The 63,942-nt window shown below is 42.6% G+C and overlaps 2 protein-coding genes across 3 annotated transcripts in view; both read left to right on the top strand.

Moving 5' to 3' along the window:
- LOC308272116 (N-acetyllactosaminide alpha-1,3-galactosyltransferase-like 1) overlaps positions 1–17,069 on the top strand; it is a gene marked incomplete at both ends in the record, with an annotated part of 19,703 nt that extends 2,634 nt beyond the window's left edge. Inside the window, 2 exons of the mRNA XM_080708901.1 lie at positions 15,825–15,962; positions 16,403–17,069. Of these exons, the coding sequence (XP_080565027.1) occupies positions 15,825–15,962; positions 16,403–17,069 (805 nt within the window). The remainder of the gene's footprint in view (positions 1–15,824; positions 15,963–16,402) is intronic.
- A 16,082-nt stretch (positions 17,070–33,151) lies between these two features.
- On the top strand, positions 33,152–60,705 carry STOM (stomatin; the record flags this gene model as incomplete). Of its 2 annotated transcripts, XM_080708566.1 has the most annotated exons (7): positions 33,152–33,212; positions 50,092–50,195; positions 52,612–52,684; positions 53,460–53,542; positions 57,318–57,521; positions 58,188–58,322; positions 60,511–60,705. In XM_080708566.1, 7 exons carry the CDS (start codon positions 33,152–33,154, stop codon positions 60,703–60,705), a joined length of 855 nt encoding a protein of 284 aa, XP_080564692.1. The 2 variants fall into 2 exon arrangements, with proteins under 2 accessions (XP_080564692.1, XP_080564693.1); XM_080708567.1 differs by lacking the exons at positions 52,612–52,684; positions 53,460–53,542; positions 57,318–57,521; positions 58,188–58,322.
- Positions 60,706–63,942: the final 3,237 nt, after the last annotated feature.

Genomic DNA, 63,942 nt, shown 5'->3' on the forward strand with positions numbered 1-63,942 from the left:
AGTTGTTGGTTATAAATATTCCAATCATGAATTCAGGAACTAGGGTAAAAAAATCCCAGAGTTATGCTTTTATACTGGAACCTGAGTGTGATAAATTCAGGGCAAAATTTAATTTATCCTCCACTCTCCCTAAGTCTTTACTCTGTTCAGTAGGTCACAGTGGCATTTCTAGCCCCTAGAAATAGCCAACTCAGAACTCATATCCATCCTGTATTTTCCTCCAAGGACTCAGTCATTCTAGTAAATGACTTGAAGTTTGCCCTTAAAGTGACATCAACTCCTTTCAGTCAAAGGATGCAAAATTTGTTGATTGACTTAGGTAGAGGAACGTAGTCAGAGACTCTAACTTCTTACTGGGACAAATTAAGTCGCATTTCTGCTCACCAAGTTTAGAGGTTTTCCAGGAAGGCAGAACTCACCATTTTTACTGAAATCAGAGAGTCCGCTTCAGAACCACTCCCCTCCAATGACTTGGTTGAAGAAAACGGTCCTGGAAGCCCCATCTCCCACCGGAAAATATAGGGAGAAGAAAAATGGAACGATATAATAAATTGCATGCTACCACCGAATTCAAATCTTAGTTTAAACAATCAAGGATACTCTTAAACCTACTTACAGCTAAGATAACATTTTAAACCCGGAGTATTGCTGGGCGTGGTGGCACACACTTGTAATCTCAGCGCTTGGGAGACTGAGACAGGAGGGTCGCACAGGTTTGAAGCTACTTAATGAAGCTCTCAGCAACTTAGTGAGACCCTGTTTCCAAATAAAATAGAAAGTAGGTCTGGGGGTATAGCCTGGAGGTAGAAAGCCCCTGGGTTCCACCCCCAGTACCACAAAATAAATAAACAGAGTCTCAGGTGAGTATACCCTTTTCAGGGACTTTTTACCTCAATTCAATATTACACTCCATTCATGTTGGTCTAACATTCCTTATAATCCATCCCACACGTGTTTCCCTACTAATATAGATTAGCAAGAGCTCAAAATTCTCTTAATGTATAATCCAGCCTCCCCCCCCCCGACAATAGAAAATTTCAAGTCTCTCAGTGGAATGCACGGTAGTCAACAGGTATCATCTTGTAAAACAACTATTTTGAGTAGGAATATTAGAGCATCTTTAAGCAGGAAAACATCTCAGAAAAATGTTTCCATTGACAAGGAAGGTCCAGGAATTTAGGACTTCAGACTTATCTGAATCCACTCAAATGTTCTCATCCCACATAGAAGAGTCACAGTCTTTCTCAATTCTCTAACTTTAACACGTGAGGTCTTTCGTGTATGTATGTATGTATGTATGTATGCATGTATGTATGGTATTGGAGATTGAATCCAAGATAATTCTATCTCTGAGCTACACTCCCAGCCCTACTTTAACTTTTTTTTAAACAGGATCTCACTAAGTTGTAAAAGACCTTACTAAGTTGCTGAGGCTGGCCACGAACCTGTGATTCTCCTATCTCAGCTTTCCAAGTATTAGGATTACAAGCTTGTACTGCCATGACTGGGCGCAAGAGACTTTGATTGTATAGTCAGCTTATATTCTAATTGTGTACATCACACAATTTTACTTTGCACCTTATCCCAGCTTTGTATTGCTACACACACACACACACACACACACACACACACACACAATCAAAAAACCATCTGGTTCTGTGCCCATGACTTGAGCCAAGTGTTTAAATTTCTAGACTTCTTTGATTTCTATGACCCTTTTGAACAACCAGAAGTAGCAATCCCATCCCACAGCCGTGTCTCCACTGCCATCATGGTGAGTACAGCAGCAACTTAGTGTCCCAAAGCCTTTCCTTCAATTGACATGTCCTCCCAAGAAAACACAGGTGATAAAATACACATTCGTGATACTACTACATGCTGAAGGGCTCTAGCGACCCCATTCTACTTGAAATGAGGTTTCCTGGTAGTCCGACTTAAACAGGAGAATGACCTAACCCTAGAAACTCATTCGGAGGGGCTATTTCTCATAGCCTTTGGGAAAGAGTTGCACGAATACCATTATCCCCTCTCTGATTTCAAAGCCACAGGGGCAGGGGGAATGGATTGAACATAATAAATCCACTCCGACATCCTGCATTACCCCCAGCTGACTGCTATCCAACTGCCAGATGCATGAACGTGGGCAGCAAGCCCGCAGGCAACCCACAGATGATCACAGACACTGAAGGGCTCCCTGGCTGAGGTCAAAAGGGCCTGGCTTCAACCAGTAGAAGTGCACAAACGAGAGCAAAAATAGAGCATTGCTTCAACTCATTAAGGTTTCAGGGTAGTTTGTTACACAGCAAAAGCCAATACCGGACTACTGTTAACACTAGGAACTACATAAGTGTCCGATCAGGAAATCTGGTGTTTCAAAGAGGGATTTTTAGCATCAGAATTTGTTACACACATGCACATGCTGGAATGGCTAAGGAATTAAATGGGACAATGAAGAAACCAAGAAGGCATGAACATCCCTGGGATGAAAGTGGCCAGGGAGAGCCAAAAGCCAGGGCATCAGGAACCCACGGGGACCACACAGGAAGTAGTCACGGAGGAGACCTTGTCTTTCTCATCCATCACACACTTCCTTCACGTTCCCTAGTGCCATCTGATGCAGCCATGTAACTGGCTTGTTGATCCTTCATTTCCTTCTGCCCTTTATTTCATTGAGTGAGTCCATGTGTATAGTGCTAAAGACAGTGTGGGGCAGTGATCATCTTTGTTGTTGCCAACATCATTATCATTGATATCCACCACAGGAGCCATGACTGCCCCGTCTTGGCTTTCCTGAACTCCTCATTCATGTGTGAACAGTGATAGTTTATTAGCTGTTTACTACTATACTCCACAAGCCACAAGATACCTATCCCTGAATACTAATCTGATTTTAAAATTGCTTTTATGTGAAAAGAAAGCTTAATAACAATTTATTTGGGGGAGGGGTACTGGGGATTGAACCCAGGGGTGTTTTACCTCCATGTTATATCCCCAGTCCTTTTTATTTTTTATTTTGAAACAGATTCTTGCTAAGTTGCTGAGGGTCTAAGTTCCTGAGACTGCCCTCGAACCTGCCATCCTCCTGTCTCGGCCTCCCAAGTGCTAGGATTACAGGAGTGCACCCCTGTGCCCAGCCGATAACCAATTCTTGATTCCCCCTATTCCTATGTAACACAACTCCCTTTCTGGCACCAATACTTGAATTTTTCAGGGCACTGAAACTGATTGATTCATCTGAGCAGAAAAAGAATTTATGGACTGGCATATTGGCTAGGAGAAATTAATTCTTGGATGTTAATGGCCTTCCACACACATGAAAAGTTTCTTGTTCATCCAACATAGACAGTGGGGGTGAGGAGCAGGCAGTCTGCTCTACATTCTCACCTGAAATGCTGCTGGTCACCATGTCCGGGGAAGAGAGACTGTTGAGAGCCACACCGGGACTCTTCATGCCTCAGCCTGAGCTGGGGTATGGCCTGCCTCAGTGCAAGGGGGCTCGGCAGTGGAGCCTACCATTTGCTGGAGAATTACGCATGCGCTTTTTGGTGCCTCCACCTGAATGCCCGCATGCCCTGCCTGGGAAGTGGAGTCTACCATTTGCTAGGAAGAAAAGGAGAACTGAATAGTGGTGAGTAAAACTACAGAAGGGCAGAAAGCAAATCACAGTACTTAGCAAATTACTGCAAAAGGACAATAGAGAAAAATGAGAGAGAGAGAGAGAGAGAGAGAGAGAGAGAGAGAGAGAGAGAGAGAGAGAGAGAGAGACAGGCAGAGGCTAAGGGAGGAAATGCAGGATCCTGCCAGAGGAATAATCTGACCCCACCATCTCTAACACTCCGTTTCTCATTACTTATCTCCCCACCCTTGAAACCATCTGTTACAATGTTAAGCCTTGAATTCAAGTAACTCCAGACTGGACGTCCTTGAGGTTCTTGGGCTATTATCAATAAAGCTACACTGAGCAATCATATATGGGTCTTTTTAAGGACATACACTTACTTCCATTTCTCTTGGATAAATACATTGTAGTGAGCTGATGCACACTTGTAATCCCATCACTTGGGAGGCTGAGCTAGGAGGATCACAAGATCACAGCAGCCTCAGCAATTTACCGAGGCCCTCCACAGCTTAGTGAGACCCTGTTTCAAAATAAAAAGTAAAATGTGGATGGGGGTGTAGCTAAGAGGTAGAATGTCCCTGGGCTAAATCCTTAGTACCACCAAAAAATCTATATAAATACAAAATAAAAAACAACCTTAGAGTGAAATTGTCAGATTATATGGTAGGCGAGTGCTCAAGTTGTTTAGAAACTACAAACTCTTTTCCAAAGAACTCATGTTGTTTTACATTCCCACCAACATCATACAAGGGCCAGTCCTCTGCGTCCTCGCTAACACTTCATATGGTCAGACTTCTTAATTTTAGCCATGCTCACAGGAGCGTAGTGGTATATTATTTTGGTTTTAATTTGTGTTTGCCTGAAAACTAAAAAGGTTGAGCATTTTTTCTCATATACAGTTGGTCCTCTACATCCTCAGATTCAATCAACTGTGGATCAAAAATATTGAAAAATGTACTGAACATGTATAGACTTATTTCTTGTTGTTATTCCCTAGACAACATATTCTAACAACAGTCTGCATAGCATTCACATTGTATTAGGTATCTTAAGCTACCTAGAGATGATTGAAAGCATACTAGAGACTTGTGTGGGTTATATGCAAATACTCTGCCATTTTATGTAAGTGACTGGAGGATCACAGAGTCTGGCATCCGTAGTGGGCGGGGCGCTGGAATAAATCCTCATGGATACTGAGGAATGGTTGTATTTATTTGTGTATTATCTCTTCTTTTCTCCTATCTTTTTTTTTTCTTTCTGTTTTCTGATGAAGTGGCTATTCAAATCGTTGGCCTATTTTTTTTTAACTGTGTTTCTTCCATCCCAAAGTTCCCTTTTCATTATTTTAAGTGCATTTTCTCCTATATTTCCTTCATATTTTATGGCTTTAGATTTTGATGCATTTTGAATTAATTTTTCTATATTATACAAAGTATGGGTCAATTATTTTTCTCCTCCTCCTCCTCCTCCTCCTCCTCCTCCTCCTCCTCCTCCTCCTCCAATTATTCCAGGGCCATTTCTAAGAGACTACTCTTTTTCCAATGAATTTCCTTTTCTTACTTGTCAAAAAAATTGTTTATATATTGTGGGTCTATATTTGGACTCTATGCTGTTCTAATAAACTATTCGTCTATCTTCAAAACCATATGGTCTTAGCCGGGCGTGGTGGCGCATGCTTGTCATCCTAGCATTCGGGAGGCTGAGACCGGAGGATCACGGTTCACGGACAGCCTCAGCTACTTAGTGAGGCCCTCTGCAACTTAGTGAGACCCTGTTTCAAAATAAAGAATAAAAAAATAGGGCAGGGGATGTAGCTCGGAGGTTGAATGCTCCTGGGTTTCATCCCCAGACCCGCTAACAAAACAAAACAAAACAAAACATATGGTCTTGATTACTATATCTCCAAATATAAAATTATGCCTAAATTAAAATAATTTAAAAAGTGTAAAAAGAAAAGAAAGATTGAATAGAAGATGAACAAAAGCTTCAAATACTTTACAGAGATTACAATGGCTCTTAAATATGTGAGAACATGCTTAACCTCACTAGTAATAAAAATGTAAATTAATATAGTGATGAGGAGAGTTAATTGGTAATCTTTGTGAAAAACAGTGCAACAATATTTACTTAAGTTTTAAATGAGCATTACCTTCAGCCCAGAAATTCTATTTCTAAGAATTTCTTGCAGTATAATTCTAGGAACTTATCCTACAATATTGTTTAACACGAGTTCATAGAGAATGTTCAAACATTACACTGTGGAATTTCTTATAAGAGCAAAAGCAATAAAAAGCTAAAATGTTTAGTAACAGAAAACTGATTAAAGTATGATAGATTCATGTCATAAAATACAGCTCATCAGTAGAAAAAGAGCCACATTGGTATGAGGCATGATGGAATAATCTTCAAAAATATTCTGTTGAAAAACTGAAAGTATTAAGAGTATATTTAGTGTGATGCCATTTGTTTTTGTAAAAGCGAGAGCTTTATACTTAAAATATGTGTGCCCTTATTGGCACAGAATAATTATAGAATAAAAATCAAGAAACTTAATTGTGGTTGATACTGGGGATAACATAATGAGAAGTGTCAGGTTCTGGGTAGAAAAAGCCTCAATGTGTATTCCAACATCACTCTTGTGTGTGTGTGTGTGTGTGTGTGTGTGTGTGTGTGTGTGTGTGTGTGTACAGCTATTTTTCAATAAGAAAATTTTAATTTTAAAGGGGAAGGAAAAATAAAAGTGTTATAATCTCGAATTAAGCATGATTATCTCAAATAGTATGATGAAAGTTGATTACCATTGCTTTGTACTTTTAGGCTCTTGACACATTTTATAGCACAAATCCATGCTGTTCCTATAATCATAAAAATAAATACTTCAACGATATTCTAAGAAGTAATTAAAAAGGGATTAGCTATGCCTAGGATAATGAGACAATGCCAAAAATAGATGAAAAAGAAAGACTTCTGTCTCTTCCCTGTCATAGACACACACACACACACACACACACACACACACACACACACACCATTCAAACTATATTTCTATGGCTGAGACAGGAGGATAGCAAGTTTAAGAACAGCCTCTGCAGTTTAGTGAAGCCCTCCACAACTTGGTGAGTCCTTGTTTCAGAATAAAAAATAAAACAGTGCTGGGGGATATATCTCAGAGGTAGAATGCCCCTGGGTTCAATCCCCAGTACCACCAAAAAAAAAAGAGAAATATCTTTATATCAGTAAAGATTCGTTATGAAGAAAGATAGTTTTGACTTGCATCTCCCTGATTGCTAATGAAGTTGAACATTTTTTTTATGTATCTATTGGCCATATGTTTTCTTTAATCTATACAGGGAAGGGAGTAAATGGGATAGAAGAGAGAATTCAGATAATAGAGGAGAAACCTCAGTGCAGCCAGGGAAGAGATCTGAGGGTAGGGGAGGAGGAAGACAGGCTTGTTAATGGAAATACCACCATAGACTAGGTGTAAACATGTGACTATATACCAACGTCATCTGGGTACTCTGCATTGGGAGGGAGGGAGGGAGAGGGGGAGGGGGAGGGCACCAAGAACTGTGTGCATGTGTCTTATTGTCAACAAGATTTACATCACAGTGTGAGACTATAATGCACCAATGAACACACACACACACACACACACACACACACAAACACACACACATACACAAAAGGTAAAGGAGTAAAACAAAGAAAACTAAAATAATACTTTTTAAACCTTTTCAGTTTTCAAATGGGACAAAGTTCTACAGTTTGGCAGCAATGTGAAGAACCTGCGACCCAAGGTACCATCATGACTCCCTGATGCTTCCATCATCAAAGAGTCTGTGACATCACCAGTGATAGAACACTAAGACAGTCTGAGGGTAGTAGACAATACCTGATTATTTGATTTATTTTCCATAGACTTGAAAAACACTGGTCCTCACACTCCTCTTTACACCACCAAACCTGAAGGTAAAATGGCTCACAGGAAGGGAGTATAAAAATTTGGGATGATCATAGCGAAATTGTAGGTAAGGATCATCCTCAAACCTTGGCTTCAAAAATACATTGCACGGAACCAGAAGTGGTGTTCCATGCCTATAATCCTGGTACTAGGCTAAGACAGGAGGATTGTAGGTTCAAGGACAGCCTTAGCAGCTTAGCAAGGCTCTCTACAATTTAGGGGGAGCTTGTTTTAAAATTAAAATAGGGCTGAGAGCTAGGCGTGGTGGTTATAATCCCACTTATAATCCCAGCATTTGGGAGGCTGAGACAGGAGAATTCCAGGTTGCAGAGAGCCTCATCTACTTAGTGGGGCCCTGTTTCAAAATAAAGAATAAAAAATAGGGCAGGGGACAGGAGTGTTGGCATATGCTTGTAATCCCCGCGCTTGGGAGGCGGAGACAGGAGGATCACGTAGGTTCGAAACCAGCCTCGCTGGCTTAAGAGACCTCTTTCCAAATAAAATACAAAATAGGTCTGGGAGCGTAGCCAAGAGGTAGAAGGGTTCCATCCCCAGTACCACCAAAAAAAAAAAAAAAAATAGGGCAGGGGTTGTAGCTCAGAGGTTAATTGCATCTGGGTCCCATCCCCAGACCCCCCACACACACACACACAAATAGGGTTGGGGATATAGCTCAGAGGTAGAATGCCCTTGGGTTTATTTTATTTATTTATTTATTTATTTATTTATTTATTTATTTATTTATTTTGGTGGTACTGGGGGTGGAACTCAGAAGCTTTCTACTTCCGGGCTATACTCCCAGACCCATTTTATATTTTATCTGGAAACAGGGTCTCACTAAGTTGCTGAGGCTGGCTTCGAACCTGCACGATCCTCCTGTCTCAGCCTCCCAAGCGCGGGGATTACAAGCGTGCGCCACCACGCCCAGCTAATGCCCTTGGGTTTAATTTCAGTAACACACATAGATACACACACATGCACACACACATGCATACACATGTACAAAGTACATTGTACAAAATAATAGGTGACATATCCACATATTACTGGCTTTTAAGAATAATGTCACTGAGGGTGCACTGTCAGAAAATAATCTGGCTAGCCGGGTGTGATGGTGTATGGTTGTAATCCCAGTACTTGGGAAGCTGAAACAGGGGGATTGTGCAGGTTCAAAGCCAACTCAGCAACTTAGTGAGACCCTGTTTCCAGATAAAATATAAAACAGGTCTGGGAGTGTGGCCTGGAGGTAGAAAACCCCTGGGTTCCATCCCCAGTACCACAAAAAAGTAAGAAAGAAGGAAGGAAGGAAGGAAGGAAGGAAGGAAGGAAGGAAGGAAGGAAGGAAGATTAATAAATAGAAAAGAATCTGGCTAGTTAGACCAAATCTTATCTCTTTATTTAGTATTTCAAATGACCTTTAAAAGGTAGTCATTTCAGGCTGCTAGAATACAATTATACCCAATTCAAGCCTGCCCAGAATGGTATTATCCATAGAATTTCTCAATAGAACTATATTTGTCACTTTAGACAGTCTAGGAGCCGCAATGTAAAAAGATAAGAAGAAACATACAAAAAACTTGTTTTAATTAAATATTTTTTTACCCACTCTATCCAAGAATCTCAATAAGTAGTCAACATAAAAAATTATAAGATATCTAAAAATCTTTTTTCATATCAAGTTTTCAAATTCAACATTTAGATTAGCAACGTTTCATGCGCTCACTAGACATAAGCCGGCTAGCAGCCAATGACATGAGAAGGCCCAGATCTAAAACATCCTGACCATTAAATAAGTGTTCAGAAATTAAATACCAGAGACCTTCACTTTATTCCAATACATAACCCAGAAGAAAGACCTGCTCTTGGGTGATGCCTACTAAAACTCGGTTTGTGCTTATAGACATAACACCTAACACAAGCTCAACTCATTGGTTGGAGCCAAAGATTCCATTTTAGAGCTTCTGCCTTTAGTTCAGATATTACCCACTAGTGTGTGTGTGTGTGTGTGTGTGTGTGTGTGTGTGTGTGTGTGTGTTGCTAGAGATTGAACTCAGGGCATTCTACCTTTGAGCTACATCCCCAGACAAATCTCACTACTTGCTGAGGCTGTCCTCAAACATGTGATCTTCCTGTCTCAGCCTCCCAAGTACTGGGATTACAGGCCACCATACCTGGCCAATTACCCACTGTTTACAAGAATATACCTTTGATAAAGGTCATATATTTTTAGGTTATTAATCCTATATACTTTGAATAAATTATTGGTCTTCCTATCTTTGTGAAGAAAACATGTGTCTCAATGTTGGGACAAAATGGATCCCAGTGCATAGAGATGTTGTCATAATTACTGCATTCTCTTACCTCACTTTTTTTTTTCCCCCACAAAAGCACAAACGAAACAGGAGGAGAGTTATGTTGGCTCATTTATGCAATGAAGGCGGACTTTGATAAATGAAAAAGGAATATCATAGACGCTTTCGCACTTAATCTAAAAAGGATCAGTTGGCATCCTAAGAGAGATTTTCAGGCACTTCCAACAGAATGGGTAGTTTCTGTGCCTTCGGTGTAATTTCTACTTGAAGCTGAGCAACCTAGAATCAGACACTGAGGTTGGTGACCAAATTCCAGTAAATTTATTTGTTAGAAGGCGAAGAAGTAGATTCTACTTTCAAAAAATTATTTTCTTCGTTTTTTAGGAGGGAATGACTGCTAAAGGAATTTTTCTGCTGCTATTAAGTTTACTTATCTTATTGCTGACATGGTTTGAGCTTCATTTCAGGTAAATGTAAAATATTGATGAATCATTATCTTTAATGATTATCAGAACTGATCTAAAATGCTGAGCCTTATCCAAATGATAAATCAGAGATTACCTCTTATTTGGGAGAACAAAAACATTAATTATTTTATATTTTCAACATTTAATACTTTTTTTTTTCTTTTCGCGGGTCTGGGGATGGAACCCAGGGGCATTCGACCTCCAAGCTATATCCCCTGTCCTATTTTTTATTCCTTATTTTGAAACCAGGCCTCACTGAGTTGCAGAGGGCCTCAGTAAATAGCTGATGCTGTCTGCGAACCGTGATCCTATGGTCTCAGTCTCCCGAATGCTGGGATTACAAGCGTGCGCCACCATGCCTAGCCATTTAATACATTTTTGGTAGTATTGAGGACTGAACCCAGGGGCATTCTACCTCCGAGTTATACCCCCAAGACCTATTCTGTTTTGAAATAGGGTCTCGCTAATTGCTGAGGGTCTTACTAAATTGCTGAAGTGGGTCTTAAACCTGCAATCCTCCTGTCTCAGCCTTCTAAGTACTACAATACATATTTACTGACTACATTCTTGGTACAAGGCCCTGTTCCAGGTGGTAGAACAAACAGCAATGACCGGAAGTCATTTCTCTCATGGAACCTTCCATTCTAGGTGGCAAATAAAGAAGTTTATCATAGCCGGGCATGGTGGCGCATGCTTGTAATCCCAGTTTTTGGGAGGCTGAAACAGGAGGATCACAGGTTCACGGCCACCCTCAGCTACTTGTGAGGCACTCTGCAACTTAGTGAGACCCTGTTTCAAAATTAAAAAAAAATAGGTCTGGAGGTGTAGCTCAGGGGTAGAATGCTCCTGGATTCCATCTTCAGTGCTTCAAAAAAAAGTTTATCACATAATGTCAGGGATATTATATTTTATAATACTCTGAAGAAATAAATAAGGCAAGATAAGAGGATAGTTTGGGACTTATTTTAGACAAGTGTTCAACTACATTAAATTTCATTCGATGTGAACAAGACAAGTTTGTTTTCTGCTGAAACCTTCCTTCTCTTATACAGAAAAATACAAATTCTTTTTTTAAATTTTTGTGGTACTAGGAATGGAACCCAGGGGTATTCTAACTCTAAGCCATCCCCCTAGACCTATTTTTTCTTCTTTAATTTGAAACAGAGTCTCACTGAGAACCAAAGGGCCTCACTAAGTAGCTGAGGCTGTCTTTGAACCACGATCCTCCTGTCTCAGCCTCCCAAACGCTGGGATTACAAGCGTGCGCCATCACGTCTGGCAAAATTCAAATTCTTATGCCCTCTGGGGGTATTGTACTTAATGAATTAAAGAGGATTCACGGTCACATTAATATCATCTTTTTGAAGATAATAAAGAGCTCTCTTAGTAAAAATGGCAGTAGTAGACCATAAGCTAACCTCAGGCCTAGATTTCAGCAAGAATTCTAGAACCGTATTATTATACTTGACATTTAGTGGATGTTTTATTATGGCTAACAAATGAGTATATTAGAAATCTAAATTTTTATGTTATTCTAATTACAATAGACATCTGTTTCAAACATAAAACTAAAATGTTTTTTTTTTAATTTATCTAAAAGAATGGAGGATCACCTCTGGAAGACCTATATGTGCTGGTAAGAATCTGTCCTATAAATATTCTACCGACTATGAAAAGCAGCTTCTGAGTGGCTGGAATCAGGGCAGTCTTAAGAGTGATGGTGGAGAAAAAGAATGGAAGATAAGACTGAATTCCCTAAAGGCAACCGCCGATACATTTCTTGGGTACCAATTCAGAAATAGTCTGTGCCTATCTGTACAAATACGAGTTTGTACAGATGTGTGTATGTGTAGATCAAGAAACTGTGTAGATATAAAAGTATAACACACTCCGCTTACTTACATGAGTTACAGAAGGCTATTTAGTTTCGGTACTGGGGATTGAACTCAGGGGCATTCTACCTCTGAGCTGCATCCCCGGTCATTTTCTTTCTTTCTTCCTTTCTTTTTTTTTTTTTTTTTAATTTTGAAACAGGGTCTTCTGCATTTTCTCATTTACATTGAGATCTTCCTGGTTCTTGGTATGAGGAATGATCTTTGTTGTTGTTGTTGAAACCTGGGTATCATGAGGAGGCCCTGGATCTTATTTATTTATTTATTTATTCATTTTATTGCTGTACTGGGGATTGAACCCGGGGGCATTCTACCTCTGACACTCCGGGGTGGCACCATCTCCTTACCCTTAGAGGGCGGTGAAATTCGCCATCAAAACCAGGAGTGGAGGTTGGGAGTGGAGGACTCTGTTACTGATGAGTGGAGATGGGGACTCCGGGTCCCTGGAGGAAGGGGTGTGCCCTCAATTACGTTCTGACCTCCGTATCACACTCGGACAAGGGTGAACACTTAGACTCTACTTGGCCTTGGCTGGGGCAGCAGCGGCAGAGGCCCCAGCTCTTCTGTGCTGTTTGGCTGAAGGATAATGGTTAGTGTCTTATTAAAGTTCTTCATCTTGCTAGATCACCCTTTCCCTGGTCCTCTAATGATAAAGAGCAGGCTTGCTCAGGGCTCTTTGTTGTGTCTGTGCCCATTGGCGTTTCTGAGTTGCTGGCTTCTCCAGTACCCACGCTGGGGTCTATGGGGCAGAATGACAACCCAGGGGACCTACTGCCATTGTTCTTAAGTCCCGAGGCCCCTGAGCTGCCTTCAGTGTTCCATACAGAGTTCTCTTCTGTTTGTTTTATGTATTAAAATTCAGGATTTTTAGCTATGTTAATGGGAAGAGAGAGAACATGAGGACTGTTCTACCATCTAGGAGCACAAGTTGCTTAACGTTATTTTTCTTATTTTGCTAAATACCCCAGGTTTATGAATGGGAAGTTGCCTATGACATTGTGAACCAAATGAACAAGAGAACCTTCTTAAAAAAAAAAATCAAGCCGGGCGTGGTGGCGCACGCTTGTAATCCCCACGCTTGGGAGGCTGAGACAGGAGGATCGCACAGGTTCAAAGCCAGCCTCAGCTACTGAGTGAGGCTCTCAGCAAGTTAGTGAGACCCTGTTTCCAAATAAAGTATAAAATAGGTCTGAAAGTGTAGCCCTGAGGTAGAAGGCCTCTGGGTTCCAAAAAAAAAAAAAAAAAAATACACACACACACACACACACACACACACACACACACACACATCAGGCGCTGCTTGGTGCTGGTTCTACAACTACGAACCACAAAAGCTCAGAGTAAGGAAAGACAGTATTTATCAGCTGGTTAAGGCCAAGTGACATTGCTAATCAGGAAAAGTGGCGTTCTGTGGGCACATGTAAGTGGGACATCCAACATAAACATGAGCTCTGGAAACCCTTAGAGAAGATATACGTAAACTAAGTCTGGAAGTGTAAGGGTAAACCCAGGAAAGAGACGGGTAAAGAGGTCAAGACCAAAGGCTGGAAAGATAGGAGTATGGTTCTTGGTGTTGTGCAACGGGGGACTGTTGTCCCAATAACTCAGGAGGCTGAGGCAGGAGGATCACAAGTTCAAATCCAGCCTGAGAAACTTAGCAAAATACTGTCTCCAAATAAAAAAAAATAAAAAAAAAATAAGAAGGGCTGGGGGTTGTAGCTCAGTGGTAAAGTGCCCCTAGGTTCAATTTCCAGTACTCAAAACAACAAAAACAACAACAACAAAGAAAACCCCAGAAAAGCTGAGCAGATAGACTCAGACAAAAGCCTAGATTTAAATGATTCATTTAAATAATTAGTGGCTTACTATGTGAAAGGTATTTCTGTTATGTGTAAGTTTCTGTTATATTACAAAAGCTCAACAGGTATTTATTGAGTGAGTGGGTTACTCAACCCGATTCTTTCCTTTGTACCTAGGAATGAAGAAGTGGCAGAACCTCAGCTCTCAGCCTGGTTTAATTCCAAGTAAGAAGAAAAAATAATTCTATTATTATTTTTTATTTGCTTTTCTGCTTACAAAATAATAACACATTTTAATTTGTAGAAGAGAATTTTTTCTGTCATCCAATGTAGGTAATAGAGGTATCTAGGAATTAAAGGTTTCTAGGGATTAAGAGTTTATATTTTTAAAGCTTTTAACAAATTAATCTAGGGTCTATTTATCAAGAATCAGGCACTTAAGAATTTTAATGAGAAAGCTGTCACAAAAAATAGGGCACGGGGTGTAGCTCAGAGGTCGAATGCCCCAGGGTTCCATCCCCAGACCTGCAAAAAAAGAAAAGAAAAGAAAAGAAAAGAAATAAATGGAATACTTTTGGACTGATCTCATTTTCTTCCAGGTTGAATTTATGAGCTTAAAGCATTAGGGAAAAGACCTTCCAAGAAAACAGGATAGAGGAAAGGCAAAAAGAAGAGAAAGAAAGAAAACACATACATACACACAGACACACACACAAACACGCATGTGCGTGCTCGGAGACAGTGACAGCATGATGCAGTGGTCACAGAAATGTTCAGACACTGGCCTACGTAAATTTAAGTTGTAATCAGAACTCAGACGGGCTGGATCTCGAATCCTGACTCTGCCATTTATTAGCTCTGTGATACTAAGCACTTTACTGAACCAATCTGGGCCCATGTTTTCTCATATGAAAAATAAGGATCACACTGAGAAAATAAACTAGCAATGTCTTAACAGTTATTCTCTTTTTGAAAGCTTTTTGATGTAAATAATACCAGATTAAAAACTAAAAGCATCTTTTTTTTTTTTTTTTTTTTGGTGGTACTGGGGGTGGAACGCAGAGGCTTTCTACCTCCGGGCTATACTCCCAGACCTATTTTATATTTTATTTGGAAACAGGGTCTCACTAAGTTGCTGAGAGCCTCACTAAGTAGCTGAGGCTGGCTTCGAACCTGCGCAATCCTCCTATCTCAGCCTCCCAAGCCCAGGGATTACAAGCGTGCGCCACCACGCCCGGCAAAACCTCTTATCTTTAAAATAATAATGCTGAATATTGGCTTTCTGTAAAAAAAAAAAAAGTGTTACTTTTAGGCTATTTGTAATGCAGTACCAATAAAATTGGCTGCTTGGGCAGTTTTAATTACTATCTTAAAAAAATAAAGACCAGCTGGGCGTGGTGGCACACGCTTGTAATCCCTGAGCTTGGGAGGTGGAGACAGGAGGATCGTGGAGGTTCCAAGCCAGCCGCACAAGCTTAAAAGACCCTGTTTCCAATTTTAAAAAAAGTATAAAAATAGGTACTGGGAATGTAACCCAGAGGTAGAAGGGTTTCCAGGAACCCCAGTACCACCAAAAATAAATAAAAAATAAGGGTCATAATGGTACTCATTTTCTTGGACCTTGCAGGGATGGGTGGGTTACGAACGCACTGAGACACACTGCCTGTGCAGAGTATGCTCCTCTCTATCCCCTGACCTACAGCCCCGGGGACAATGTCTACCATCAAGTGAAGGAGGTATCTACCTGACTTGTTTCTTCTCTGTTCCACAGGAGTCGTCCTGATGTCATAACAGTAACTGACTGGCTCGCTCCAGTCATATGGGAAGGAACTTTCGATAGACAGGTCCTGGAAAATTATTACAAGAGACTGAACATTACCATAGGATTGATTACATTTGCTTCTGGAAAGTAGGTGCTGCTAACATTTGTACTTTTGGGATTTGGGAAAAATATAGACAAGCACCCATGGACTTTCTGTATCCAAAGGACAAGTCAGGCTTAATTACCCCCCCCCCCGCCCCCGGGTCACGCTCTCTGGCTGCTTGCATAACTGTGTGTAGTGGTAATTTTCTACCGCCTTGGCTGACTTCTTGACATTACTGGGAATCGTCTCGTGGATAACCATTTATCTCTCGTTCCCTTTCTTTACAGCCAACTTTATGGCTCTTCTCACATTTCTAAGCCTACTACTTCTCGTTCAGTAACAAATACGCTTGGGGCTATAGACCTAGCTTCCCTACCTTGCTCTTGTTACCTCATTGACACAGGTGCAGACAGCACATTAAATGGCATAGGGTCTCCTGATGAATTTTAGCAAAATCATTTTTGTGTGTGTGTCTGTTTCACAGATTTACAAACCGGGACCTGACACAGTTCCTAGAATCCGCTGATAAGTACTTTATGGTTGGCTACAACGTGATCTTTTACATCTTGATTAACAACATCACGGATATACCTTACATAGAGTTAGGTACTCTTCGAACATTTAAAATACTTCCTATACTGCTGGCGAAGCCATTGGAAGATGGGGATTTTCATTACATGAAGACCTTGGATGAATACTTCACAAACTATATCCAGTACGAAGTCGACTTTGTCTTCTCCATGACTGTAAACCAGATCTTCAGGAGTGACTTTGGAGTAGAAACGCTGGGCACCTCTGTAGCCCAACTTCATGCATGGTGGTATTTCAAAAATAAGAATGAGTTCCCTTATGAGAGAAGAACTCAATCAGCAGCTTCCATCCCCTTTGGAGAAGGAGATTTCTATTACCACCATGCCATTTTTGGGGGCACCCCCCAAGAGGTTTTAGAGTTGACTATGCAGTGTCTAGGAGGACTTACGCATGACAGTAAATATGAACTCAACAGCATATTTGAAAAGCACTTGAACAAACACTTCTTTGTCAGTAAACCCACTAAGCTGTTATCACCAGAATACAACTGGGATCCGAACTTTAAAACTCCTCCACAAATTAAACATATTAAGATAGCATATCAGTCAGAAATGATGTGATGCTTGCATCATTTGGCTCATAGATTAAGAGGTGACTCACGATAATCCTTCAAATATAAAACTTGTGGAATATCTGAGATTTTTGGAGACTTACAAAACTGTACAATCTCCCAAAATAAATGTTTTTTTTTCTCCTTGCAATTTTAAACCATTTAATTCTACCTAGGTTGGATTAAGAAAACGGATAATTTAATGTGATAATGTAATGTTATTATATATGCATTATAAGTAATGTGGGAATACTTTTGGAGATATAATTTTTATAAAGAAACAGACTATTTTGGAGGAAACATATATATATGTGTGTATATGTATATGTGTATAAGCATATACATATACATGGGCATTGTGCATTCTACCTCTGAGTTACACCCTCAGCCATATATATATATATATATATATATATTTTTTTTTTTTTTTTTTTGCTGAACTGGAATGGAACACAGGAGCATTCTGTTTCCAGGCTACACCCCCAGCCCTATTTTTTATTCTTTAATTTGAAACATGGTTGTGCTGAATTGCAAAGGGCCTCATTAAGGAGCTGAGGCTGTCCATGAACTGTGATCTTCCTGTCTCAGCCTCCCCAGTGCTGGGATTACAAGTGTGCACCACCATGCCTGGCTTACATAATACATACACTCACACACACACACACACACACACGCACGCACAATGTCAAAGGGCTGTGTGTGACGAGAAAAACATTCATCAGGTATTGTTCATCAGGTATTTACTGTGTTTTTCAACATTTGGATATATTTTGCTTGTGACTTAAACTTCTCAATCAGTATTTGGTCTACCTAACATCTGATTGAACTTAGGTGAACCAAAGATCTTCCTCCAAAAATGTACCTTACTTTTATCGCTACAAAGAGAGCGACTGAGTTCATATTTTTAATGCTACAGGAGTGTTATTTTTTAATAGACACATTTCTGGGGAGGGTACTCTTCAGGGTGCAGTCAAGAATAGGAAAATGTTAAAACACAATTTGTCCTCAAAGAGACTACAAGGATGGAACCCAGGGGCCTTCTACCTCCAAGCCACACCCCAAACGCTACTTTGCATTCTTTTTTATTTTTTATTTATTTTTTATTTTTTTATTTTTTTGGTGGTACTGGGGTTCCTGGAAGCCCTTCTACCTCCGGGCTACACTCCCAGACCTATTTTTGCATTTTTATTTGTAAACAGGGTCTCCTAAGCCAGAGCGCGGGGCTAGCTTCAAACCTGCGCGATCCTCCTGTCTCTGCCTCCCAAGCGCGGGGATTACAAGCGTGCGCCACCACGCCCGGCTACTTTGCATTCTTTATTTTTTGAAACAAGGTTACACCAAGTTGCAAAGGGCCTTACTAAGTAGCTGAGGCCGGCTGCAAACCACAATCTTGTCTTGGTCTACCAAATGCCAAGACCACAAGGTACACCACCATGCCTGGCCCATTATTTTAATTCTTTATTTTGAAAAAGGGTCTCACTAAGTAGCCAAGGCTGGCTGTGAACCCTTGATTCTTCTGTTTCAGTCTCACAAGTCCTGGGATTACAAGCGCACACCACCATGCCCGGCTGTCAAGTGTTTTTGAGTATATCTCTTTATACAAGATGTTTAAGTGGTTATTCAAGGTCGTTTTTTTTTTTTGTACTTACCCTTGTTTATTCTAAGAACATTTTCTTTCCTTTTTCTCTTTATTTCATTCACTCTTTTTTTAAGTGCTGGAGATTGAACCCAGGGCTTTGAGCATGCTAAGCACATGAGTTACCAATGAGCTATACCCCACCCCCAAACTTATTTTATTCTAGCTTACTGAGAATTTTTATCATGGTATTTGATCTATTTCATTAAATGTTTCATCTCCATGGAGACGACCAAGTAATTTTCTCCACTACTTGCTAAAGAGGTGAATTATACTGATTGATTTTCTAATCCAAATTAACCTTTCATTTTAGAAATAAATTCAAATTAGCCATCTTCTATTAGAAGAGCTAAAATAGGAATTTTTGATAATACCAGGTGCTGGCGGAATACAGATAACATCTCTCATACCTGACTGGTGGTAAAATGGTACAGTCACTCTGAAAATTATTTGGGTAGTTTTTCTAAAAACTAAAATACGCCACCACATGACCCAGCAATCGCACTTCTGGGTATTTACCAGCATAATCTCACGTCCACACAAAAATTCATTCATCAGTGTTCATAGCTGCTTTATTTACAATAGCTGGAAAGTAGAAATAATCAAGATGTACTGCAACTGGTTCAGAGTGAGAGGCAAACCCTGGTAGAACCACACCCTAGAAGACATAAATAAAAAGGAACAAATTATTGATGGTTGTAGCAACGCAGATGGGCCCCAAAGAAGCATTAGGCTGAATGCAAAGAAAGAAGACAATTTCAGAAGTTCGCATATCGTAGGATTCCATCTATGCAACATTTCCAAAATGATAAAATTATTGAGATGGAGAACAGATTAATGATTACCAGAGGTTAGGGATGATGGCAGAGATGCCGTGAATGAGGTGACCATAGAGATACCCTGTGCTGTTAGGTAGGACAGGCCTCTGTTTATGGGGCTGGAATAGTTCCACATCTTGGTTGAGGCTTTGATGACAGAAGTCTAGGTGTGTGGTACACGGCACTATACACACACAACGTACCGCTGCCGCTCTGTTTTGATACCGTAATATTGTTATCCGAGAGCTTTTTGTCTATTCACCAATGTGCCCCCAGAGCAAAGTAGGCACTCAGAAATACTGACTGACGGAATAATGTTTAGCAAAAGCAGACAGCTGTGGAAGGACACATCCTGTATGCTACCATTTATTATATACTTTGAAAGGTGCCAACTAATACTACAGATTGTTGAGAGACATATACATATAGGTAGAATTATAAAGACACAGATTGCAAGGAATATCATCAAATTCATGATTGACTGGTTACCTCTGTGAAATAAGTGAAATGTTATTAGAAAGGGACATACAATATGCTTCGACTACAGGTGGAGCATTTTATTTAAGCTGGGATATAGGTAGAAGGATGTTCATTTTAATAGCCTATGTATTTAAGTCTGAAATATTTCAAAATAAAACGGACTGTTAAAAATTATATTGATCAAGGTCTACCTCTTGTAGTTTGAAATTTTTCACTCATTATCTTAAAGCATTAGAGCTTCACATCTGTAATCCTAGTACTCCGGAGGCTGAGACAGGAGGATCCCCGGTTCAAGACCAGCCTCAGTGACTTAAATCATTAGAGTTCAGAATGGTTAGTTATTGTTTTGTCTCACTTTTCATGTATGAAATCTATTTTACTTACAAAAGAATGCAAAGTGTGCATACAATATTTGAAAGAAGACCAAAATATATATTTGTAAAACCACTATCAAGGTTAAGGTCTAGATTAGAACAGACTGAGAATGTGCTATTGGAGCTCAGTAGCACTTTCTTTTTCTTTTTTTCTTTTTCTTTTTTTTTTTTTTTTTGGTGGTACTGGAGGTGGAACCCAGAGGCTTTCTACCTCCGGGCTATACTCCCAGACCCATTTTACATTTTATTTGGAAACAGGGTCTCACTAAGTTGCTGAGAGCCTCACTAAGTAGCTGAGGCTGGCTTCGAACCTGTGCCATCCTCCTGTCTCAGCCTCCCAAACGCGGGGATTACAAGTGTGCGCCACCACGCCCGGCTCAGTAGTGCTTTCTATTATTTTTTTTTTCTTTTTACTCTTTTTCTTTTTCTTTTTTCTCCCTTTTTCTTTTTCTCTCTTTTTCTTCTTTTTTTTTTTCTTACTTTTCTTTTTCTTTTTTTTCTTCAGTACTGGGGATAGAACCCAGGGGCCTTCTACCTCTGAGCTATACCTCCAGCTCTTTTTTTATTATTATTATTTTTATGAAAAAACAGATCTCACTGAGTTCAAAGTGCCTCACTAAGAAGTAGCTGAGGCTGTTTTTGAACCACGCTCCTCCTGTCTCAGCCTCCCAAATGCTGGGATTCCGAGCATGCACCACCACACCTGGCTAGTGCTTTCTATTTTAAAAGACTAATAAAATTGACAAACCAATGATAAATTAGACCCCCAAAAAGTACATAAAAGGGAAAGAAAATACAATCACATTATAAATAAAATGAAAGGCACTGTTACCAGTAGTACAGACATTTGAAACTGAACAAAAAGATATTATAAATATATATTTTTTGTGGTACTAGGGATTGAATCCAGGGACATTCTACCTCTGAGCTACACCCAAGCCCCTATTTTTAATTCTTTATTTTTGAAATAGGGTCTCACTATGTGGCAGAGGGCGTCACTAAGTAGCTAAGGCTATCCTTGAACCATGATCTTCCTGTCTCAGCCTCCCAAGTACTGAGATTACAAGCGTGAGCCACCATGCTTGGCTATAAGCAACTTTATTCCAATAATTTTGAATATATAGATGACTCTTAGAAAAAAAAGAAATTTTAAATGAAACAGAAAAACCAAATATCTTAATGTAATTTAGTAAGGGGAGGGAATCTTTCCATAAAAGTTACCCTAAACCTTTACTTAAGACCATTTATAAAAATTAATTTAAGATCGATAAAAACATCTAAATGTAATATGAACTAAAACTAAAAAACTATGAGAAAACACAGCAATCCTGATGTCAGATCTGACAAAAGTTTTCTGGGCATTATACCAAAGCATTAGCAAACAAAAAAAAAAAAAAGAGAGAGAGAGAGAGAGAAAGAGAAATTGGACTTCCTTAAAATACAAAATTGTGTGCATTCATAAACACTACCAAGGAGGCAAAATGACACCCCACCAATCGGGAGGAGACATTGGTAAATCATTTAGCTGATAAGTCTAGTAGCAAGAATCTGGGCTGGGGCCAACACAGGGGTAACGTGCTCGCCTAGCACGCCTGAGGCCCAGCTCAATACCAAAAGAACAAAGAGCGGCAGAAAACTAAGCAGTAACACTTACCATACTAAATGATTAAAGTAAGCCGGCGTGGTGGAGCACGCTTGTAATCTCAGGACTCAGCGCTCGGGAAGCTGAGACAGGAGGATCGCACGGGTTCGAAGCCAGCCTCAGCTACTTGGTGAGGCTCTCAGCAACTTGGTGAGACCCTGTTTCCAAATAAAATATATAAAATGGATCTAGGAGTATAGCTCGGAGGTAGAAAGCCTCTGGGTTCCACCCCCAGTACCACAAAAAAAAAAAAAAAAAAAGCTGAACTTCAATAAATGGTGTTGGAAAAACAGAATATTCATTTGGGGGTAAAATGAAAATATGCTTTTTTCCCTCAATATAAGCTTCCATGAGTTCAGGGCTTTTGTCCACTTTGTTCCCTGCCAACTCCATGGCCCAGAAAATGAACGCATATAAAAGGCACGCACGCTCGGTCAGCACCATCAAACAAGCAAACCGAGCAGACAGCATTGGAAACAAACTCCTCAGTCTCCTTTCTCCTCCGCCTTTTCACTCCTCCGAGTAGGACGCAAGAAATGCAGGAGAACTAACGCTAGGTGGCGCAACCTCACAGAGAAAGGAATCCACGCAGTCCACCTGAACGGACGGAACTACTTCCAGGTAAGTCCTCTTTGTTGTGATAAATTTCACTGAGCAAAGCCCCACCTGCTTTTCTAGGCATTTCCGAGTTTCCCCTTCTCCCTCTTTCCCCCTCTGCCCATCCCAAGCAACTCCTGCAGTCTACGGTCAACGAATCCCTGATGCACCAAAGCCCTCAAGTCCCAGAGCTGTAAGGCGACAGATTGGATCCCATCACCTGAGAGACGCTGGCCCAGAGCAAAGGAACGTGGAATGAGTCGGGAAAGAAGATATTTTTTTTTTTACTTGTTTCACCAGAGTTTTATAATTTTCCTCATAACAATCATAACTTTTGTTAACGTTACGCCTCAGGATTTAATTTTGGAGAAGCTAATGTAAATGATATTTTGTCTTTAACTCCAAATTCCACTTGTTTATTGCTGATAGTATAGGAAACCAGCCGGCTTTTGTATAGTGACCTGTTCCCGGCACTTTGCTATATAATTGCTTATTGGTTCCAGGAGGACTTTTGTCAGTTTTTTTCAGACTTTCTATCTAGACACTCATGCCATCTCCAAACAAAGATCACATTTTCTTCCTCCTCATTCTGTCATACCTTTGACCTCCTTTTGTCTTATATCTCCGGAGGGTGCCCGGTCCGAATAAAACAGCGGTCTCTGATAACCCGGTTGGTGTTTTTGCCTCCCTCCCTCCTAAGCCCCCTAAGTCTATTATCAACCTAATACTAATGTCTTATAATTCGATTATTAAATTGGGGAAATGAAAAATGAAAAAAAAAGAGGTGGTGAGAAATTAACTCCTTGCCTTATTCCCGATTTTAAGAGGAAAGCTTAAACTTCTCACCATCAGTTACGATGTTACCTGTAAGATTTATGTACATTTTTTTTATCAAGTTGAGCAAATTCCTCCATCTTCTTAGTTTGCTGAGTTTTTATCATAAGTATTGTGTTTTGTCAAGTGCTTTTCTTTATCTATTGATACGATCGTGTGAATTTTCTTCTTTTAGCCCGTTGATGTGATGGACTCTTTCTGTCTGTCTCTCTCTTTGGGATTGAACACAGGGCTGATGCAGCTTTCTCATTTAACTTGTACAAAAAAATGTTCTTTAACCACAAAGCCAAAAATCCAAAATTCAATAAATATTTATATTTTCAATCTAATTTAATGTGAGAATGAGCTAAACAGATGCTGGCCTCACTCTGCATTATGTCCCCTCCTTTGTAAGTTTAATAGCTAAGATGGACAGATACATTTTGATATAGTATGCCAACAATGACACAAATACTGAACAATCATTGCAATATAATGATAAGGTTAAGTATATATCTGAGATTGAAGGCGAACTTAAATGCCCATTTATATGGGTGCTCTCTGAGTAACCTAATTGTTGAATAAAGAACTACTTCAACATAGTTGCCCTTTTTCATTTTTATAACTTTGACAAAAGTAGTAGAATAGAGTGGACACTAGATGGAGCAACACTCCAAGTATAGTAGTCCTTCCTAACCAAGAACTTTCTTTGCAGTATTGTTTAAAAACAAATCATGGCCGGGCGTGGTGGCGCACGCTTGTAATGCCAGCAATTCGGGAGGCTGAGACCAGAGGATGTGGCCAGCCTCAGCTACTTAGTGAGGCCCTCTGCAACTTAGTGAGACCCTGTTTCAAAATAAAGAATAAAAAATAGGGCAGAGGATATAGCTCGGAGGTCAAATGCCCCCGAGTTCCATCCCCAGACTCCCCCCAAAAATAAATAAAATAAATAAAAATAAAAACAAATCATGTCCAGAAAAGTAATCGCTCATAATTAAAGGCTACCCGAACACACTTTGCAGGTAAACATCAATAGTTTTGTATCTTAAAGGATAAAATGGGCAAGACAAAGATTTGGATACACTGTAGTCATATGTGATATTATGGGCTAAACTGTATTTCCCCAATAGTCACATGCTGAAGTCCTGACCCCAAGCATATGCCTGTATTTGAAGACAGGATCTTTAAAGATGTAATCAAGCTAGCTGGGCGTGGTGGCGCACGCTTGTAATCCCCACGCTTGGGAGGCAGAGACAGGAGGATCACGTAGGTTCCAAGCCAGCCGTGCTGGCTGGCATAAGAGACCCTGTTTCCAAATTTAAAAAAGTATAAAAATAGGTCTGGGAGTGTAGCCAGGAGGTAGAAGGGTTTCCGGGAACCCCAGTACCACCAAAAAAAAAAAAAAAAAAAAGATCTAATCAAGCTAAAATGAGGTCATTAGCATGAACTGTAATTCAGTATGACTGGTATCCTTAAAAGAAGAGGAAATTTGAACAGAGGGAAGACAGTGTGAAGACACAGGAAGGGGACAACCGTCTATGAGTCAGAGTCCGAAACTGATTGTTCCTTTATGGCCCTTAGGAGAAATGACTCTGCTAACACATGGTCTCAGACTTCCAGCCTCCAGAACTATAAGAAAGATACATTTCTGTTATTTAAGCCACCTACTCTGTGATACTTTATTATAAAAATACTGGCAAACTTATACATGTGGAGAGAAATACTAGAATGGAAGAACCATGAATATAGAAATTTTTGTCTTTTTTGTTCATCGATGTATCCCAAACACCTAGCATGGGGCCTGGCGCAGAGTAGGTGTTCAATAAGTATTTGCTGAGTAAACTTGTAAATAAAGCAGATTAATATGAGTCTTCCAGGCCGGGCGTGGTGGCGCACGCTTGTAATCCCTGAGTTGGAGAGGTGGAGACCGGAGGATCACAGTTCACAGACAGCCTCAGCTACGTGGCGAGGCCCTTTGCAATTCAGTGAGACCCTGTTTCAAAAATAAAGAAACTAAGCCGGGTGTGGTGGCGCACGCTTGTAATCCCCGCACTTGGGAGGCTGAGACAGGAGGATCGTGCAGGTTCGAAGCCAGCCTCAGCTACTGAGTGAGGCTCTCGGCAACTTAATGAGACCCTGTTTCCAAATAAAATAGAAAATAGGTCTGGGAGTATAGCCCAGAGGTAGAAAGCCTCTGGGTTCCACCTCCAGTACCACCAAAAAAATAAAAATAAATAAATAAAAAAATAAAGAGACTAAAAAATAGGGCTGGGGGGTGTAGCTTGGAGGTGCAATGTTCCTGGGTTCCATCTCCAGTATCACACACACACACACACACACACACACACACACACACACACACGAGTCTTCCCTTAGATAATGCTATTGAATACCACCAAAGTTACAGTAATGCTGTGTGTGTGTGTGTGTGTGTGTGTGTGTGTCTGTGTGTGTGTGTCTGTGTGTGTGTGTGTGTGTGTGTGTGTGTGTGTGTTTTGCTGGGGATGGAACCCAGGGGAATTTTACCTTTGAGCTATACCCAGCCTTTTATTATTATTATTATTATTATTATTATTATTATTATTATTGAAACAGTGTCTCACAAAGTTGCTGAAAGCCTCACTAAATTGTGCCTAACTTTAAATCTATGACCTATGATCCTCCTGTCTCAACCTCCCAAGTACTGGGATTACAGGCATGCACCGCAGTGCCTGGCTTACAGTAATCCTTTTTATCTTCATAAGACCTGAGGTCCTGCACTCCCACTGGCTTACCAGAATCTGTACGGTAAGTGGCCTGTTGCCACACCCCACATGTTCAAAATCCTCTGGTGAAACTCCTGTGGTGATTCAAATACTAGTGTAATTTCCTGAAGAAGATAAGACAATAATCTTACTTAATGCAATAAATGGAAATTAATCTGCACAGAGAAACAGAACAAATTTGTTAGTCCTGACCTGGGCAAAATAGTACAAACATATATAACTTGTTGGTATTGCTGTTTCCACGTGCTATTTGATGAGCAGATGTCATTAAAGATATCAAGAACATCCCAGATTAGAGGTTTAAAGGAAAAAGTAATTAAGGACTTTCCTGATTTTTTACTGAAGCATTTCTTATGAGCACAGGAAAAGAAGTAATTAAATTTCCTTCTGATTTATTCAATTATGGATTCATGGCACATCTTTTCAACCCCATCTCCACATTTTAATGCCATCAACAGCATCATCAATCAACACTTAATTTGACACCCTGAATACGCTAGGCAAATAACAAAATAAAACACAAAAGCAATATAGAATATATATGCCAGTGTTAACTACATACAAATATCCTTTAAATTATAACTACAGGAAAAGTTCATCAAAAAGTATAATGACTTTTGTTAGAGGTAATAACTTTATAATTCTTCAATTTATTCATAATTTTTTTTCTCTCTTTTTTATTTTTTTATTATTTTTTTTATTAAGCATTTTTTTTATTGGTGCACTGTATTCATACATCATAGTGGGATACAAACTTTTGTAGACATACATGCACACATCGCCCAGTCAGCCCCCACCCGATCCCCACCCCATTCTCTCCCCATCCCTCCCTCCCATGCTTGGCTTAGTGGTTGACATCTAGTATTATAGCAATTTATCCAAAATTAAAAATGATAATCTCACATAACAGTTTCATTTGTCTGATACCAAGCTTTTGATGACTTAAAGATAACATTTCAATATTTCTTTTTGCTTTCTTTCTGCCCAGAGAATATTTTTTTCTTTTTTTTACGTGAAACTATCATATATTTATTTTTCAGAAAAAAATCTATCCTGATATGGAATATGGACTCTAGATACCCAAAACAATCTCGAAGCAAAAACAAAGCTAGAAGATGTATATTTTCTGATTTCAAACCATATAAAGCTACAATAATTGAAACAGTGTAGTACTGTTCTAAAGGCAGATATATAGACCATTGGAGTTAAATACAAGCCTAGAGCTAACTTCTTCCCTATATTGTCAAGTTATTTTTGACAAGGTTTCCACGAACATTTGGTGGTGGAAATAATAATCTTTTAACTAAATATTGTTGAAAAATAATAATTACATGGAAAAGAATAAAATTGGACCCTTACCTAATCCCACATACAAGTATTAACTCAAACTAGATAAAAGACCTAAATATAAATCTTAAGACTATAAACTTTTAGGAGAAAATCTGGGTCATAAAACCTCACAACATTGAAATTGGCAGTGATTTCTTGGATATGATTTCAATGGCACAGGCAACAGAAGAATATACAAACTCCCTAAAAAATAAAAGAAAATATTGTATATCCAAAGACAATGTAAACAGAGTTAAAAGTTACTAATAGAATTGGATAAAATATTTCCAAATGCTATATCTGAAGGTATATTAATATTCCAACTAGAAATCCTAAAAATTAACAACAATAAAGGCAAACAATACAATTTAGAGATAGGTAAAAGACTAACATAAATAATGAATCTCCACAGATAACCAATCTTAGTTGTCTGTTGGATGGAAACTCTTGTTTCTCTGGTTCTGGTGAGTGTTACCTATTTCTTCTTTGTAGTTAATCTCTTTGAGTATTTTCTCTAGTGCTGGTTTTGAAGACATAAATTCCTTCAGTTTCTGTTTGTCATGGAAGCTTCTTATTTCTCCATCTAATTTGATAGAAAGTTTTGCTGGATAGGAAATTTTTGGCTGGAAGTTGTTTTCTTTCAGAGTTTGGAATATGTTACTCCAAGCCCTTCTGGCTCTCATGACTTGGTTTGGGAAGTCTGGAGTGATTCTAATTGGTTTGCCTCTGAATGTCACTTGGCCCTTTGTTTTTGTTGCCTTTAAGATTCTCTGCTTGGCTTCCACATTGGTCATTTTGACAATTATATGGCGTGGGGATCCTCTTCTCGGATCCTGTCTAAAGGGAGTTCTTTAAGTTTCCTGGATCTGTGTATCAACCTCTTGCTCTATATTTGGAAAATTTTCTGCTATTACTTCCTTGAAGAGATTGTTGATCCCTTTGGTATCACTTTCTTTTCCCTCCTCTATTCCAATTATTCTTAGGTTAGCTCTCTTAAGATGGGCCCATATTTCTTCAATGTCAGATTCCTGCTGTTGGATATCTTTTTCTAGATTAGAAACTATGCATTCATTTTTGGATTGCTCATCTTCTAAGAGCGAGATTCTGTTCTCCATGTGGTCTAATCGGTTGTTTGTGCTTTGAATTGAGGCCTTTACTTCATTAATTGCATCCTTTATCTCTTTTTGGCTCTCTCTGAGTTCTTTTCGAAGCACCTCTATTATTTCTACAGTTATTTTCCTGATTTGATCTTCTAGAAATCTCTGATTTTCTGTTTTATCAGGTTCTGATGTTGTGGGGTTGTGCACATTCATTACTTCAGTGTTATTCCTCTTTCCCATGATTTAGGAAGTTTGTGCCTTCTCTGGGTTCTTCCCTTGGGTCACTATGGCTTCACTTAAGGTGCTCTGGATCTCGAGTCTGTATTATCTCAGACCCCACTACTCCTTTACTGGGTTGTATCACAGAGTCTCCGACCCAGGGAGTCGATAGAGGCTGCTTTAAACTATGGGGGGTGCCAGGTTGCACGTTCTCCTATGGTGTGATATCTCTGCCACCACCACTCCCTCACTGGGTCAAGTCCCAGGAGGCACAATACTGGGATTTCTCCTCTGTGGCCCACAATTTGACTCACTGTTCTTGAGTACGTAGATGTAGTTGTACTGGACTCAGTGAATTCACTGCTGCTGCCGCCGCTGGTGGCAATATGGCGCCTCTGCCACGCCCTCGGCCATGAGGCTGGCGTATTTTTTCTTCTCTGGTTTTGATTTCCACTCTGAATCCCTGCAGCGTGTGCTGAGCTCAGCCACTGGGAGCTTTAAATGCTGTCTGCGCCGAAAGATCCCGCCTGGCTGTTCTGCATCGGCTCACCTCGGCTTGCTGTAGCCGTCCGCTGAGTTCGCCGCTGCCGCCGGCAGTATGGCGCTGCTGCCGCGTCCTCGGGCGCGTGTGTCTCCTCTGTGGCCCTGAGCTCTGTTCTCAGTCCGCTTTCTCTCTGGAGCCTGGTGGTTTTTTTGTTTTTCTGGTGATGGTGTTTTCTGGCTATGAAAGGCGCTCTTTTTGTGGTAATGGAGATTGGTTGTTAGCGGGACTCTTAAGCCCCGCTTTTCTCGGTCGCCATCTTCCCGGAAGTCAATTTATTCATAATTTTATGTCTCCATTTTATTTTATTTTATTTTATTTTTTGTGGTGCTGGGGATTGAACCCAGGGGCATTCTACCTCTGAGCCACACCCCCAGGCTGGCGTTTTTTATTATTCTGAAACAGCTTCTCACTAAGTTCCTGACAGCCTCACTAAGTTGCTGAGGCTGGCTGCAAACCCAGATCCTCCTGTCTCAGCCTCCCAAGTACTAGAATTACAAGTGTGAGAGCCACCACACCTGGCCTTATGTCTTCATTTTTTTTTTTTTTTTTTTTTTTTGGTGGTACTGGGGTTCCTGGAAGCCCTTCTACCTCCGGGCTACACTCCCAGACCCATTTTTACATTTTTATTTGGAAACAGGGTCTCCTAAGCCAGCGCGCGCGGCTGGCTTCGAACCTGCGCGATCCTCCTGTCTCTGCCTCCCAAGCGTGGGGATTACAAGCGTGCGCCACCACGCCCGGCTGTCTTCACTTTTAAAGTGTAAATTTTTAAATAAATATTTTAACTTGTAGTCATTACTGGGAGAAAATTTAGTATTAAAGTATCTCCCAAGAGGACAGAGAGAGTTATGCTAACATTCATTTATTTATTGAGATCCTGGGAATTGAACCCAAGGGTATTCTCCAAGCTGTACCTTCAGCCCTTTTTATGTTTTGCTTTGAGACAGGGCCTTACTAGGCTGCTGGGAGTCCTGCGAAGTTGGAGAAGCTGTCCTCAAAACTGCAATCCTCCTGCCTCAGCCTCCTAAGGACTGGGGTTAAGAGGTGGCTAGGCTAACATTTATTTTAAAAGTGCATCGAATCCGTGCATTTGTACACAGCATGTGTGAGAAAGCCAAATCACATCAGTCCGGCGGGCAAGTGAGTCAATCTATTTAAATCAAATCGGAAACTCTCATTTATTCTGCAAGCAATTTGAAAATCAACGAAAGCTTGTTTTTAAGTTTGGACCCCGGAGTTGGTTCTAGAATCGCTGCAATCTGAAACCAGGGCCAACATGTGTTTACTCAAGTCCTTGTCCCATAGGGAGAAGCTTCAGAAGTGACGCTTTGGGGATTGCCTGGAGACCTGAGCTGACGCAGCAGGGAGGAGTGCAGAAATTAACTTCATTCCGAATCACATTTTCCTTTCCAGAAAAAAAAAGTCTCAATTTATTTTCCTGCAATATGCAATTTGTAATCAAGCCCTCCTCCACTTAAGGGTCTAATTGGCTTCTTGTACATTTCTTCCTCTTTCCTGAAAACTACAGCATAAACAGGAAATTCACGCCTCTGGGGCTTATTGATGGTGGAATGGGGGAAAAATGCAGCTTGGTCTTTCTCAAAGATGATTTAGAGAGGAGGGATCATTCAGTGGCTTTATTTCCCTCCTTATCTTCTTCCGGAGGCTCATCAGCAGAGTGGCTGCATCAGCTGTACACCACCTTCTGGAATATAAAATTCTCTGCACCTGTTTGACTGGAAGTTAACTTGAGAGCCCCGAGTCGGGCTTGTATCAAACCCTAGAGCTGCCATCCGCACGCAGAGGTCTTCTTCGTCTTTGTTGACTGTGAGTGCGCTCTTTCCTGACAGCTTCAAGACTCCAGAGCTATGAAATCAGAGAGTCTACCACTGCATGTGACCTAAGCTCCACAAGATATCTGGTGCTGCACAACCAAATAGTAAGCATGCTTTAAAAGAAAGCAACAAGATGGGCGTGGTGGCGCATGCTTGTAATCCCAGTATTCGGGAGGTTGAGACCTGGAGGATCGCGGTTCGCAGACATCCTCAGCTACTTAGTGAGGCCCTGTTTCAAAATAAAGAATAAAAAATTGGGCAGGGGGGTGTAGCTTGGAGGTCAAATGCCTCTGGGTTCCATCCCCAGACCCGCAAAAATAAATAAATAAAAATAAATAAAAGAAAGAAACAGCCAGGTATGGTGGTGCACGACTGTAATCTCAGTACTTGGGAGGCTGACTCAGGAGGGCCGCAGGTTCCTGGCCGGCCTCAGGAACTAAGCAAAGCCCTCCATAACATAGTGAGACCCTGTTTCAAAACAAAAATAAAATAAAATAAAATAAAATAGGGCTAGGGGTATAGCTTAGAGGTAGAATGGCCCTAGGTTCAATCCCCAGAACCACAGGAAATAAAGAGGAGAAGGAGGAGGAGGATGAGGAGGAGGAGGAGGAGGAGGAGGAGGGGGGGGGGTGCTTCTCATGAGGGAGAACTTTACTTTGTGGTGATGAAACAGTCCTGTATCTTGATTACCTTGGATATGGGAATCTATGCGACATATGATAAAATGCCATAGGACCCTACGTATGTTGTCATCTTCCTGGTTTTGAGACGATAGTAAAGGAAGATGTCACCACAGGACAAACCAGGGCAAAGGAGACAAGTGACCTCTCTGTGTTGTCCTTACAGCTTCTTGTTACTTTACTTCAAAATAAGGTGGGTTTTTGTTTGTTTTTGCAGTACTGGGATGGAATCCAGGAGCATTCTACCTCCGAGCGACACCCCCAGCCCTATTTTTTATTCCTTATTTTGAAACAGGGTCTCACTGAGTTGCAAAGGGCCTCACTAGGTAGTAGCTGAGGCTGTCCTCGAACTGCGATCCTCCTATCTCAGCCTCCCAAATGCTGGGATTACAAGCGTGTGCCACCACGCCCGGCAATAAGGTGTTTTTAAAAGCACACCTTCCTGTGTACATGGACATCCTCTGAACAGTTGGCATGAAGACAAATCATGGAGAATAAAACATGGCGTGGGTTTCACATGTGAGGTTTTCAGAGAAAGCTTGAGGCTGGGCCTGCCTTTCCGTGTTCTCGTCCCTCACTGGGAACACCTGTTCCGCCCTCCTCACCGCCTGTCCCCCTTCCCATCAAGCGCACCTCACTCGAATTCAGAGCAGCTCCAGAGTGATCCCGTCGGTCCCTGTCCTGAGCACCGCCACTCCTGCCTGCTCAGAGACGTGGCCTCGGTGCTCCGCAGCCTTCTGCCCTCTACTTGGACCCCCAAGAGGCCACAGAGGGCGCCATCTTCTGACGGTAACTCCTCCGCCTGGAGAAGGTGCTTTGCTTCAGTGCTTCTACCCAGTAGGGCACCTTCCCCTTACTCTCACCTTTCCCTGTACACCCCCGGGGCCGTCTCCCCAGTAACAGGTGGCTCAGCCCCAAGCCAGGCGGCCTCCGCCCTTCCTTGCAGCCTATCTGCGGTTCCAGACCCTCCAGGCGCCGCACCGCTAAGGCCACGCCCCGGAGGCCACGCCCCCAGCCCGCCAAAGGGGCGGGCGGAGAGGCTGGGGGCGTGCCCTCATCACTGCCGCTCATCTATTGGCGGGTTGCGGCTAGGGGGCGTGCCATCCTCGCTACTGGGCACCTATTGGCGGGTTGCGGCAGGGGGCGTGTCCTCGGAGGGCGGGGCCGCAGCCTGGTCTCTGGCCCCCGGGTCCTGGGCACAGCTTTCCCACAGCTCGGACTTCGGCGGCTGCGACGGCGGGACGGGACTCAGGCTCCGGCAGCATGTCTGAGAAGCGGCGCACAGACGATGCCCAAGCCCGGCGGCTCCCCGACTCCTTCGCGGGTAAGCCCGCGGGTGGCCCACCTCCCCTTAACCTTCCTCTGGGGATGGAGCCTCAGCCTGCAGCGTCTGACATCGCGGCTCCAGGGCGGGTCCCCGCCGCTCTTGGCTGCTCCAAAGCCGCTTCTTCTCAGACTTTTTTTTCTCAGGCCAGGGGTCACGTTTTCGGGGTGGGAGAGGAGCAAAGGCTACAGCCCGGCCCTGCCCACGGTGGGCGCGCCCATGGGGTGGGGAGTTTCGAGTCCTCTGGACCGTGTAGAGGCTCCCATTATCCCGTGGTCGCCAGATGCCCGGCCTGGTGCCAGCACTCATTTATCTGGTGTCATCCACACGGGGAGGAAATAGAAGTAACAGGTGGCCAGCGGCGGGTGGAGGCGGGACTCCCGCGTCTTCTTCACCCTTCTCAGTCCCCTGTGTTCCCTCCCCACCGCCTTGGAAGCCAGCCCCTCCACCCAGCCTTCACCCACCCCCAAGATGAGCCCACCTCCTCAGGACCTGGGAGGTCCCCGCTCCCCTACTGCCACCCCAGGCTTCTGAAACCTGACCAGGTTTCAAATCAAGACTCAAGTAGGCCTTATTTGCAAAAGAAAGAAGTCTCTCTTTGGCATTCTTCCGTTTTACTTCCTAGCTCCACTTTCTGCCCCATTCTGCCCCCTGCACTTTATTCTAGCCCCCTTTTATTTATTTATTTATTTATTTATTTATTTATTTTTGCGGGTCTGGGGGTGGAGCCCAGGGGCATTCTACCTCCAAGCTACACCCCCACCCCTATTTTTTATTCTTTATTTTGAAACAGGGTCTCACTGAGTTGCAAAGGGTCACACTAAGTTAGCTGAGGCTGTCCTTGAACCAGATCCTCCTATCTCAGCCTCCCAAATGCTGGGATTACAAGTGTGGGCCAACACGCCTGGCCTCCCCTTTTTATTTATTTTGAAACAGAGTCTTGCTAAATAGTGGCAGAGGCTGACCTTGAACCTGCAATCTTCCTGTCTCAGCCTCGCAAGTATTGGGATTCTGTGTAGGTGCATACCACCACTTCCTGCTTTTTCCAGTTTTTAATCCTCTCTTTGGCTTTTTTTTTTTTTTTTTTTTCAGTACTGGGGATGGAACCCAGTCTATCTCTGAGCTACACTCCCAGCCCTATATTTTTATTCTTTATTTTAAACAGGGTCTCAATGAGTTGCAAAGGGTGTAAGTAGCTGAGGCTGTCTGTGAACCTCCATCCTCCTGTCTCAACCTCCCAAATGCTAGGATTGCAAGTGCCATCACACCCAGCTCTCTTTTGGCTTTTGACCTTAACCACCCTACTAGGGCCTTCTCAGTCTCAAAGACAGGAACTGTGAGTGGCTCGATTCTGTTCCCCTGAGAAGAAACTGGTGCCCTGAAGAAACTACCACCTTGAGCCTTTGTTGGCCAACTCCTTGGGGTGGGGGGTGCCCAGTGAAGAGAGGTGCTAAGCCTCCCAGGGGCACTGCCATCATCTCAAGAGCTCTTAGTGATCCACAGGAATTGCTTCTAAAGATGGAATTCAGAATGAAAGAAATTTAGGGGGCCGAGTGAGCTTTTCCTGCACCCTATAAAGAACACTGCGTTGAAGTCATCTATTCTGATTGTTTTTGTAAAGCCAGCCTTGTCCACACATCTAGTAAAAATCCCATGTCCCTTGCCAAAGGATCCCAGTCTTGAATTCTTAACCAGGAACATCAGAAGAATTACAGAGGGCTGGGGTGTAGCTCAGTGGTAGAAAGGTTGCCTAGCATGTATGATGCCCCAAGTTCCATCCCAGCACCTCAGAAAAATTACAGAAATATTTATCCCTCCCTTTCTCTACTAAGTACTTTGAAGTGTTGGCTTCCCAAATTGGAAGTTATTGAGAGTAATAGCCAAACAATTTTTTTGATCATTAAATAGGCCAGGGTTAGTGCCAAATATTTATATATAAATATTTGGAAACATTTATATATAAATATATATAAATAAATATATATATATATAATTTTTTTCATTGAATCCTCATAAGATAGGAACTATTTTTCTTCTTCCACAAGAATACTTGAGAAAATTTGTATTCAAAAAGTTTAAATTACTTAAAGTCACACAGTTAGGGTCAGTGGAGCTATATTTTCAATCTAAATTTGATTCTAAATTTGAATAGAAACAAATATTGTCCAGTACTGTCTATTCGATGGTTGTCTTTTCTAGATAAGAAGGTGCGTGGGATCCTTGTCTGTACCCTGACCTCTTAGTGGGAAACTGCAGTGGGAAGTCAGTTTGGAGGCCCTCTTTGGAAATAAACATGACCATTGTACTTCATGTTCATTTATTTTTCTCATGGTCAAAGTTCATTTTTTTTTTTTTTTACTTCTAAGTTATTTTTTCCCTTGATTCTGCACATTTTTTTTTTTTTTTAGGCAGAACACTTAAGAAACAGATGTAAACAAATGAGCCCCTCTCAGAAAAGTAGATGTACAAATGAAGTTTTACTGGGTCCATGTCATCTTCCTTTTTTCTTATTTTTAAATCATAAACTTTAAGCCAGGCATGGTGACGCATGCTTGTAATCCCCGCGCTTGGGAGGCTGAGAAAGGAGGATCGCGCTGATTCGAAGCCAGCCTCAGCTATTTAGTGAGGCTCTCAGCAACTTAGTGAGACCCTGTTTCCAAATAAAATATAAATAGGTCTGGGAGTATAGACTGGAGGTAGAAAGCCTCTGGGTTCCACCCCCAGTACCACCTAATAAATAATAATAATAATAATAATAATAATAATAATAATAAATTTTAGAGATTTGACACCGGTAGAAAAGCTATCACCAGAATATATGAAATAGAATTTCTTGAATTACTTGTCCTGTGCCAAACACAACTCCAGTGCTTTCCAAACATTTATCTATTGTAATTCTGCAACAGGTCCACGAGGAAAATGTCATTCTTCACCACTTTACAATAAGGAAATTGAGGTTGAGCGCAATAAAACTACACAGTACTCGTAAGATTCAGAGCCAGTGTATTTGGTTTTCCAGATAATCTATGCCAAGGCTGTATCTAAAATGCACAGCACAGTGTAGGCTCTTGTTTAACTTCAGTCCTTCACTGAAGGAGAAAGAGACAGTAAACAAAGAAAAGCCCAGAGGACCACAGCTCTGTCAAGGCTTCTTAGAGAAGACAGCTCCAGAGAACTGCTTCTGAGGGAAGCAGTGGAATTACAGAAGCCCAGCGCTACCCTTTTATGTTTTTGCTGAGAATCGGTCCCAGGTAGGTACATATGACCAAATCCAGGGCACAACTAGTTTTTCCTAAAGCTACTGCATTCACTTTATAATGAAATAATGCAGGTGGATTGCAAAGAAATGTATCATGATAATTAAGAGCCACGTCAACAGGATAAATCCCTTTGGGAGAATCTCAAAATAAGGAGAATCATGGGACTGATTTGTTTATTTCAGCTGTTACACCTGATCAGACTGGGGAGAACTTCATAACTTCTTCAATAATTAATCTGAGTTAAATCAAGAGTTGTCATAAATTATAGGCCAAAGACCAAGACCACAAAAGCTGTCATTTATGTATTTATTGTTTTATTATTAGAGTCTGGGTGCCACCAAATAGTGTAAATTTTATCCTTTAAAAGGTTACTGACAGCCGGGCGTGGTGGCGCATGCTTGTAATTCCAGCGCTTGGGAGGCTGAGACAGGAGGATCACACAGGTTCGAAGCCAGCCTCGGCTACTTAGTGAGGCTCTCAGCAACTTAGTGAGACCCTGTTTCCAAATAAAGTATAAAATAGGTCTGGGAATATAGCCTGGAGGTAGAAAAGCCCCTGGGTTCCACCCCTAGTACTACACACAGAAAGAAAGAAAGAAAGAAAGAAAGAAAGAAAGAAAGAAAGAAAGAAAGAAAGAAAATAAAAGGTCACTGACTACTGCCTTATCAGCTTTGAAGAAAACAATACTAAGAGATGTTGATAAAAGTGATTCAGATGAGATGCAAAAGTCAGTTTTTTTTAAAGCATTGAAAACCAATTTCTTGAAAACTAAGAGAATGATCACTTTTCCTCTGACTCCCCAGCATCTTGCGCATACATCTGTCATAATATTTATTACACAGTGTTCTGATTACCAACTTGATCCCTCTGTTACTCTCCACCTTTCTAGACCAGGAGAGCTTTTGAAAACAGGTTTCATCTTTCCTCGCATAATAGCTTGGTATCAAGTCCAGAGTAGATGTACAAAATATTTGTTAAAAGAAAAAGGAAGTGGGAAGGGACGAAATCCTGTTGTCACACATGTGTTAAATGTCTGTTGATGCTTATCTCATTGTTTATTATAACCTAAACTGTTGATTTTAGGGTGTGACCATCGTGTGACCTTCGTGTTTCTCATTACATGTTGTTACTATAGCTAGACTGTTTGGGTTTCTATAGTCAATAATGGGATTATAATTGCTGAGATCATTTAAAGGTAATATATCTTACCTCTCTTATGAGCACATGGGAAGAGAGAACTTAGAGGCCCCAGTCAGTAGAAAGAAGGAAGCGTGCATTGATTCTCTGTTGATATACATGTTATACTATTTTTTTATATCTGTCTTTTCCCTGAGACTAGGAAAGAAACTTGAACCACAAGCATTTGCCTTGACGTTTCAGTAGATTAGCCTTTAAAATAAAACCAAAAAAACAAGAAAATGTCTGTTTTAAAGTAGTACACAATAAGCCTGGCATGGTGGCACACACTTGTAATCCCAGCATTCGGGAGGCGGAGAACGGAGACCGGAGACTGGAGGATGGAGGTTCGCGGACAGCCTCAGTTCTTAGCGAGGCCCTTTGCAACCTAGTGAGACCCTGTTTCAAAAATAAAAAGACTGAAAAATAGTGCTGGGGGTGTAGCCCCAAGGTAGAATGCCCTTGGGTTCCATCCCTGGTACTGCAAATAATAAACAAATGAATAAATAAATGAATAAATAAATAAACAAAATAAAGTAGTACACGATAAAAATTATACCAAGCTTGTCCACTGGAGTGACCATTTATGTGAAGCTGGTATAGTATAGTCAAATGAGTGTGGAATTTATATCAAAGTGATCGGGCCGGAGTTCTCAGTACCTTCACCAACTATTAGGATCCTTGGTTAAGTCTCAGCTTCCAGAGAGCCAGTTCTTCATTTATGCACCAGGCATGATTTTACTGCACTATTTATACCCCAGGATTTAAAATACCAAATGGGAAAATCTATGAATTTCCTTTTGAATTGTGTGTATGTGTGGTACTAGGAATTGAACCCAGGGGCATTTTACCTCCAAGCCATACCCCTAGCTCCTCCTCCTCCTCCTCTTCTCCCCTCCTCCTCCTCCTCCTCCTCCTCCTCCTCCTCCTCCTCCTCCTCCTCCTCCTCCTCCTCCTCCTCTTCTTCTTCTTCTTCTTCTTCTTCTTCTTCTTCTTCTTCTTCTTCTTCTTCTTCTTTTTGTTTTCTTTTCCAGTACTGGAGATGGAACCCAGGGGCATTCTGCCTCTGAGCTACACCCCAGCCCTACTTTTTATTATTTTATTTTGAAACAGGGTCTCATTGAGTTGCAAAGCGCCTCACTAAGTAGCTGAGGCTGGCTGAGAACCACGATCCTCCTGTCTCAGCCTCCCAAATGCTGGAATTACAAGTATGTACCACAATGCCCAGCTTTTTTACTTTTATTTTTATTTTGAAACAGGGTCTTGCTCAGTTAATGAGACTCTTACTCTTTGCTAAGGCTGTCCTTGAACTGCAATCCTCCTGTTTAAGCCTTCAAAGTACTGGGATGACAAGCATGCACCACCACTCCCAGCTATTTTTGAAATTCTAAAATGTAAAAACTATTAAGCCAGGTGTGGTGGTGCACCCTTGTAATCCCAGCATTGGGGGGAGGCTGGGATAGGAGGATCGTGGTTCCCAGACAGCCTCAGCTACTTAGTGAGGCCCTGTTTCAAAATAAAGAATACAAATAGGGCAGGGGGTGTAGCTTGGAGGTCTAATGGCCCCTGGGCTCCATCCCCAGATTCCCACCCCCAACACACACACACAAACTATTAGGATATCATTTAGTGGAGAAAACAAAAAATAAAATGTTTAACAATAATTAGAACATTTAAACTAAGAGACAGTGTTTGGAGTACTAATTTAAAAATCCTGTCATTTTCCATTGAATTTAAATTTAGGGGCAAATTTAAAAGATTTGCATGACAGATGGCTTAAGGAAGTTTGGAATTCTCACTTAGCACCCTGAATGGGGGTCTGTTTCTCAGAGAGAGGGGGGGAGGGGGAGGGGGAGGGAGAGGGAGAGGGAGAGGGAGAGGGAGAGAGAGAGAGAGAGAGAGAGAGAGAGAGAGAGAGAGAGAGAGTGTGTCAGTCAGTCCCCAAGCAGGTTGTTAGTCCTGCTCTTTTCTCCATGGGGTATAGGTCTCAGAAGGCAATTCACTTAACAAAAGGTTTATTCCTATAAGCTATATCAATAATGATCTTAAAGTGTGGTAATAATAATATCTGCTACTTAGTGAACACTTTTAAGTGTCAAGCACTTTACATCTTTTTTCTCACTTAATTTTTATAACATTGTGTGAAATTATTGTTTTTTCTCCTCCCATTTTCCTGATGAGAAAATATGAAAGAATTGGAATCTGATAGCCGAACCTCAGGCTTTTACTGCTTAGCTCTTTAGCTTCAGGGAAGAATTGGGAACCTTATAATTTAGTTTTCTTATGCACTTATTTTCCATTTTTTAATCAAAGTAATGTTACCTTCCAAAAATGTTTAGAAAAATAATTTAATTGTTGAAGCCTTTTTTTTTTTTTTTTTTTGGTACTGGGGATTGAACCCAGGAACATTCCTCTGAGTTATACCCCCAGACCTTTCTATCTTTTTATTTTGAAACAGGATCTTGCTAAGTAGCTGAGGGCCTTGCTAAGTTGCAGAGGCTGGCCTCGAACCTGTGATCCTCCTATCTCAGGCTCCCAAATACTAGAATTATAGGTGTGTGTCACTAAGGCCAGTTAATTGTGGATATTTTTGAGATGTTCAAATAAAAGAGCTGGGGGAAAAAAGTACTAAAAAAGCAGAGGGTTTGCTCCTTTTTTCATGAATTTCCGATCTCATCTAAATTGAATGAACTTAATACCCATTATAAAATTGTTTTTCTCTCCAATTTTTTTCTTTTTATGTTACTGGGAATTGAACCTAGGAACATTCTACCTACCCCTGAGCTATACCCTGAACCCACTTATTATTATTGTTATTTTAAATAGGGTCTTGTTAGGTTGATGAGAGTCTCACTGCTTACTGAGGCTATCCTTGAACTTAGGATTCTCCTGTCTCAGCCTCTCAAGTACTGGGGTTACAGGCATGTACCACCATACTTGGCTTCTTCAATTTTTCTGAACAGAAATTTTTCAGGCACAGGCCATGTTCAGTCCATCCTTCTCCCTCCCCAGATTTTCTAACCTAGTGGTTAAAAAAGGTCTTATTTGGGAAAAAGAAAACCAAACACTTGAGAAAGGTGGTTGACAGCTGCTTTGGATTGGATCGCTGTGGTGGTGTCTCTGGTGGTGGTAGCAACAGTTCAGCTCAGGCGCCCTTATCACTGAGCCCCAACCCCAGCCCATTATATTTTGAGACACAGTCTCGCTGAGTAGTCGATCTGACCTCAAACTTGCCATCCTCCGGCCTCAGCCTCCCAGGTAGCTGGGTACCAGTTGACAACTACTTTGGAACAGAAGATGATTCTGAGCCGTATCCTAAGATCCTGTCTGCTGAGACATACTTTCTGTTGTCTTATGTAACAGGTAGACATTTTCCTCAAACAGCAGAGTCAATCTGTTCACTCAGCAACTATTTCTTTAACACGTGTGTTTCTGAGTGGCCATTACACACTAGCTATCTTCTGTATGAGTTTCTATCCTCACCCACTGGCCCTCTGAGGATGTTCTTTTATTAGCCCTGTTTTTATTGTTGTTGTTGTTTTGTTTTTGTTTTTGGTACTGGGAATGGAACCCAGGGTCATTCTACTTCCGAGCTATACCCCTAGGCCTATTTTCTATTCTTTATTTTGAAACAGGGTCTCACTGAGTTGCAAAGGGCCTCACTAAGTAGTAGCTGAGGCTGTCTGCAAACCGCGATCCTCCTGTCTGAGCCTCCTCCTCCTGTCTGAGCCTCTGGAACGAATGTTTAGGATTACAAACATAAGCCGCCACGCCCAGCTATTAGCCTTGTTTGTTGTTGAATAGATTGAGGCAGGGAACTAAGGCACTTTCCCTCTTTACTCCTTTTCTGTTTCTCTTATTTTCTTTCTCTTGTATTTTTCCATCTCTTCTTGTCTTTCTCCTACAGTCCCTTTGCCCATTTTCATCCTGAGTTTGTATCTGTTAAGTCTTAGAAAACTTGTTTCAAAACAAGCAAAAGGAAAGAGAAACCAGGAAATTGAGTAACATTCCTATTTGAATAGCAGGAAGAAAGATCAAGTGCATTGTTTAATATATGAAAGTCTCCCTTCTCAAATAAAGAGTTATATGACAGAGAACAAGAACAGGGCCGGGCGCCGTGGCACACACTTGTAATCCTAATACTTGGGAGGCTGAGACAGGATGATCAAGCTTTATGGTATGGCCAGCCTCAGCAACTTAGGAAGGCCCTCTGCAACTGAGACTCTATTTCAAAATACAAATAAATAAAATAGGGCCAAGGGTGTAGCTCAAAGATGGAATGTTCTGGGTTCAATCCCCAGTACCACCATAAAGCAAGAAATAAAACACAGTGGTCATAATTCCCCATGGATCAAATCTGGCCCACTGCCTGTTTTGTATGGCCCACAAGCTGTGAACAGCTTCTACATTTTAAAATGTTTTTTTTTTTTAAACAAAAGCAAAAGAATAGTGTTTTGCTGCACATGAATATTACATGAAAGTCAGATTTTGATATCCATAAACTAAGTTTTATTGGAACACGGCCGGCCTTGTTCATATACGTGCTGTCGACGGGCTCTATCCACACTGCAGCGGCATACTTGAGTGTTTTAAACAGGCCTGATCATCTGTTGTTTATGGCTAAAAGATTTATTCTGTCGCTTTTATAGGAAAAGTTTGACAAATCCTGCCACAGGATCTCTGACATGGGATACCGGAGGCTAAAAAGAACCCTTATGTCCAGAATATAAATGCTTTTAAAAAGGAAATTCAAAAGACCGTTTTATTTTGACCCACCGTTACGCCTTAAAAAGCGCAGTCAGAACTGGATAGCATGTGTTTTTGAGATAAAATTCCCAACCGTCCTATCTTCCTCCACCCAGAGAACGGGTTTCCTGGCAGCGTTTCACCCACACTCTGTGAAAGAGGAAGGGAAAGATTCCCTGACTGTTGCACTTAACGATGGTTCCAGTAGCTCTTGCCCGAGCCCAGCGTTTTTCTTCTCCGTGAAGTAGCTTCGGTGACTCTGAGTCACATGCCTGTGCTCTAAGGCATGTTTCTGGCCTTTCTCAACAGAGGAAATCCAGTATCTTTTGAGCCTTAAAGTAATTAAATCTCAGTGATTAATGGGGTGTATTATTCTACATGATTCCCAGGCCTGCCAAGTTCAACAGATCTTAAAGTAAACTCTCTGATATGGGCTGGGTGGCGGCCACACTGTGCTCTGAGCATTGGCCTGGGTCATCACCTCTGAAAGACAGTTATCCTGAAGCTGACCCAACACAAATTACTGTACAACTCATCTGTTTTTTTAGTTTGGTTTCTTCCCAGAACATCTTTTGCTTTATGACTTTGCATCTCCAGTAGGAATATTTTCTTTCTTCTTTACAGGTTTTGGTAAACATTAGAAATAGTGTATTAGATTTTTTTTTTTTTTTTTTTTTTTTTTTGCGGGTCTGGGGATGGAACCCAGAGGCATTTGACCTCTGAGCTACACCCCCTGCCCAATATTTTATTATTAATTTTTGAAACAGGGTCTCACTGAGTTGCAGAGGGCCTCACTAAGTAGATGAGGCTGTCCGCGAACTGTGATCCTCCGATCTCAGCCTCCCAAATGCTGGGATTACAAGCGTGTGCCACCATGCCCTGCTGTATTAGATATTTAATAAATGATAGTAGTAGTAATAAAAGATACCCAAAGGAGAGAAATATAAGAATCATATCATTTCATCTTTTCAACAAAAATTAATAAGTAAGTAATGATGTACGGAAGCTTTGCTAAAAGTATAGTCAATGCAGCAGAGTTTCTAATGGAGAAATTTGGACACAACCTAAATACTCATCATATGAAACAACGGACTATTATACAACCATGAATAATGATAAAAGACATGCACTGGCCTGAAAAGATGTTCACAACATGGAAGGGAAAGCAGACTTTAAATCATTTTATATATCATTATTTTACTTTTGGAAAAAATAGGATACAGAGGTTTAATTAAAAGACATACAGCAGGACCAAAAATCACTACCATCTGGAGATAATGAAAGTATCGATAATTTTTCTATTCATTGAGATAATTCTTTTTTTCTTGGTGGTATTGGGGATGGAACCCAGGGGCCTTCTACCTCCGGTCTATACTCCAAGACCTATTCTCTCTATATATTTTTTATTTGGAAACAGGGTCTCTTAAACCAGCAGAGGCTGGCTTTGAACCTGCGCAATCCTCCTGTTTTAGCCTCTCAAGCGTGGGGATTACAAGCGTGTACCACCACGCCCGGCATGAGATAATTTCTAATAATTATAGTAACTTTTACTTTTTATAAAAAGAAACTTCTATTAGTTCCCTGGAAGTAAGATTAATTCAAATGTTCAAGACTTTTTTTTTTTTTGCAATATTTGGAATTGAACCCAGGTGTAGTCTACCTCTGAGTTACATCCCCAATCCTATTTTATTTTATTTTTTTATTTTGAAACAGATTTTCACTAAGTTGCAGAGGGCCTCACTAAGTTGCTGAGGCTGGCCACCAACCTGCAATCCTCTTGTCTCAGCCTTCCAAGTGCTGGGATTATAGGCATGTGCCATCATGCCTGGCTTCAATACAAAATTTTAAATATAGAGGCTTATCTCCAGACCCTAGTTTGATCGGTTAAAATTTTACTCTAATGCCATTTCCAGGAAATAGTTTAGTTATAAAATAGAAAAGAAATGCTCTGTGGCATGGGAAAATAGCATTTACAACCAAGTGTCACAGGATCCCTAATTTTTAGTAATGTTTCTACGCCATCCACAGATGTGTCAACCAGAATATATCAGAAAATAATTGCCTATTATCTGTCACTTACCTCATAAAGCAGATAGGAAGTGTTTGTCCTAAAGTAATAAACTTTTTTTTTTTTTTTTTGGTGGTACTAGGGGTGGAACACAGAGGCTTTCTACCTCTGGGCTATACTCCCAGACCTTTTTTATATTTTATTTGGAAACAGGGTCTCACTAAGTTGCTGAGAGCCCACTAAGTAGCTGAGGCTGGCTTCGAACCCGTGTGATCCTCCTGTGTCAGCCTCCTAAGCGCAGGGATTACAAGCGTGCGCCACCATGCCCGGCTTAAAGTAATAAACTTAAAGGACATGTATTCATGATATTTTTCTGGGTCTCTGAGAGTTGCTTTTCCTCTTTTAAGAAAGGAGACTGGCAGATTCCTTTATAAGCAGGATAGAGTCTAAGCTTCCCCTTTCAGGAATATAGTTGATGCAACCTTTTAAACTGTAAGCATGCAGGGAAGGAATGGGCGCTTCCATTGTAAAGGTATTAAGAAAATAGGAAAATGCCGTTTCCCCAGCGCCAACACACATTTATTTCTAGCCAAGGGTCTGATGTATAAAAGACCAAGCCTGGTTTCAGAATACCCACTTAACTTCTTATTTCTCTTAACTTGGAAACCCACATACTTATCTGGGGCTTGAAAAACTGTCACAATGGGAACCGAGCACAGAAAAGACCTTGGCTGAACTTTCTGGCTTGTCCCCTTGTGGATGTCATCGTAAAAGCACTTCCTGAGGATCTGACTGTCCAAGCCCAGGCTGGCTGGAGGAGGCATACAAAAAGGAACAAATTAAGTCACATAAGAGGCATTTATTGTTTTGGTTTTTTTTTTTTTTTTTTTTTTTTGCAAGCCTAAGCCAATTTTATTACAAAGGTAGAAAGAAGGGACAGAGCTGACTTGATGCAGGTGTAGGCCCACCCATTATCTCCGGTGTGAGAAGAGGTATTTATTGTAAAGGGCAAGTGCTAATTATTTGCCCATGGTAGAGATTTGAACCTCTGAGTAAAAGAGAAGGAGTATAGAAAACAAGCACCTACATCTGCTGAGCCTTATCTCACTTCTATAAGGTCAGTCTAAAAATCCTTAATTTTTTTTTTTACAGGTAAAGAAGCTAAGGTTCAAAGGGGTAAAGATCATACAATGAGAAGTAACCAAACTGAAATTCCAACCTAGACACTTCCCATTCGTAAGAAAGCTCAGTCTAAGACGGGATATAAATGCACACGAAATTAAATTTGATGTTGGGCAAAATATAAGTGCCATAGGAGAAGTAAAAAAGAAATTGCTATGGAGATTTGACATCTGTAGCTAGAAAGCTTGGAGAGCGGCACATTAGTTCCACTCTTAGTAGAACACTGTGCTAGACACTGGCAGCATACAGATGATTAAAAGGGGCTGGGGGTAGCTCAGTGGGATTGGACCCTCAGCACCACCACCAAAAAGAAAAAGAGAAAAGAAGGAAAGAAGAGAGAAAGAAGAAAGACAGAGAGAAAGAAAGAAAGAGGGACACCCCTGCCCTCAGTGACTTTATAGTGCAGTATTTTTATTTTTTTTAATTTTTTAATTTTTTTTATTTTATTTTATTTTTTGGTGGTACTGGGGATGGAACCCAGGAGCCTTCTACCTCCAGGCTACACTCTCAGACCTATTTTATATTTTATTTGGAAACAGGGTCTCTCTCTCTTAAGCCAGCTGAGGCTGGCTTCGAATCCTCCTGTCTCAGCCTCTCATGCGCTGGGATTATAAGCGTGTGCCACCACGCCCGGCTCTATAGTGCAGTGTTTTTAGAACAGAGCTATGTACTTTGCCTGAAATATGGGATATTTGGGGCAATATTTGAGAAAGCACCAAATGACGTCACTGTAGTATTTGTGGCCATTCTGCTCCTTGTTTGGAATCGGCTTCACCCCCAGATCTAGACCTGAACCTGGCACTGAGCCTGGAATTGTTTTCTTTCTTTCAAAATATAAATAAATAGGCACAGCTGGATGAGGAGGACTTCCTCTATAACAATATCACAATATCACATTTTACTTTCAGGACTCCAGTCATTCTTCCCAGTCCAGAAAGCGCTCTAGCTGGACGCAGTGGCGCATGCCTATAATCCCAGTATTTGGGAGGCTGAGGCTGGAGGATCTCAGGTTCCAGCGGCGCCTCAGCAGTAGTGAGACTCTCAACAACGTAGAGAGACTCTGCTGGAAGGAAAGAAGGAAGGAGGGAGGGAGAGAGGGCTCGAAATATGAAGATATTTTTAATGTGAACTTCTAAAATTCAGCGGTGAAGGTGAAGGAGATTTAGTAACATAAGCTTTGGGCAAAGTGACCTCTACTCTGTATGAATCCTGGGTGCTCTCTTATGTGACCTTCAGAAAGTTCTGTGTCTCAGTTACTTCATTCGTAAGATGGAGTCACACTATGTAGTCTCACGGGGCTGGTGTGCGTGTTAATGATACACAAATCTGAAGTATCTTTACGCAAAGCCTAGGGTATAGAAGACCAAGCAAATAGGCTGCTGCTCTTATCAGCGGTGATAATACCTGACGGAGCTTTCTCCACACGAGCGGCACCGTGGCCCTGCTTTGAACGTTCCCCCTCCGTGCACATGTCTGTACTCTCAGAATTGTTGCTTAGTGACCTCCAGGGTCAGCTTAGATTGCTTACATTTGAGTCTGACAATGTTGACCTCACGCCATAACATGGGATCAGAAAGTCACAAAGTCAAATGTAGCCAGGATACTTGTGCATTTTTAAAAATTTTTCATCCCGTTTCAGAGCTCTTGGCCTGTGTGCTGACATGCGTCATTTTTTTCCCAGGCTCCCAGCCTGTACCCTCTGCATATTTCTTGGTCTCCTATTTATTAAAGCCTGGCTCACTGCTTATTTTTTCCCCCTTCTAAGCAGTACACATGCCTGGCATAGCTTTTCCCTTCTTGCCATTAAAATAGCCTCTAACACACAGTGGTAACTTCTGTGACTGATAAACTGAACATTCTCCATCCCTAAGCCCTCCACAGAAAGGAACAGCCGCTAAAAAGAGGAAGACACTGGACACAAAAAAGGGAAAACCCAGCCCAGGAGGTGATGGGGAATCCGCAGGAGGATAGCCAAAGGCAGCCACAGAAGGAGACCTGTGCAAGCTGAAAGAGAGACCCAGAGAAGGATCAAGGGGCTTCTTTAGAAGGAGAAATTGATAGACTTATTTTGCAAGGACTTTCAGACCATTGTTGAAGGGTTTGAAGTTTATCAATGCTATGTATGCTAAGAAACGGGAAAAAGTAAAATATTAACTCTAGGGGGAAAAAAGGGTGCAGAAGAGAAAACTCCTTAATTTGACAACATTAGTTTAGTTTGAATAATATTTGCATATTCATGGTAGCGTAAGATTTTATATCATATAACCAAAATTATGACGTAATTCTACTGGAAGGGTGGGTATGTGTTTTTGTTAGGGGGAGGAAGAAAAAGCCCTAAACCCTCTTCCAGAGCAAAAAGCCAATAGATAATGCCCAAAACTGAAAAATCAAGATACATCAAAGCAAGCATAGTATTTAGAGACACGGAAGTACATACCAAAATATTTAGCACAAAGATCAAATGTTTTTCTCTTGTGGGTTTCTTTATGGTACTGGAGATTAAATTAGGGGGCATTCTACCTGGAAGCCACACCCCATCCCTATTTTATTTTTTATTTTGAAATAGGCTCTTTCTGGGTTGATGAGAATCTCGCTAAGTTGCTGGGGCTGTCCTTGAACCTGCGATCCTCCTGTCTCAGGTTCCCAAGTACTGGGATTACAGGCGTACGCCACCATGCCTGGATTTCGGTTGTCTTTGACACAGGAGAAATGGGCAGCGGTGAGCAGGGAACACCTGTTTTTATACTACTCTGATAGAACTGCTTGACTCTTGATTAAAAATGAAAACAAAAAATAGGAAAAATGCAAATGCATTAGCCACAACAGCTAAAAAGTTATTTAAAAGAACAATACCTGGATGAGAGAAAATAGGTTACAAAATTTTATTTCATTGTAAAGTATGGTTGTGTGTACAAGGAAAAGATTTGGAAGCATGTACCAAAATATTACCTCTGGATTTTGAGTAACTTTTCCTTCTTTTACTTTTCTGATGGTTTTTTTTTTTTTTTTTTTTTTTTTTTTTGCAGAGGGGCATGTATTATTTCTTGTAATTAGACTGAAATGCTATTCCATACGCAGGAAACAGAAACTTTGAAATATGGAAGGAAGATTGTATATAAAGACTCATTACGGCCGGGCGTGGTGGCACACGCTTGTAATCCCCGCGCTTGGGAGGCGGAGACAGGGGGATCATGCAGATTCGAAGCCAGCCGCGCTGGTGTAAGAGACCCTGTTTCAAAAATATAAAATAGGTCTGGGAGTGTAGCCCGGAGGTAGAAGGGCTTCCAGGAACCCCAGTACCACCAAAAAAAAAAAAAAAAGATACTCATTACAACATTAATTTTAATAGTAAGAAACCAGAAACAACCTGTCTGATAATCAGAAAATGGATAATAAATGATAGTTCACAAACCCAGTAAAACATTTTACAGGTGTAATGTTTAAAAAGAGGCTCTGGCCGGGCATGGTGGTGCACGCCTGTAATTCCAGGGTTCGGGAGGCTGAGACAAGAGGCTTGCAGATTCCGGGCCAGCCTCAGTAACTTGAGCCCTCAGCAAAGTAGTGAGGCCATCTCAAAATTAGAAAATGAAAAGAGACTTGGAAGTATAGCTTAGACGTAGAATACGTCTGAGTTCCATCCCCAGTACTACAGGGGGAGGGCGCAGGCTCTGTACAACTTTATAAATATAGATCATATAGTTTTCATCTCATTGAGTTGAGCTAAAATGCCTCTTTCCTTCCCTCCCCATCCTCTCACTGGTAGCATCCTTAAGAGTTACATCCTTCCAGCAGCCCTGACACGGCTCCCATCACCCATCCGCCCCGCGCCACTCCTCCATCCCCGTGTGCCGCCCTGTTCTGTGTTTTTGAAGTATTTTGAATGGATGCTCTACGTGTATCTGTACTTACCACTTAGTATTCTAATTATCTGTTCATCTTTCTTCGCCACTAAACACCTTTGTTTTTAATCTTTTTTTTTTTTTTTTTTCCCGGTACTGAGGATGGAACCCAGGGGCATTCTACCTTTGAGTGACACCCCCAGCCCTATTTTTTATTCTTTATTTTGAAACAGGGTCTCACTGAGTTACAAAGGACCTCACTAAGTAGCTGAGGCTGGCCTTGAACCGTGATCCTCCTGCCTCAGCCTCCCAAATGCTGGGATTACAAGGGTTTCGGCAACTTAACACCTTTTAAAGGAAACTGGGACTGGGTTTGATTCATTGTTACCACTTCAGTACAGAGCACAGGACAGAAGAAATAGGAGGCACTTAATAAATGCTTACTGGAAAAAATGATGAAAAATGTGGAAAAATACCTGCGTGAAGTTGCCTAGGGACAGTGGGCCCTGCGTTTCCAGGTTGTACGGGGCTGAGTGAGATGATCGCCGTGCAGCCGGAGCGGGAGCACCTGTGCCGTGGAGCACCTCGGTGCTCAGCGGAGAGTGGGGGTCAGGATGGCGGCGATGGCCCTAATAGAGGTGGTAAGGGCTGTTCTTTGTTTCCAACAGATACCCCCAGCGCAAGCCTGGGACCTTGCGGATGGATTTTGGTGGCTGCCTCCTTCCTGTTCACACTTATAACTTTCCCAATATCGATCTGGATGTGCATTAAGGTAAAAACATTTCACTCTCGTCCGGAAAGGAGTCAGCTCCTACCTGCACAAACCCATACAGTATATTCAAGAGATACTGAGAGACCATACTGACCCGTAATTACTTTTACTTTGTCTCTCTTCTGGAACATTCATTCCACACACTAGTTAGAAGCTGTCTCAGGGCCGGGATGTAGCTCAGTGGCAAAGCGCCTGCTTTGCAGGTGTGGCGCTCTGGGTTTGATCCCGGTTCCACAAAATACAATATAAAGAACCCCTTTAATAGAAGTTCTCCCTTTCTCTCTCTCTCTCTCTCTCTCTCTCTCTCTCTCTCTCTCTCTCTCTCCTCTCTTTTGGTGGTGCTGAGATGGAATCCAGGCACAGACCTCTGAGCTATACCACAAGCCCTATTTTTATTTTTTATTTTTTGTGGTACTGGAGGTGGAACCTGGGGGGTTTCTACCTCTGAGTGACACCCCAGTCCTATTTTTTATTCTTTATTTTGAAACAGGGCATTACTGAGTTGCAAAGGGCCTCACTAAGTAGCTGAGGCTGGCCGTGAACTGTGATCCTCCAGTCTCAGCCTCCCAAGTGCTGGGATTACAAGTGTGCACTAGCACACTGAGCTTTATTTTTAATTTTTGAAACAAGATTTTATTAAGTTGTGGAGAGCCTCACTAAGTTGCTGAGGCTGCCTGGGAATCTGCGACCCTCTGTCTTAGCCTCCTAAGTACGGGGGTTATAAGCGCATGCCTGGCATAATAGAATATTAAAACTACTTTTCAACTGTTATCTAATCAGTCATTTTTCATGGGTCAAAATAAGGATCATGCCGGGCGTGGTGGTGCACGCTTGTAATCCCTGCACTTGGGAGGCGGAGACAGGAGGATCGCACAGGTTCCAAGCCAGCCGCGCTGGCTTAAGAGACCCTGTTTCCAAATAAAAAAGTATAAAAATAGGTCTGGGAGCATAGCCCGGAGGTAGAAGGGCTTCCAGGAACCCCAGTACCAACAAAAATAAATAAATAAATAAATAAATAAATAAATAAATAAATAAATAATATAAGGATCACTATAAAAAATTAGGAGCCAGGCAGGATAGTGTAGACCTGTAATCCCAGTATTTAGGTTAGGATGTGAGGGCAAGAAGATTGCATTCGAGGCCAACCTCAACAACTTAGTGAGACCCTGTTTCAAATATATACATACATACATACATACATGGGCTTGGAGTGTGAGGTGGAAGTAGAATGCCCCTGGGTTCCATCTCCAGTACCAAAACCAAGAAGAACAGATTGTCAGGGTGAGGGATGAGGGATGGTCCTGAGAGCAGGCTCACCACAGCTGGGAGGTGAGGTCCAGCTCCGGCTCTGCTGTCCACTGTGTGGCCCGTGCATGCTTCTTCCCTGTGAAGTGGGAGGCATAACAGTATCCACTTGGGCACTGTGGTGAAAACTGAGTGAGCCAGTGTGCCCAAAGGTACTTACTGCCATGCCTGGCACGGAGTGAGTGTGCTCCTGCTCGTTATTTTTTTTTTTTTTTACAGTTATAAGAACTGTGAAATAGTTGTAATAACTTGAATAATTAACTATCATTTATATATTCCTAACAAGATAAAACATGCTCCCAGCATTTTCAGATAAATTTATTATTATTGTTAAAAGTATCAAAAGTAGCTGGGCATAGTGGCACATACCTGTAATCTCAGTGTTTGGGAGGCTGAGACAGGAGAATGGTAGGTTTGAGGCCAGGCTCAGCAACTTGGCAAGACCTTCAGGAACTTAGTGAGACTCTGCTTCAAAATAAAGAATAAAAGAGGATCATTGGTGTAGCTCAGAGGTAGACTGCCCCTGGGTTCCATCCCCAGTATCAAAATTGAAAAAAGTTTTAGAAATGCCAGGTATGGTATCCTATACCTCTAATCCCAGCTATTGGGAGTCTGAGGCAGGAGAATCACAGTTTTCAGGCCAGCCTGGACAACTTAGCAAGACTCCATCCAAAATAAAATGAAAAGCAGTGCTGGGTCTGTAGCTCAGTGGTAGAGCACCCTGGATTCAATCCCTACTACTGAAAAAAAATAAATAAATAAAAATAAAAGTATCAAAGAAAAACTCTGAGCTCTTTTTTTCCGAGTAAACAATCCACGAGTAACCGAGTAATAGTATTAACTGAGGAGTAGGGTTATGAATTTATTTACTTTCCAAATTGACAGATGAGCATCTGTTCTTTTTATAATCAGTCAAGAAAAGGAAAAGTTAATATCATGCTTCAAGAAGGCAAACATCGGACATGTTGTTTATAGATATTATCTAGATAAAGAGAAAAATATGAGGCCTCTAACCTCATATTTTTGTGACAGTTATGTATTTAAGAAGCTATGCATACAAATGTTTGTGCCCTTCGAGTTCAATGATCATTTGTGTTTTTATTTATTCTAGATTATAAAAGAATATGAAAGAGCCATCATCTTCAGGCTGGGTCGCATTCTACAAGGAGGAGCAAAAGGGCCTGGTCAGTCTTGGGTTCTGGGTTGCTCTTCTGGAAGGGCCTCTTCTCTGTTGTCTTGGAGAGAGTTCCCAGAGCAGAGGTGGTAGAACAATACCAGCGCTTCTGGCCAATATCACTATTGTTCCCCTTCATGTTGGAGCCAATCAAACTATCTTGAGCCAGGAATGGCTACAGCCATAAAAGTCTGAGCACAGGATTCCTTCCGAGGAAAGGCTTTTAATTACTCACCCGACACACTTTGGTTGAGCGCCTACTGTGTTTCAGGCTGGGGGGATTCAAGGGAGTCTAGGTAGAACTCAGTCCTTCCCCTCAAGGACCTTACTCTGGTGGTGAGGCCCCGACAAGCAAACAGACAGCTCCATCCGCGGTGATGAGTAGGATCAAGTAACCAGAGAGAGAAACCCAGAGAACAGCAACTGACCCAGCTTGTAGCAGTTAAGATGAGGCTTTTGCTGAGTCGTGCAGCATGCGAAGGTGTTGGCGAAGGGGAGGTGCTCCCAGCAGAAATAGCACCGTGCGCACAGCAGAGGAGAGAGGGTGCTGCAGGTCGGAGGACTTGCCAGGACCTCGGTACAGTGAGAGTCTCGGGTAGTAGGGACAGGCAGAGGTGGGAAGCCAGCCAGAGCAGTCAAGGATGACATCCAAGCTTCCGGCTCCTTTCCTGAGATGAGCTGGGGACTTCAGCTGAGTGGGTCGGTTCCCTGAGAATCAAGGGGAGAAGACAGCTAGCTGGTCAGGTGCTGGTGCGTCTCTGACCCCGTGAACATCTTCGTTGCAGGTCTGTTCTTTATCCTGCCCTGCACCGACAGCTTCATCAAAGTGGACATGAGAACCATCTCGTTCGACATTCCTCCGCAGGAGGTGAGGCCTTCTCCCGCCGTGGGTAACTGAGATCGCGTGGGGACCCGCCTCATGCGCCATCCTGACTGCCTTCCCCTTGCCTGCTCCTTCTCCGTGTCTGGCTTTCCTCATCTATAAAATGGAGATTGTAATGTCAGGGCCCACCTCACAGGGTTGTTGTGAGAATGAACAAACTTTACTTGAGATGTGCTTAGGAGAGTGCCTGACAAATAATAAGTTACTAGTGAATGCTTGCTACTAATTATTACAAAGTGTAGTATAAGGCCGGGCGTGGTGGCGCACGCTTGTAATCCCCGCGCTTGGGAGGCAGAGACAGGAGGATGGCGCAGGTTCAAAGCCAGCCGTATGCGCTGGCTTAGGAGACCCTGTTTCCAAATAAAAAATATAAAAATAGGTCTGGGAATGTAGCCCAGAGGTAGAAGAGCTTCCAGGAACCCCAGTACCAACCACCAAAAAACAAACAAAAAAAAAGTGTAGTATAAGGCGAGTAGACAGACATCTACATCATCGTCATCATTTTACTTTTATTTATTTACTTATTTATTTATTTATTTATTTTGGTGGTACTGGGGTTCCTGGAAGCCCTTTTACCTCCAGGCTACACTCCCAGACCTATTTTTACATTTTTTAAAATTTGGAAACAGGGTCTCCTAAGCCAGAGCGCACGGCTGGCTTCGAACCCGCGCGATCCTCCTGTCTCGGCCTCCCAAGCGCGGGGATCACTAGCCTGCGCCACCACGCCCGGCACCATCATTATTTTAACTGCCACAATTCTCTGTAGGCTTCAGATAGATAATCCCATTTAGTCCAATATACTTTCATTTTAAAGTTCTTGATTTTTATTCTAGTTAAAGTGGTTAGAAGCCAATAAATTAGAAACTACTCATTTGGCATTTTATTTATTTATTTTTATTTTTGTGTGTGTGGTTCTGGGGATTGAACCCAGGGGCATTCTCCTCTGAGTTATACTCCAAGCCCTTTTTATTTGTTTTATTTTGAAACAAGGTCTCACTAAGTTGCCAAGGGTCTCACTTAGTTGTTGAGGCTGGCCACAAACCTGCGGTCGTCCTGTCCCAGCCTCCCAAGTACTGGGATTACAGGCGTAATCTAAATACCTCGCCCTGGCCACATTGCTCTCTCTTGTCACAAAATGCAGAAAGCCGCTTAGAAACTCCCTTGCTAGCCGGGCGTGGTGGCGCACGCTTGTAATCCCCGCGCTTGGGAGGCAGAGACAGGAGGATCGCGCAGGTTCGAAGCCAGCCGTGCTGGCATAAGAGACCCTGTTTCAAAAATATAAAAAATAGGTCTGGGAGTGTAGCCTGGAGGAAGGAGGGCTTCCAGGAACCCCAGTACCACCAAAAAAAAAAAAAAAAAAAAAAAAAAAACAAAACTCCCTTGCTGGTACTGGTCCACGTAGCAGGTGAGGTCAGGCTTCTGAAGACATCATATTTACCGACATCTTACAAGAAGATGTCTGAGCGCATCCCCGTGTTCTCTGTGTGTTTCCCCATCTTTCAAACAAGACTGACTCCCAGAAGGAGCCTCTCTCAGGGTTACAGGGAATTCGTGCATTATTCTTTGTAAACCTGGCGGGCATCTGGCCGGGTTGCTGTGAGCTCCTGCCTCCCAGCTGCTCCCTCCTCCTCCGCCAGCCGCTGAGTGCAGAGCGGATTGGAACTTGGCAAGCCATCCTTTTCCGATGAACTTACTGCGGAGGGAGATAAACACCCTGCCTGCCGTAAACAGTCGGCGGCTGAGAAGCTGCAGGTTGGAGAGTAGCTGTGGCAGACAGGGCCATGGATCTGCTCCGGACCGGCACTCATTTTCCCGTCATGTGAGATGATAACGTATTGCACGTGTGTTTACAAATCCCCCTCTTCCTTTCCAAGCTAGGTACTTTTAGATTACTCAGAAAAAAAAGAGTGATTCGGTGGCTGGCAGTGCTGAGCAGCTACGTAGCAACGTGGTTGTGGGCACCTGCCCTTCCAGTGGCTCTTTGACTTCCAAAGAACTCCATGCACAGACGGGGTTACTGGGATTGAACCCAGGGGAAGCTGCCTCTGGCGCCCACCTGCCACATTGTGAGAGGAGGGAGTAAGCAGAGGCGGTGCTGGCATAGAGGACCTGAGCGCGGTGCTTGCAGGGACCCAGGAGGCTCGGAGCGTGCAGCAGTGGGGAGCCCGGAGGTCCTGCAGGACCGACAGCGAAGGACTTTGTCTTGGAGGTGGTTGGGAAGCCGCTGGAGCGTGTTAGCCTGTGATTCCTGAACCAGGGCCTAAGGTTTCAAAGGTCACTGGTACAGATGTCCTTCTTGATTTACGATGCGGTTATATCCAGATAAGTGCATTGTAAGTTGAAAACACTGTTAAAAAAAGCCTTTACTGGATGTCAGAGTTTGGCAGCGGGACGCCGTAGGGTGTCAGGTGTTTCCCCCTCGAGGCCTCCGGCTTCTCCAGGCTGACTGGGAGCCTCAGCTTGCTGCTCCTCATACGGTCAAAGAATCCTAAAGGGAGGCACCATTATTAAAGATGAAGATAATAACAATAAAGAGAGCTCTTCTCACATGCCAGGCGCTTATTCTTAGCGCCTGAATGTATTAATTCATCAATTCTAATGACAGTCCTGTGAAGTAGGTACGAGTCTCACTCTCTGTGTTACAAATGAGGAAACTGAGTCCCAGAGTGGTCAATTTGTATCACTGATTTTCTGGTGCCTCTCATTCCGGTAACTTTGCAATTCAAAGCAAAGTTATGTTAGTGTGCGTGCGCGTGTGCGTGCTCGCACGTGTGTGTGTGTATGTGTGTATGTGTGTGTGTGTTACTAGGGATTGAACCCAGGGGTGTTCTGTCTCTGAGCTTTTAAATAAAATAAAAGGACACCCAGTCCTTTTTTTATTTTTTATTTTGAAACAGCTAAGTTACTGAGGCTGGCCTTGAAACTGTGATCCTTCTGTCTCAGCCTCCCAAGCACTGGGATTTCAGGTGTGGCCACCACACCTGGCATGCTTAGCATGTTTAGGTAGAATGTTGGAAATATTTTCATACCCTGGCCTGGCCCTATAGACACATTCCCCGCCCGCTTTCCATCCCAATGACACAGCTTGTTCATCACAGGTGCCTCCCCGATACCTCTGTGCCTTTCCACACATGGTTCTCTTGAGCCTTGAATACTCTCGCAAAACATTTTTATTTTATTTTTTCTTGAAGATCCAGTCGAGGTCTTCCCCCTGCCATACCCATTCCTTAGAGCGTCCCGTTAATCCTCAGCATCCTTTCTTCTTTCTAGTATGGTACTGTGGATTGAACCCAGGGCCATTCTACTTCGGAGCGGTATCCCCAGCCCTATTTTTTAGTTTGAATCAAGGTCTTTTTAGTTTGAAACAGGCTCTTGACTAAGTTGCTGAGTCTGGGTTTGAACCCGGCATCCTCCTGTCTCAACTGTCTCAACTTCCCAGGCACTGGGCTGACAGGCGTGCGCCCCCACACCTGGCTAACCCCCAACTTCTTTGAAAGTAGGGACCGAGTTCTTTTCAGAGCTTGATTCCTGGTACAGCGCCTCCTCTTGAGTGGCAACTCAAAATTTATTAAGTGAATGAGTTCATGGACTTAATGAATCGGTGAATGCAGTTTATTAAGTCCTAAAGACATATTTAACTTTCTGGTGCCTTATTAAAAAACTCAGCCAGTGTCCTAGGATGCTCCATCAGGTAACCGCCCGCAGTTAAACAAGAGAGGTAACTCGTAGACAGACGCAGAGCGCGCTCTCCGCCATGCAGGTCCTCACCAAGGACTCGGTGACCATCAGCGTGGACGGTGTGGTCTATTACCGTGTTCAGAACGCAACCCTGGCCGTGGCGAACATCACCAACGCCGACTCCGCCACCCGTCTTCTGGCGCAGACCACCCTGAGGAATGTTCTGGGCACCAAGAACCTTTCTCAGATCCTCTCGGACAGAGAAGAAATCGCACACAACATGCAGGTGAGACGGCACCGGGGCTCCTACCCACCAGGCACTGAGACCTGAAGCAAAGGCCTTGCTTGTTTGGGAACCTTAATTCAGTCGGGAACGTCTGGCCTCTCCCACCCCCTTTCCTAGTAAGCTTTCCAGACTTGAAAAAGAAATGCTTTTTTTTTTTTACACTAACAATTTATGCATTACCTAATTTCACCCTTTCTTCTTTCCTTCCTTCCTTCTTTCCTTCCTTCCTTCCTGTCTTCTTCCTTCCTTCTTTCCTTCCTTAGTACTGGGGATTAAATCCAGGGGTATTCTCTACCCTCCGCCCCATTTAATTTTATTAATTTTTTTTTTTTTTTTTTGCAGGTCTGGGGGTGGAACCCAGTGGTATTCGACCTCCGAGCTATACCCCCTGCCCTATTTTTTATTCTTTATTTTGAAACCGGGTCTCACTGAGTTGCAGAGGGCCTCACTAGGTAGCTGAGGCTGTCCGCGAACCGTGATCCTCCGGTCTCAGCCTCCCAAATGCTGGGATTACAAGCGTGCGCCACCACGCCCGGTTAATTTTATTAATTTTGAAACAGGATCTAAGTTGCCTCTCCCCCTGGGTTTTCCCTGCTTGGAATCCCAAGGAATACAGCACCGGGGCCGGGGCGACCACCGTTCAATTGCCTCCTCTTCTCCTAACAGAATACGCTCGATGATGCCACCGATGACTGGGGGATAAAGGTGGAGCGTGTGGAGATTAAGGACGTGAAGCTGCCCACGCAGCTCCAGAGAGCGATGGCTGCCGAGGCAGAAGCATCCCGCGAGGCCCGAGCCAAGGTAACAACGCTTTCTAGGTTGCTGGCTTGTTGTTGTTTTTTTTTTTTTTCCACCTCCAAGCTACACCCCCAAACCTTTTTATTTTTTTTTTTGCTTGGAAACAGGGTCTCGGTAAGTTGCGGAGAATCTCACCGTGTTGCCGAGGCTGTCCTCCAGCCGGCGATCCTTCTGTCTCAGCCTCCCAAGTATTGGGATTGTAAATGTGTGCCGCCGCGCCCAGCTTGTTTGTTTTTCTTACTGAGTTTTTGGTTTTAGTTCCAAAAAAAGTAAAACATGCTTGCTATGAAAAATGGACATGATCCTAAAGCATTTAATAAAGGTTTCAGAAGTCCTCCCCCTCGCCCCAAATCTATTCCGCTAGAGGCTGCACCCTTCAGAGTTCAGTGAATTTGGATTTGATTTCACAGGTTGTTGGATTATTGTCTGTTTTACTAAAGTAGGGTCACACGGTACATGTTGTCCTAACCTTGCTCTTTTCACTCAATACCTCCTGGGTATTTCAGTCCTTTGGAGTTACCATAGTCCTCATCATTATCATCATCATATATAATAATAATAATAATAATAATAATAATATGTATTATTATTGTTATTATTTTGTGGTACCGGGAACTGAACCCAGGGGCATTCGACCTCCAAGCTACACCCTCAGCCTTATTTTAGTTTTATTTTAAAATAGAGTCTCTCTAGGTTGATGAGAGCCTCACTACTCGCTAAGGCTGGCCTCAAACCTGCACGCCCCCCGTCTCAGCCTCCCAGTACTGGGATCACAGGCGGGCGCCACCACACCCCACTGGAGTTATCATGTACTTTCATGACTCAGGCCCCAGGACTTCATTCTCCGATCCATGGTCAAGAGCAGATTGGTAGTTTCAGAGCGAATGGGCATTGCATCCACCTGTTGCCCCGTCCCTTGCTTACCCTCGTCGTCTTCGCTTTCTCTCTCTCTCTCTCTCCAGGGTCTTCTTACTGTCTCCTCTTCCTCCTTTTCCTTTTTTTCTTCTGTCCGATGTCTGCCTTTTCTGCTTCTCATCATTAATTCATGTTTTTCTTATCCATGTGTTTATTTGTTTTGGCATTGGGGATTAGCCCCAGGGGCATTCTCCTCTGAGCTACACCCAGCCCGGCACAGTGGTGGCTCGTGCCTCTCCCAGTTACTGCTGGGGCAGGAGGATTCCGAGTTCCAGGCTTGCCTCAGCAACTCAGCAAGACTGTCTTGAAAATAAAATTAAAATTAAAATTAAAAAAAGACGGGGGTTGTAGCTCTCATTGCTAGAGCACTTGCCTAGCACGCACAAGGCTCTGGATTCAATGCCTAGCACCAAGAAGAAAAAGGAAAAGTATCACTTTTAGAAGACTAAATTATATTTATGATCATGGAATTAAGTGTTTCCTATGCACATCTAATTATTGCATGGGGCTCATTAACCCTCAGGAGCCCCCCAGAGTTTGCTGTATACATGAGCGAAATCTCAGTGGGCACAAGAGCACTGCTGCCAGTGCCAACCAGGCATGCTGGTACACACCCATAATCCCAGTACTTGGGAGGCTGAGATAGGAGGATCGCAGCTTTGAGGCCAGTATCATCAGTTTATTGAGACTCTCAGAATGTAACAAGAACCTGTTATAAAACAAAAGAAATTTAAAAAGGGCCAAGGTATAATAATAACACTAATAATAATGTTGTGAGATCTGAGGATCACCCTAATTAATTAATCTGTGGTACTGGGGACATTCTACCTCTGAGTTACACCCTCAGCCCAATTTTATTTTTTTGTTTTAAAACAAGGTCTCACTAGGTTGCTGAGGCTGGCCTCAAATCTACAATCCTCCTGTCTCAGCCTTCCCAAGTGCTGGGATTACAAATGTGTACCACCATGCCCAGCTGCCATTCACTTTCTCAACCCCTGCACAATATTGTAGATGGTCCTTTTCGTCTGGTACCCTGAAAATGAGATACACAGTAAAAGAGAATGTCTCGAGCCACCCGCATACTTGGGCGAATCAATTTTAGGAAAACCAACATCTGGAAACCGAGCACCCAGAAGTTGGTTCCCTTGCGATCATCCTGGCATACTCTCAGGGTAGTTTTGGGCACCACCTACCAGGTGCATCCCCCAGTCTGAAAACTGCCACGTGGCACCATTTGCTTTTCTCCAGTCCGACCTGTCCTCTGCCCTGTCCGCAGGTCATTGCAGCTGAGGGAGAGATGAATGCGTCCAGAGCTCTGAAGGAAGCTTCCATAGTCATCACCGAGTCCCCCGCAGCCCTGCAGCTCCGGTACCTTCAGACGCTGACCACCATCGCTGCTGAGAAGAACTCCACAATTGTCTTCCCTCTGCCCATAGATATGTTGCAAGGCATCATGGGAGCAAAACACTGAGCCCTCTAGGCCAGTGCAGACGAGCTCTACGCTCCCGAGGATGCAATAGGGGACCAAAGTAGCCCTCAGCTCACAGGGAGTAGGCCAGGGAGCCTTGCTAGTCCTCCCTCCCTTTCCTTCCTATATGTCGAGTATGAGGTTCTTAGGATGTATAGTCATCATAAAACGTGAGAAAATTGTTAGCTCGTATATACAGAGAGAGAGAGTGGGGATCTATATAAGCCAGTCTCTTGCTCTTTAAAATGTTTAAGAGTTTGTAAATCATGCTGTGGTAGTTTACATCCCTCTTCTCTGCCCTCAGCCAGGGCAGAGGCAAGATGGCAGGCGTGGCGCGCCTCCTGGCGCCGCTGGCTGCGTCATGCTGTGCAGGAAGTGAAAGCCTAGGGCTCCAACCAGCTTCTCTGGGCCGTAGGTGCCTTACCTTTAAGGAAGCTTAATTAAGGGTGTTTCCCTAACGTCCGCTTACTTCCTAGACTTAAACCATGTTCTCAAATAATCTCACTTGAGAGTGGCCATTTTCTTGCCTGTACCTGTCAGAACTAGAGGAAATGGTCAAGATTAATGAAAAAGGCCCCCCAACTCTGCAATTGACTCTTGTGGCGGTCCTGTGGGAAGATAAGAGGCACATTTCCTAACTTCTTTGTCCCTCCTCCGTCCATAAGTGTTCCTTTATGGTCTGCCTTGCAAACCAGCTTGTCACAAAAGTGCTTTTTCTCACTTTGGCCTATTTTCCTATATCAGGTTTTAAATCATTTTTTATCTTTTAACAAAATTTTCTCTAAGTTCTACAAACAGTTTTGATATACCCATTTGAATAGTTAAGGACTAAAAGACTTTTAAAAAAAAAATATCTTCAGCCGGGCATGGTGGCACATGTTTGTAATCCCAGCATTTGGGAGGCTGAGACAGGAGGATCGCGGTTCGCGGACAGCCTCGGCTACTTGATGAGGCCCTCTGCACCTCAGTGAGACCCTGTTTTAAAATAAAGAATAAAAAATAGGGCTGGGGGTGTAGCTCGGAGGTAGAATGCCCCTGGGTTCCATCCCCAGTACCAAAAAAATATCCTCAGCAAACCATTATATTTTGCTGTCTGCATACTTTCTAACTATTGAACCCTTTGAAATATCTTGCATCCTTATGCAGTGTAAGGAATTCACAACATATTGGGCATGTGATGTCTAATGCTCTTGGGCAGACCCTGTCACACTGAGGATATCTCTAGAGATGTAGCGGCCTCCTACATCTTTCTTGGCCTAGTCCTTCTTTTTCTACCATGTACATCGATGCCGAAAAAGGGCTTAACCCCTTTGGACTGCATGTTTCCGGTCTGTAACATTAGAAAGCTCCTTTCTGAATCTGAGCGATGTGACATTCTTCCTACCGGCCCAGAAAGCCGGCCGGTGATCTTTCCAGCACTTCCTCCTTGAGGTCCTAAGTTCACTTAGAGAGTCTAAAAATACCAGCTTCCTTTCCCAGCACCACTCTTCCTTTCCGCCCTTAGCCAAATCCCTCTGCTAATCCCAGTCTATGGGTGTCCCTTTCCCTACATGCCGTTTACAAGCTGATTTTAGAAAGTCTTGAGTCTCACCATCGATCCAGGTTCCCACCTGGATATATTAGAGGTGTCTGCAGCATTGCAACTCAGGACTTGAGTTGCATTTATATTTTGAATTTTAAAATGTTTTTGTCTCTTTGGGGAAGTGGCTCCCCCTGGACCACTGAGGACCAGGAAACCCCACATCTTGGTGAAAATCTCTTCTCAGACCTATAGTAACAATACTCGTGGTCCCATGAGTTTTCCTCTCCAGATACCAATCGACCTTTGCTTTCTGCCTTGTGAATTCATAGCCCCACAGGCTGAGTTTGAGTGGCTCGGGACACAGAAGCAGAGCAGGAGCTTCAAGATGAGAGCACTGGTCGGGGTCCTGTCCCCGTGGCCCTCCCGTCCAGTGATGTATGCAATAAAGTGAATGCACTCCATTTTCTCTGGATGAGTCTGTTTCTGTCTGCATTTAGCATCTGCAGATTTTAGTTTTCAGAAGTGTCATGTCACGTCCGCCAATCCCAGGCTGCCTTGGCCCACGCATCTTCCCTGGGGAGCTGGAGATGCGCACACCCCACAGAGCGTTGGCTGCCTCGTTTCCCTTTGCCTTCCTCCGAATGGGATGGGGACCCACTGCCTCTGGCCACTCAGATAACCGCTAGACCTACTTCCACTTAAAATAATGATGCAGATGGGTGTGTGGCACACACCTAGATTCCCAGTACCTGGGAGGCTGAGACAGGAGGAGCTCAGGTTTGAGATCAGTCTCAGCAACTTAGCAAGACCCTCAGAATGCCCTCAGTAACGTAGCGAGGCCCTGCTTCAAAATGAAAAATAAGCCGGGCGTGGTGGCGCACGCTTGTAATCCCCGTGCTTGGGAGGCGGAGACAGGAGGATCGCGCAGGTTCAAAGCCAGCCGGCGCGCTGGCTTAGGAGACCCTGTTTCCAAATGAAAATGTAAAAATAGGTCTGGGAGTGTAGCCCGGAGGTAGAAGGGCTTCCAGGAACCCCAGTACCACCAAAAAAAAGACAAGAAAAAGAAAATGAGACTAGGTGGAGAGAGAAGCTCAGAGGTAGAATGTCCCTGGGTTCAATCTCCAGTAACATGCACACACACACACACACACACACACACACACACACGCTATAAAAAAACCTCTGGGGTTTCACCTGCAACATGTGACCTTTGAATGCTGTCTTGAATTCATCGGAACCTACCATTTGTGGAGTATCAAGCACCAATCACCCTGCCCTGTACTTAAATATTCGTATGTACATTCTATCATTTTATTGGCAAAACAGCTTTGTGACTCAATACTTTATTGTCCCTATGATACAGAGGAGGCCGCTGAGGCTCAAAGGTTTAACTTGGCTAAAGTCCCGTGGCGGGTAAGGAGCAGACCTGCCATTCAAACCCAGATCCGTTCCACGCCTCAGAGGTGTCCCAGTGGGTCTTTGGGTAACACTGCTTGACTCCACTGTCCCCAGGCACACGCCACCTGTCACTTTAGGTGTGAATCCCAAGTCCTCAAGGCTGTTCATTTGATGGTCTGATCTAAGCAGGCCTTAAATTTCAGTTTGGGGTCATCTGAGCTCAGTACAGATGAGGGGCGTCGATTGGGTCTTTATAACCACAGTGTGCTACAGCTGACTGCACTGAGCAGAAGGAAATCAGGGTTCCGTGGGCTTTTTTT

This window comes from Muscardinus avellanarius, assembly GCF_963383645.1.
Source record: "Muscardinus avellanarius genome assembly, chromosome: 13".
NCBI lineage: Eukaryota > Metazoa > Chordata > Mammalia > Rodentia > Gliridae > Muscardinus > Muscardinus avellanarius.